The 63,897-nt window shown below is 51.7% G+C and overlaps 7 protein-coding genes across 10 annotated transcripts; 4 read left to right on the top strand and 3 right to left on the bottom strand.

The window, feature by feature from the left end:
* Nucleotides 1-13,709: 13,709 nt before the first annotated feature.
* On the bottom strand, nt 13,710-17,062 carry RPL28 (ribosomal protein L28). The gene is made up of 5 exons (XM_063091123.1): nt 16,987-17,062; nt 16,546-16,634; nt 16,294-16,417; nt 14,133-14,251; nt 13,710-13,844 (listed from the first exon to the last, which is right to left on the bottom strand). The coding sequence occupies exons 2-5, from the start codon at nt 16,624-16,626 to the stop codon at nt 13,755-13,757; spliced, it is 414 nt and encodes a 137-aa protein (XP_062947193.1). The 5' UTR covers nt 16,627-16,634; nt 16,987-17,062; the 3' UTR covers nt 13,710-13,754.
* A 1,871-nt stretch (nt 17,063-18,933) lies between these two features.
* TMEM238 (transmembrane protein 238) lies at nt 18,934-22,432 on the top strand. The gene is made up of 2 exons (XM_063092107.1): nt 18,934-19,520; nt 22,286-22,432. Exon 1 carries the CDS (start codon nt 18,983-18,985, stop codon nt 19,511-19,513), a length of 531 nt encoding a protein of 176 aa, XP_062948177.1. The 5' UTR covers nt 18,934-18,982; the 3' UTR covers nt 19,514-19,520; nt 22,286-22,432.
* Nucleotides 22,433-23,523: 1,091 nt separating this feature from the next.
* On the bottom strand, nt 23,524-24,581 carry TMEM190 (transmembrane protein 190). Its single transcript, XM_063091724.1, has 5 exons — nt 24,524-24,581; nt 24,397-24,432; nt 23,993-24,118; nt 23,832-23,916; nt 23,524-23,740 (listed from the first exon to the last, which is right to left on the bottom strand). Exons 1-5 carry the CDS (start codon nt 24,579-24,581, stop codon nt 23,524-23,526), a joined length of 522 nt encoding a protein of 173 aa, XP_062947794.1.
* Nucleotides 24,582-29,219: 4,638 nt separating this feature from the next.
* IL11 (interleukin 11) lies at nt 29,220-32,812 on the top strand. Its single transcript, XM_063092310.1, has 5 exons — nt 29,220-29,226; nt 30,520-30,692; nt 30,907-30,993; nt 31,115-31,276; nt 32,642-32,812. The coding sequence occupies exons 1-5, from the start codon at nt 29,220-29,222 to the stop codon at nt 32,810-32,812; spliced, it is 600 nt and encodes a 199-aa protein (XP_062948380.1).
* Nucleotides 32,813-34,836: 2,024 nt separating this feature from the next.
* On the top strand, nt 34,837-38,695 carry GARIN5B (golgi associated RAB2 interactor family member 5B). Its single transcript, XM_063089921.1, has 9 exons — nt 34,837-34,986; nt 35,168-35,322; nt 35,401-35,659; nt 35,966-35,990; nt 36,155-36,210; nt 36,291-36,394; nt 36,488-36,540; nt 36,642-36,718; nt 36,923-38,695. The coding sequence occupies exons 1-9, from the start codon at nt 34,837-34,839 to the stop codon at nt 38,693-38,695; spliced, it is 2,652 nt and encodes an 883-aa protein (XP_062945991.1).
* Nucleotides 38,696-41,720: 3,025 nt separating this feature from the next.
* Nucleotides 41,721-42,933, top strand: LOC134373965 (cytochrome c oxidase subunit 6B2). Its single transcript, XM_063092067.1, is given in 4 exon segments — nt 41,721-41,826; nt 42,585-42,665; nt 42,668-42,684; nt 42,780-42,933. Coding segments are annotated over 4 exon segments (258 nt in total). The 3' UTR covers nt 42,834-42,933.
* A 3,431-nt stretch (nt 42,934-46,364) lies between these two features.
* On the bottom strand, nt 46,365-56,371 carry KMT5C (lysine methyltransferase 5C). 4 transcript variants are annotated; one of them, XM_063090213.1, is made up of 10 exons: nt 56,309-56,371; nt 54,116-54,367; nt 53,798-53,963; nt 53,323-53,432; nt 52,291-52,454; nt 52,154-52,173; nt 50,081-50,217; nt 49,754-49,938; nt 47,966-48,095; nt 46,365-46,483 (listed from the first exon to the last, which is right to left on the bottom strand). In XM_063090213.1, exons 2-10 carry the CDS (start codon nt 54,223-54,225, stop codon nt 46,441-46,443), a joined length of 1,065 nt encoding a protein of 354 aa, XP_062946283.1. In that variant the 5' UTR covers nt 54,226-54,367; nt 56,309-56,371; the 3' UTR covers nt 46,365-46,440. The 4 variants fall into 4 exon arrangements, with proteins under 4 accessions (XP_062946283.1, XP_062946280.1, XP_062946281.1 ...); XM_063090210.1 differs by lacking the exons at nt 46,365-46,483; nt 47,966-48,095 and adding an exon at nt 48,295-49,458; XM_063090211.1 differs by lacking the exons at nt 46,365-46,483; nt 47,966-48,095; nt 56,309-56,371 and adding exons at nt 48,295-49,458; nt 54,621-54,667.
* Nucleotides 56,372-63,897: the final 7,526 nt, after the last annotated feature.

The raw sequence follows: 63,897 nt of genomic DNA, 5'->3' as shown, positions 1-63,897 counted from the left end.
AGCCTGAATGGTGCCTGCCCTTGCTCCTTCCCTCAAAATGGGCACTTTGGTGTTGGCAGTGGCCTTTCTGCCCTGGACAGCCCTAGGTGAGGAGTTCACTCTCACCTTGACAGTCTACTTCTGGACTGGGGCAAGGCTCTATTTATCCCCTTTCTTCATCTGATCCCAGCTCGGGCCTTAGGATTGGCTTTTCCCTTGTGGGCAACAAAGCCTGTTCCCATGTGTATTTTTGCATAACAGATCGCAACCCAGAGGCTTAAAACAACACCCATCTCAAAGTCTCTGTTGGAAGCGTGTGTAAGGCTAAGCTGGCTGCTCTGCTCAGTCTCACAGATTGAAATTGAGGTATCTGTTGGCTGTGTTACTGTGTTAAGGTTTTCTCAAGCCCACATGGTTATTGGTTGATTACAGTTTTTGTGGTTTTAGGGCTAAAGGCTCTCCTCACCTCCCAGAAGCTTTCCTTCTACATGCCCTGCCAGGCCATACATAAGGGCTCACCTGATTAGATCAGGCTCAATATTTTCTGTTTTTCTTATTCCAGTCTAGATTTATCAGTTTTATTACTCTTCTCGAAGAACCAGCTTTTGGTTTCATTGATTTTCTGTATTGTTTCACCAATTTCCACTCTTGTTTTTTATTTCCTTCTTTTTTACTTTGGGTTTAAATTTCTTATTCTTTTTTTTTTTTTTTTTTTAAGATGACCTATAAGGGGATCTTAACCCTTCACTTGTTGTCAGCACCACGCTCTCCCAAGTGAGCCACGGGCCGGCCCTAAATTTCTTTTTTCTTTTTTTTTTTTTTTTCTAGTTTCTTAAGGTTGAAACTGAGATAATTGATTTTTAGCTTTTCTCCTTTTCTAACCTTAGCATTTAAAGCTAAAAATTTCCTTGTATGTACTGCTTTAGCTGTATCCCACAAATTTTGATATGTGTGCTTTCAATATCATTTTATATCATTTCAATATTTTCTAATTTCCTTTGTAATATGTTCTTTGGCCCATGAGTTACTTGGGAATGTGTTGTTTAATTTTTAAATATTTGGGAAATGTAGACATCGTTAATTTTGGTTTTTGTTTTTTGTGTTTTTTGGCAGCTGGCCCATATGGGTATCTGAACACTTGACCTTCGTGTTACCAGCACCACATCTCCCAAATGAGCTAAACAGCCAGCCTGACACTGTTAATTTTATTTCCCTGTGTAGTGTGGTTAATTTTTTCTGATCTATCTTCTAGTCGGCTAATTCTTCATCTGTATCCAAACTGCTGCCAGTCCTGCTCAATACTTTTTTACATTTGATTTTTTTTTTTAATTTATAAACATCGTAAGTCTATCATTACATTACTCTTTGTTTCCTGTAGATGTTTTCAAGTTTGTCTTTTTAATGCTTTTTTTCCTCCCTGAAGTTCTAGAGACAATGTTTTTATTTTTTTTATTTTTATTTTTTTGGATTAATTTTTTTAAAGCAGAAAGAACAGCAGTTCTGTAATTGGTGTGTCCCCGTCCCCCCCGTCCCCCCCCCCCCCCCGCCAGGACAGGAAAGTAATTGGTTTCTGATTATTCCGGTAGTTGTTGACTGCATGGGTCAGTTTCTGTTGATTCTCATCCAGTTTGGCCATTTCTTTGTTACTTTTTTGTTTGTTGATATTTGCAGGGATCCACAAATGCCCTCAGGGTAAAAGGCACTTCCAAACTCTCCAGGTTCCCATTTTCTCATCAGTTTTGGCTCCATACCCCCTTACTATCCAGTCAGCCTTTTTTTTTTTTTTTAAACCACTTCTCTTGAGTTTTTGCTTGTTTGTTTTGATGGCTGGCTGGCACAGGGATTGAACACTGACCTTGGTGTTGTCAGTACCACATTCTAACCAACTGAGCTAACTGGCAGCCCTGGTCATTTCTTATAAACTTAAACATACACTTTCCATATGAACCAGCAATTCCATCCCTGGATATTGACTTAATAGTAAGGAAAATGTCTACGTAAAGACTTACACATGTCTATAAAAAACAAAAACAAAAAAAACCTGACCAGCCCGTGGCTCACTCGGGAGAGTGTGGTGCTGATAACACCAAGGCCCCAGGTTTGGATCCCATATAGGGATGGCCAGTTAGCTCACTGGCTGAGCTTGGTGCTGACAACACCAAGTCAAGGGTTAAGATCTCCTTACTGGTCATCTTTAAAAAAAAAAAAAAAAAAAGACATGTATTTTCATAGTAGCTTTATTTGTAATAGGAAAAACTGGAAACAACCCAAAGGTTCATCAACATAATGAGTAAAGAAATTCTGGTGAATTCATAGAATGGAATACTACTCAGCAAGACACTGATACGTGTAACATGGACGAATCTCAAAAATATATGCTGAACAGAGCCATATACAAACGTAAGAATATTCCACTTACATGACATTCTGTAGCCAGCAAAGCAAATAACAAAGCAGATTATTGATTATCTAGGATCAGGGTGGATCAAATATACAGGGACATGATGGAACTTTGGAGGATGATAGGCATGTTCTAGTTCTCGATTATGGTGGCGTTCACATGGTAAATTTTTCAAAACTTGCTAAACCACGATGCATCATTATGCAATTCCATTGTGCAAACAGACTGTACTTAAATCTAGATGATATAGTCTATATCTACACCTCCATTATAATCTTATGGGACCTCCATCATATATGTAGTCCATCGACTGGAACATTGTTATGCAGCTCATCACTGTATATGCATAAAATAATTTATTTTATGTAAAGTGTACCTCAGTGAGGTTGATTTAAATTTTCTTTTAGAAATTAATAACTGCTGCTTATCAAAGGGGGCTGGCCAGTTCAGTTGGTTAGAGCATGATGTTGTGACACCAAAGTCAAGGGTTCAGATCCCCATACTGGCCAGCCGCCAAAAAAAAAAAAAAAACTGAAAGACAAGTCAGACTGATGGAAGACATTTGCAGGATACACAAGTATAACCCAAAATATATAAAGAGCTCCAAATCTTAAAGAAAAAACACAAAAGAAAAATTGGCAAAAACACTTCGGCAAGCACTTCACAAAAGAGGAAATTCAAATAGCTACTAAACACATAGAAAGGTACTCAACATTGTTAGTAATTGAAAAAATGTGAATGTAAACCAAAATTGATATCCTTACACTCCTGTGAGATTAGCAACAACTAAAAAGTCTAACAATGTCAAGTACTGGCAAGGTAGTAGAGCAATAAAAACTCCCATGTATTCTAAGCTGGAAGAGAGAAATGGTAAAACCCCTCTGGAAATTTTGTAGTAAAGTGGAAACCATGCTTAATTTATTACTCAGCACTCTTGTTCATACACACCAGGCTTTAAACATTTCTCCTGATGGCAAACAGTATAAACACACTTCCATATTCAAGAAACAATAGCGTACAACACAAAAGTAACTATCACTTCCGGAAACATGGCAGAATCTCACAAACATAATGATCAGAAAAATGAGCAAGTCGGGGAAAGAGGAATGGGTAAAGGGACATGAAAATCAACTACAATCTATATTGAGAAGTTAAAAAGAAAAAAACAAGCATGTCATAAAAGATACCTACAGGGTTAGGAAAAAAAAAAGATACCTACAGCTTGAATGTCTTCATACACAATTCAAAAATGAGCAAAGATTAACTGTACTGCTAAACATGTCTGGCCGGTAAAACTATAAAAGAAAATGAAGAAATTATTTCCGTAATCACCTGGGTACCGTTTACGTCTAACAAGGATGGAGTCCCTGGGGGCTTTTGAGAGTCTGGTAGTCTTTATTTACCCAGTGTTGGTTACATGGGTGTTTGCTTTATGAGTATTCTTTTAACGTGTTTAAGGACTGGCTGGTTAGCTCAGTTGGTTAGACTGTGGTGTTGAAACATCAAGGTCAAGGGTTTGGATGCCCATGCTGTCCAGTCGCCAAAACAAAAAATAAATAAAAGATTTAAAGTGTAGTTAGAGTGCAACCCTGTAACTGATTCAGATCCCCGTAAAGGCCAGCCACAAAAAATAAAGTGTATAAATGTTTTATGCACGGGCTGGCCCGTGGCTCACTCGGGAGAGTACGGTGCTGATAACATCAAGGCCCCGGGTTCGGATCCCATATACGGATGGCCGGTTTGCTCACTGGCTGAGCGTGGTGCTCACAACACCAAGTCAAGGGTTAAGATCCCCTTACCGGTCATCTTTTAAAAAAAATAAATAAAAATAAATAAATGTTTTATGCACTTTCTGTATGTCTGCTATATTTCAGAATTTTAAAAACATGAGAAAGCTCATTATGTATGGATATGGACCAATCCCCCCCATCTTTTTTTTTTTTTTTTTTGGCAGCTGGCCAGCACAGGGATCAAACCCTGGACCTTGGTGTTATCAGCACCCAGCACCATGCTCTAACCAACTGAGCTGGTTAAGCCAATGCTGGGCCAATCTCCAAAATACTATTGAGTAGGGGGGAAAAGCAACATTCAGACAGTGTATGTGATATGCTACCATCTCTGTTAATTTTTTTTAGTATTTAAAAAATAAGATGCATGTGTATTTGCTTGCATATGCATCTAGTGCCTGTGGATTGGTCACAATAATTGATGCAAACATTAATTGTCTCAAGGAAGGAGAATTTGGAATACCTTGTGAATGTTACCCATCCAAAAAGCAAAAACTTGGGCCGGCCCGTGGCTCACTCGGTAGAGTGTGGTGTTGATAACACCAAGGCCCCGGGTTCGGATCCCATATACGGATGGCCGGTTCGCTCACTGGCTGAGTGTGGTGCTGACAACACCAAGTCAAGGGTTAAGATCCCCTTACCGGTCATCTTTTAAAAAAAAAAAAAAACAAAAAGCAAAAACTTACTTATTTTTTAATTTCAAAGATAGCAAAACTTTCTACAATGAGATGGGTTTCTCTCATTCCTGTCTCCACAACACCCATTCCCTTAATCAGGGATGACTGATGTTACCAGGTTCTTGTGTATTTTTCTGGAGAAATTATATGCAAATGTAAGCAAACAAATATATTTTTTAGCTATTCCCACCCACCCCCACTTTTTTTTTTTTTTTTAGATAACTGGTAGTGTCCTGTACACAGCATATTGGACCTTGCTTTTTTAACTTAATAAGTTTAAGATGTCTGTCCATATCAGTATATGTACAATACTTTCCCTACTCTTTTTTGCAGCTGTGTAGTATTCCACTGAATAAATGTACCAAAAATTTGTGCCACAAATCCCACACTGATTGTCCAGCTGTTTGTTTATTACAAACAATGCTGAAATGAGTAACTTTTGTACACGGATCATTTGGCACAGAAGGGAATATATCTGTAGAATAAATGTTATAAGTGGAATTACAGTGCCAAAGGGTATATTCATTTGTAATTTTGTGCAGATACTGCTAAATTGACCCCATAGGATTTTACCAATTTACACCCTGTCAGCAATGTATGAGTGTGTCCATTCCCCCATACCCTCACCAGCACTTTGATTTATATTAAACATTTGGATTTTTCTCTGAGAGCTGAAAATACCTTAATTTTTTTTTTTAATTTTTAATTTTTTTTTAAAAAACATGACTGGTAGGGGGATCTTAACCCTTCACTTGGTGGTGTCAGCACCACGCTCTCCCAAGTGAGCCACAGGCCAGCCCCCTTAATTTTTTTTTTTTTTCTTTTTTTTTAAAGATGACTGGTAAGGGGATCTTAACCTTTGACTTAGTGTTGTCAGCACCACGCTCAGCCAGTGAGCTAACTGGCCATCCCTACATAGGATCCGAATCAGTGGCCTTGGTGTTATCAGCACCACACTCTCCTGAGTGAGCCACAGGCCGGCCCTCCTTAATTATATTTAATAGACTATTTTCTGGTATAGTTTTAGATTTACAGAAAAATTATGAAAATAGTAGTGTCTGGGCCAGCCTGTGGCTCACTCGGGAGAGTGTGGTGCTGATAACACCAAGGCCACGGGTTCGGATCCCATATAGGGATGGCCGGTTAGCTCACTGGCTGAGTGTGGTGCTGACAACACCAAGTCAAGTGTTAAGATCCCCTTACTGGTTATCTTTTAAAAAAAAACAAACAAATAAAACAAGGTCAACGGTTCAGATCCTCATACCAGCCAGCTGCCAAGAAAAAAAAATTACTTTTGTCATTTTACCTTGCTTTTCTGTTTCTTTTTTTCTTTTAATCATCCTACTATTTACCTTGCTTACTTTTATTTTTTTGCCATAAAGTCATTATAACAAAAATTTTATATAATCAAATTTACTAATCTTTTCTTTCACATCATCTGGGTTTCCTGTCCTACTTATGAATGTCTTGCCCATCATAAGATTATAAAAATAATATTCATGGTTTCTTCTGATACTTTCAAAGTTTTATTTTTTACATTTAAATCTTTGATCCATCTGAAATCACTAGTTGGGTGAGGTGTGATGTTCTCCCTCTTTCCGAGTGTAAAGAAATGCTAACTAGGTCTGGCCCAGTTAATTAGAATGTGGTGCTGATAATACCAAGATCCAGGGTTCGATCCCTATACTGGCCAGCTGCCAAAAAAAGAAAAGCCAACTAAAGTGCAAATTAAATAGGATTTTTTCATCTACCAGCTCAGCAAAAATTTAAAAGTTTAAAAATGCACAGCCCTGGTAAGAATCTAGGGAGACAGATATCTGGATATGCTGTTTGTGGGAGTGCAGTCACTCTGTGAAACATGGCAACCGTCACTGAAATGTAAAATATACTGTAATGGCTTATTCTAGATCTCAACTTGATTATATTAAGGGATATCAAGAAACTTGGTAAAGCTGTCTTTTTAGGTATGTCCATGGGGGTGTTTCCAGAAGAGATTAGCATAAGGGTTGAGTGGACTGGATGGGAAAGATCTGCTCTCAGTAATTGGCGGGAGCCACCAATCTGCTGGGGGCCCAGAGAGAACAAAAATGGAGAAAAAAGGCGAATTGCTTTCTCTATCCACTGGAGCTGGGATATACTCTGCTCTCCTATCTGTTGACACCAGAACTTGAGACTTCTCAGTGTTTGGGTTCCAGGTCTTCACTAACGGCATCATCAGCTTCCCTGGTTCTGAGGCCTTCAGACTTGAACTGAGCCACGTTACCAGCATCCAGTTTGCAGAGAGCCCACCATGGGACTCCTCAGCCTTCCCAGTTGCATAAGCCAATTCCCCTAATAAATCCCCTCTCATTTATTTATGTACATATCCTACTGGTTCTCTCTGGAGAACGCTAACTAATACACATACATTCCCTTTGTTTTGTTTCTGTTTTTGTTTTTTGTTGTTGTTTTTGGTGGCTGGCCAGTACAGAGATCCAATACACATTTGCTTTGACCAAATGCTTCTACCTCTGGGACTTTACCTGACATGTATGTTCATACAAGTGTACAAGGTTTATGTATAGCAGTGCTTACTGTACTGTGGTGTATAGTAGCAAAAACTAGAATTGCCCATTGGTAGGAGTGATGGTGAAATCTGTTCATTCATTCATTGATGGAATAAATATTTACTGAGCAGCTATTGTATGTCAGGAACTGTGCTGGGTGCTGGGATGCAGCATGGAAGAAAAGGTACCTGCTCTTATGTATTCACATGTAAGTTGGGGGAGACAAGACAGACCCTGAACAAGTGGACCACAGATCAACAAGCTGAGCTCAGATTGTACTGAGCAAGGGACAGCCCCAGAGGCTTCTGTGTCCATGAGATATTGCTGCATAACAAACCACCTCAAAACCTGAAGGTTTACCATGGAATATCACCCAGCCACCCAAAGGAATGAAGCACTGGTACATGTTACACCATGGATGAAACGTGAAAACATTATGCTCAGTAAAAGATGCCAGATACAAAAAGTTACATAGAGTATGATTCTATTTATACAGGTTGAGTATCTCTAATATGAAACTCCAAAATCCGAAATGCTCCAAAATCTGAAACTTTTTAAGCACCAACATTGTTACCAAATTAGGCTCTTGGGTCCCAAAGTCATAGAAATGAACAATGTACCTAGCAGTAAAGCAAGCAATGCTTTATTAAAAGAGGAGATAGACTTATGCATAGGTAGCTACAGGGAAGCTAGCTCACTGAGGGGAGCTGTTTAAAGTTCCTTTATAGGGCAATGGGACAAGGGGTGCAGGCCAGCAGCATCATCCTGTGCCTCTGGAGGTGGTCCATTCTGTTCTTCCTGTTTGTATCACAGGCACATGCTCAGTTAGGGCTTTGGTCTTTGTGCCTGCTTAGTAGGTCCAAGATGGTGGTGTTACTCATTATCACTACCCCAGGAGGGTCGTTGTATCAGTCACCTTGAAGTTTTGTGCTCATGTGGGAACTCCTAAAGGGATCTTAAAGTTAATATGTAACTTAATTTTTACAATTAAGGGAAAAGAAATGGGTAGATAATAATTAGCTTTAACAAAGCTAACAGTTATATTTTAACAAGCCTTGGGAAAGGGGTTTTGCAACTCTGAATATCTGTTCCCCTCTTATCTCAGTTTATCAGGTTATGATCTCTTTCAGTTACTTTTATCAGGGCCATGGGGTAATCATGCAACCTGTGGGCCTCATGACTGAGGAGTAGAAAAGTAACATGTCTTCAGCAGGGAAAGTGGAGTCAGTTTGGTTCACAGGCCTATCACTATTCTGTCTCAACATGATGCTCAAATTTCAGATTTCAGATTTTCGTATTAGGGATGCTCAACCAGTAACTATAAGGCAAATATTCCAAAATCCCAGAAAATTAAAAATCTAAAACACTTCTCCTCACGCACATTTTGGATAAGGGATACTCAACCCGAAACACCCAGAATAGGCAAATCGGGCTGGAGGGAGGGTGGGTGTGAGTGTCTGCTTAATGGATATGGGGTTTCCATTTGAGATGATGAAAATGTTATGGAATTATATAGTGGTTGTAGTTGCACAGTTTTTTTTTTTTTTTGGCTGCTGGCCAGTATGGAGTTGCACAACTTTGTAAATAGACTAGAAATTACTGATAAAAAAGTGAATTTTATGTTATATGAATTATCTCAATAAATTGTGAGGGAAAAAGTCACAGCTTAAAACAATAAACATTTGTTACTTTTCTCAGGTGGTTGGGTGGGTCACCTGGGTGATTCTGCTGATTTGAGCAGTTGCTGGTGGGGGGTGGGAAGTGAGGGAACGGCCTGGCCGATCTAGGGATACCTGCACTGGGACTCTCACCTCTCCACAGAGTGTCTCTCATGTCCAGCAGGCCAGCCCTGGCTTGTTCATATGGTAGAGGCAAGAGTCCATGCAGAGCAAGGGGATATGCGCAAGGCCCCCCTGAGGCCTGACTTGGAACTGGCACAGGTCATTTTTGCCACATTCTGTTTGCCAAAGCAACTCACTCCTTCAAAGACTCAGGAAATAGCCTCCACCAGTATGCAAAATCACATTGCAAAGAGCTCAGATACGAGGAGGGGTGCAGAAATGGGTCCGTTTTGCCATTTCCCCACCCCAGCCTCTGAGGAGGTGTGGGGAAGGAACCATAGGAACGAGCTAGAAGCTTCAAGGATGAGAGAGAAGGCCAAGGAGACTGCAGCCCAAGGAGTTTAGGGAGAGTGGGCAGAGCCAGAGTCTCCGGGGTCTTGCTGGCTTGACTAAAGGGTTTGAGCTTTTATTCCTTGTGAAATGGAGAGGTGTCAGGTAAGGGGGCAGTGGGTCTGATTTATAACTTTTAAAGATTGATCTGGCTGCTGTGTGGAGAACAGCAAAGGGGAAGAGGGGAATGGCCAGGGGAGATGGGAGCTGGGGGAGCTTTGAGAGCTCAGGCATAGAGCAATATGTTTAAATAAATTGGGAGGTGTTTGACACAGTGCATCTGCTGACAGCTGCAGAAAGGAGCAGGCAGCTGAAGATGTATTAGGGAAAAAGAGCGAGGTACAAGTCCATGTATGGCATGTTCCAATCTGTGTAAAAGATGAAAAGATGAGATTCATGGACATATGTGAAGAGTTTTGAAAAAGGAGAAGCACAGCGGTTATTTCAGGGGCTGGGATTCTGAGGTTCTTTCTTCCCCTGGATACTCTTCTTCCTTTTGCAGTTTTTCAAAACCACATGCACATTATTTTCACAATGAGAGATTTTCAAGTGGATGATTTTATTCTTGCAGTTGGCTTACAAGAGAAACAAAGGGGAATCAATACAATTCCTGGACAAAGCAGAAAAACAGCCTGGATCGGAATGCAGCAGAAGATGGGATGATTTTTGCAAAAAACAGGCAGGAAGGTGGGACTGCTTGCAGTCAGACATACGGGATAACAATGCAAACTTGAGACTGTGTGGCATTAGTACATACGGATTTGGCACGTCTTCAAAGTACTCTGAAAAGCAGGAACATTGTTTTGTGTGCACAGTTATAGACATGGTAAGGCATTTGTCATCATTTGACCCCATCTGGTCAAAACATTTATAATAATAAACATTCATGAATTTATTCCTGCAACAAATTTATGGGCGTGGCCAGGCAGGTGGTGTCCTGAGCTTTTTACACATTTAATCTTCTCAGCAACTCTAGGAAATAGGGTGTGCTGACATGCACATATTACAGGTGCCAGAATGAAGGCACAGAGAGGCTGAGGAATTTGCCCAGGGTTGCACAGCCAAGAAGTGATGGAGCCCCAATAGAGTCGACACCAGCCCCTCCGATGAATAGAGCACATCTCAGCCCTGAGTCTCTGCCACTCTGGGGAACCAGGGATTCCCAGTGCTATAAGTGACCTCGGGCTTGGCAACCTTTCAGTGTGTGCCCTACACTCAACTCATTGTTGCAAACGTTTACTGGACTAAAGGCTGGGAACACAGCCGCAAACAAAACCGAGATCCCTGCCTCTTGGAACTCTGGAAAAGGTACTCAAAATGGCCCATTTTATATATGGGGAAAGTGAGGCACTGAGCGACTATGTGAACTGCCCAAGTGCCCACAGCGAGGCACAACCAGCAGAGCTGGGATCTAAACCAGTTTGATGCTGCAGCCACTTTAAACCACTAGCCCTGGGCAGGGGATGTTTACGGGCAACACACTTGGGTGGTAGGATGGTGTGGGGATATTAGCACTTTGAATGTGTCCCCACGGCCTCCTGGTCCCCATTGCTTCTGATGTCAGCTGTTAAGGTTCATCTTGCAGTTTTCCAAATTTTCTCTTTATCTTTCAGAATTTTTACTATGGTGTACCTGGGTATTTGTTTTTTCTTTAATGGCATCCTTATTTTTTCAGTTTTTCTCTACTCTCTTATTTCCACACTGACACACATCACTTGTGAGAAAAAGTTTGAATAAATGGCCCCATACAAATCATACCTGCCCCAAGGCCTCCCCTTTCCCAAGAGGGAGGAAATGGAAAGCTGAGGCCTAAAGGGACACAGGTGTGTCCACATTTGCTCAGTTGCACTGACGACTCCAGGCTCCCCCCAGCAGCAGACTCAGTGCTGAGACCTTCTCTCCTGGTTCCATCCCAACCCACCAATAGTATCCAGATGCCAGGCACAGCCTCCCCAGCCCAGCTGCCCCTCACGGGGTAACCATCCAGAGGGACAGAGGCCCACTGAGCAAGGTCATGTTATGGATGAGGAAACAAACCAGGGGAGGCAACACAGGGAAGGATTCAAATATTCATCTTGGGGGTCAAGGCAGCCAGCAGGATTCTGTGTGGGTGAGGGCCTCTACAAGCAGAGCTCCAGGGCAGGCAGAAGCAGCCAAGGAGGCCATCTGACCAGCAGCAGCCACATCAGAAAGTGATGAGAGCAAACTCAAAACTGGGTGGGCTTCAGACTTTACATATTCAAGACTCAACATCCATTAAATGTCTACCATACGCTGGAGCACTAGACAAAGCCATTGCTCCCCAGCACAGGGTAAACATAAAATAGACAAACTAGGTTATTAGGAGGAGATCAGTGCTGTAGACAGCAGTTAAAGTAGGGCATGGGGTGGAGGGTGGCGAGTCCCCAGAAGGTGGCATTTCACAGGTGAGGTAGTTAAGCCACGTGGAATCAAGGAACAGCAAGGAGGCTGGTATCCAAGTGAAGTGGGATGAGAACTACGGGAGGGTTTTGAGCAGGCATTAAGTCACCTTAGTTTTAACAGGATCTCTCTGGGTCTGGGCTGAAAATAGATCCAAGTGGGGGAAGGGCAGAGGCTACTGCGAAAGTCCAGGCAAGACCGGGGACTTGTAAGAAGCAATCAGGTTTGCCATCCTTGGAATTGAACAATGCTGGAGTGGAGACAGAGTTGAAATCAAGAGCTTGGCATTTGAGGGGGGTTGAGTCTGCCCCAATAGGCAGGGCTCCTGGCCCTCTGACCCCAAAAGCAAGTTGAATCCCAGGGAGTCCCTTGGTCCTTGACCACAGAGCTGTGGAGTGGGGACAGGGTCCCCAGGATGGCAGGAATCATGGGTGCCCTCAATACTGGATCCTTGCCCCTGGCAGTGGCTGGTACACAGTAGGTATGCAGGGAACATGTCAGGAGCAATGGCATGGGTGACCCTTTCCCTAGTTAAGCCTCAGTTTCTACACCTGTAAAATGAGGCTGACAACTGCTTCACAGGGTGACTGGGTGGGTATTTGGATGAGAAATGGTCACTCCACAAATACTGTTTTATGTGTATATATGCAAATGTACATGTGTACATGTGCCACACACTCATCTGAATATAGTTACGAATGCCCCGCTCCTCACAGTATTTATATTCTAGTATAGAACAAATAAAACATTAATAGTTATGTACTGAGCACTTACTACATGCAGGACCTGTTCTCAGCCCTTTGCATTCATTAATTCACCTCATTTTAACAATGGAGGAAGGTCTTGCAACTTGCCCAAGACCACACAGTGGGATGAGCTGGTGGTAGAACCTGGGCAGACCATGTACAGTGTCCATGGCTGTGTCATCACAAGTTGTAATTAACACTAGGAAGCTAACAGGCAAAAGGTAAGAGAGTGCAGAGCACCAGGCAGAACCTACTTTAGACAGAGTGGTCAGAGAAGATCTTCGAAGAGTCACTGAGCTAAGACCTGATCAGTAAGAGCCAACCTCGACGACATAGGGGCAAAGGGAATAGCTCAGGCTGTTTCCTGATGCTGGTTTCTGGCTGGGCACCTGGGACTGCCACCTCTCTCCTGGGTGGCCACTGCAAGTAGGAGTCACATCCTCCTGGCCTCAGCTGCCCATCTAAAAGATTGGGCTGCAAAAGGTAAAGCCCCACATACAACTGTGGCTATCACCCCTTGACCCAGTCTAGGGTATGAAGGTGGTCTTCCTCACTCCATACCTGTGGTCCCCCAGGTCCTGGGACCCCCCTCCCCCCAAATCCTCAAACCTTGCTGCACCAGGGGCCCAAAACGGGGCATAAGCAGCTCCAGGGCCCACAGCTCCTTAGCCTATGCCCTTCTGGGTGGGAAAAGGCCTCTCCTCTTCTGAATGGACACCCCCACTCCAAGGAGGTTCAAGTCGGGATTCTTTAAGCACTTCACAAAGGGGCAAAAGATGTAGATCAGAGGTCAGCAAGTCTTTTCTGTGAAGATAGTGACCCCACACCAAGCCCAGAGTACCTGCCCCACCTCTCCCTGCACATCCAGCCTTGATACCTTCTTCGGATGGACAAGCTGACACACAAGAGTTTTGGTGATGTGGCCTGAATGACAACACACAGTGCTGGAGCTCCCCAAAGCTGCACAAAAGGGAGGCCCAGTGGAGAAAAAGCTGGCTGACTCTTTATTGATTTTCGGGTGCAGGCTCAGGAGCTTTTGGTGGGGCGGGTCCGCTTCCTCTTCACCATCACAGGCTTCTGGCTGCGCAGGATGGCGCTGGCTCTGCGGATGGCGGCCTGAAGGAAAGTAAAGGGGGCTTAACTCACCCTCTCCACCAGACCTTACCCATCCTGCCTGCCTCCCAGACCCTGGAGTACAGTTGAGAGGACAGGTCCCTCTCCCTCCCCAGCCCAGATCCAGGCAATAAGCAGAGGGCCCTTCCCCATGGCACTGGCCAGGTTCCCCCATCCAGTCCCTCAGGTGTAGTCCACCACTCCCTCCACCCCCCACAGGCTCAACTACTCCTGACCAGGAGCCCAGCCCCAGCTATCCTCTTGCCCAGGGACCCTGCCATGATCACTCACCATGCGCAGATCAGGGCGGTACTTGTTCTTGCGGATCATGTGCCTGATGCTGCTGAGTGTGGCCCGGGCATTCTTGTTGATGGTGGTCCGTACATAGGAGGTAGCTGGCTTTCGCTGGCCTAGTTGGGGAGGTGGAGGGTCCAGGAGTCAGCGCAACTGTCTGAGCCTTTACTGTACCTCCCAGATGTCTAAAAGGCAATCTCACCCCAAGACCCTGATAAGCACCCCTGGTGTGTGACACTGGGCAGGCCACTTCCCTAAGCCAGCCCCTCAGCCTCCTGGACCAGGCCAACAGATAGAGAGCCCTGTCTCTCCCCACTTTGATTTATCAGGCATTCACTGAGTGACTACTGCTAGGCCAGGTCCTGCCCTGGGCACTTACATATATCTCATCCTCACTGCATCCCAGAGACACAGCAACATTCATTACCACCTCATTCTACATAGCTGGAGCAGAAAAAATAAGACAAGAACTCTCTTGTCCAAGTCACACACATATAGCAGATCTGCTAATTTTACTCTGCATCTAGGCCACTTGACTCCAAAACTCTGGTGGTCCAGACAGCAGGTAAGGTGGGTGCTTGGCCCCATGCTGACCACGTAGCAATCATTGCTCAGATTGCAGCTCTGGTCTCCTCCACTGCCTCACCTTCCCAGGGCCTAAGCTACCCGCTCTGGAACAATCCTGAACTGAGTAGGGGCAGAGTTAGCAAGCAAAGTTCTGACGTGCAGAGCTGTGAGGCCTGGCCCTGATGCTGAGGTGATGGAGAAAGCCAGGTGTGAGGAAGAGCCCTGGGGCAAGAGTAAAACCTAGACTCCACTGCCCAGGATCAAAAAGTGAACAACTCCCTGACACCACCCAATTGTGTCTACCATGAAAACATGCTTTTCCAGGGCCGAGCCCGTGGCACACTTGGTAGAGTGCTGCGCTGGGAGCGCGGCGACGCTCCCGCGCCGCGGGTTCGGATCCTATATAGGAATGACCGGTGCACTCACTGGCTGAGTGCCGGTCATGAAAAAATGACAAAAAAAAAAAAAAAAAAAAAGAAAACATGCTTTTCCTGTGCCATGAAGATGCCAGCGTCAGTCAGGATATGAAATCAGATGGAACCAACCAGGCCAAAGCCCTGCATTCCTGGCAATGGGTATAAAGTTTCCCCCAAAAGCAGCCCATATTTCCCCTTCATGCCAATCTAATTCCATAGCCCAGGAAAGGCCACCCATGTATTTAGCAATCAAAGAGAGAAAAGCAAAGTTTTTAGGACCCAACACTCCAGTACAGGGTCCTCAGGAGTGAGAATGCAGGAGCCCACTGAGGCAAGCAACCAGCTGCTCCGGGGCTGTGTTCCTAAGACAGGAGGATAATCTCCTCCAGGGTCAGCAAGAGTCACTGAGATGACCAGCCCAGCAGGCTGCAGCAGCTGCTGCCCCTGAATAGAAGGATGCTTGGCTCTGAACCAGAACAGAAGCCAGTCCCAATCAAGAACCTACGAAAAGCTCACTCCTTTAAAACAACAAAAAACCCTGGTGGAGAACAAATGTGGAGAAGGGATATTCCATGAGAGACCCTTGCTTCTCCCTTGACCTCCTCTCACAAGATACTCAAGAGAGACCCTAAAAGGTCTGTCTGACAGGACAGTTTATGGGAGTAAGGTCCTCAGGACCCCTTCTCTGAGCCCACACAGGTAGAATGGAGGTAAAACTACTGCTTCTGACCCAGCCTGTCACCTCCTCCATATGGGGACTCGGGTAGGGCTCCTCACCTGCTTGCTTCAATTTTCTCACCAGAGATGGAAATATCCACCCCCACCTGAGTTGTTTTGAGGATTTAATCTGAAAGCATAATACAATTATGCAGTCCTGTGATTTAAACCTCACGACTACCTGATGAAGCTCAGATCCTATTAGTTTTCCCATTTTACAAGTGAGAAAACAGATTAAGCGACCTTTCCAACTTCCAAAGCAGGCAAGTCAGCGAGAGAAGCCGTCTTCCCACGCCAACATTCTGACTCCAGGGACAGTCTTCCCACGCCAACATTCTGACTCCAGGGACACTCCATTCAATGGCAGAACCACTCCTCTTTCCTGACAGTTAAAAAAACCACAGCTCCCTGCTCCGAAGGGGGTCTGCTGTCTGGGCCAAGCCAGAGTAAACGCTCACCGGATCTCCGTTTCATGACCACCACGACACCTTTGCCGTCGGCGGCCGGCTCCACGCCCACAGTCTTGCGATGAATCAGCCCATTGTAGCGGAAGGAGTTGCGGGCCTTCAGGTTATTGGGCTCCTAGAAAAGAGGAGGCTTAGGGGATCGTGAAGGGGGGGCCCCGGAGATATGCAAAGGTCCCTTCTTCTGACCCAAAGCGTCGGAGACCTCAGGACCCTCCTCCTGCCAGGCGTCCGGGCCCCACTTACAGTGCTGTACGTCTGTTTATTCCTTTTGATCAGGAAACTGGAGCAGTTCCGCACGACCATCCACTGCAGATGCGCAGACATGGCGGCGGCTGCGGAGAAACAGGGCACGTGAGGGACGTCAAACGGAGCAGGCCGACCCCGGGCCGCGGGGTTCGGACAGCACAGGAAGAGAGTGACTGGGAACCTGGGTGAAAGGGGGTATCCCTGAGAGAAGAGCGACCTAGAACTTTTGTCAGGCCGGATTCAGGAAGCCGAGACTAACCTCGAGGAATGGGGGGGAGGGGAAGAAACCGTGAGAATCCACAACGACTTCAGGCGGCAGGGTTGGGGCCCACCAAGGACCCTCGGGGAGCAAGGAGAGAAGGCAGGCAGGGGCCAAAGACAGTGGGCGGCGGGCGCGAGATGGCGGCCACGCCGGGCGGACAGAGGACGCAAACTCACCTCCTCTCGCCTCGGCGACCGGAGACGGAAAGAGGCGGGTGGGGGCGGGGCTCCGCCTTTAATACTGTATACGCATTTCCGCTTCGTCTCTGAGCGCGCGCCAGGAACGGCGGGGCGCCTCTTCTCCCTCCCTTCCGGCCCTCAGCCAAGGCGGCTCGGCGGTGTTCGGCTATTTCCGCCTGGCTGTCGAGTACTGCTCGGGAATCATTGGCACTCTTCTGTTAGAGAACCGAGAGAGCACGTTATCGGCCGTGGAACGCAGCCGTTCCGAGGACAGTTCGGAAGTTTTCGGAACTCCACGGCTGGATTTCCGAATGGGTCCAATTCATGAGGCCCCTAAACCCATTCCTTAGCGGCTTCTCTCCGGTATTGCTCACCCAGAGCTTGGCACTGTGCTTGGCACTTGATGGCTGCTCAATAAACATTTGTTTTATGAATGCGCGTGAACTATTTAAGTCTATACCCGGCGTCCTCGGATGCTTCCGGTCTTCTTCGTAAGCCCTCGGCTATTCCCGAGGCGGGCACCGAGGCCCGCTCGGGCATTTTCGGAACTCCGGGAAACGCTCTTCGGAGGGGCGGCCTTCTTTCCCTATTCGCCCATGCCCGGATCTGTTCGGAAATACTCGGTCTCCATTCGGTCACGTTCGGAATCATTCCGCTAATCCGGCCGCTCCCTTGCAGATTATCGTCTCCAGGGTCTTCTTGAAATAAACTTAAACTGTTTAGAGGTTGGAGAGAACCTAGACGGAAGCTTCTTGCAGACTGCCACCCCAGGGGAGCGTGGAAGTCGTTGTTTGGAGGAAAACAGTTTGCATGTGACAGCTCTTGATTCCCACTAGAGGTCCCTATTGGTTTGTCCACCCTCTTCCCTGTGCATCTCTGCCTTCCATCTGTGCTGCCCACCCCACCCCCGCGTCCATTTTCCCCTCTCCAGTCTGCCCTGTGCCCCACCCACTAAACTCCTTGGAAGTTTGTTTTCTGTTGTCAGGGTCATCTTAAGGAGCAGGATCCTTGCCTGATGTTTCTCTGTGTCCTCAACCTTACCAGCACAAGGCCTGGTGCTGAGAAGGACGCTAGAGACCCCCTACTGAACAAAGGAATGGAAAAGAGAGAGAGAGAGAGAAAAGGGGGCCGGCCGCGGCTCACTTGGGAGAGCGTGGTGCTGACAACACCAAGTCAACGGTTAAGATCCCCTTTAAAAAAAAAGAAAAAAGAAAGAGGGGGAAGAAAAGGAATGCCAGTGCCTTTGTCACCTCCATTAATGCACTTTGACTTGTGATTACATCTGGGAACTCCTTGAGACCAGGGGCCTTGTCTGCCCTTAGACTTCACCACTAATAAGTCTTGACAGTCTTAACAGTTTGCCCGGTTACCTCCATTAAAGCACTGTGGATCTGATAGTAGTGTCAGAGAGCTCCTGTGAGTCGCATCTATCACACTGCCCTCGAGATCTTAGCGCTGAGGCCAGGCACATAGGAGGCACCAGAAGACACGCGTTGAGTGAAAAATTCTCAGTTCTCTGACCACCGTGTTTCCTTTAGAGCACCCTGACTATTGATTCTCCGCGTCCCAGAGTTCCTTGGGGTCCAGGGACCTTGTCTGATCTTTGTTTCTCTTCCCGCTTGTCCCCACCACGGTGCCCAGGAGGCCTCTGGAGGCAGGCACTAAACAGAAACAATGCCCAGACTCCCACAATGTCCTACCCTGCCACCATTAAAATACCCTGGATTTTGACCATGTGTTGCACTTCTTGGGGGACACCAGCTCTGGGTCACCCGTATCTGTGCACCCGGCTGCCCCCAATACAGGTCGCTGAGGGACAGGCCCTGCATAGAAACCACTGCCAGGGCGTCCCCGCATCGGGCCTACCAGCGCCCAGCCCAGCTCAGGTGACCAGACGGGCGCCGGGCACACCTGGCGCCGTCCCCTAACCCCGCCCCGGGCCGGGCCGCACCCCGGAACGCTCTCTCTGATCCAGCCGCGGCGGTGCAGGGCCATGGCGGCGGCGCCAGCGGGGTGCGCTTCGCAGAGCCCACCACCGGGTGCATCACTCGCGCCAGCAGCCGTGCCCGCGCCCGCGGCCGGCTTGGGCCGCTGCCGGATGGCCTTGCTGCTGGCCGTGGCGCTGGACGTGGCGGGCATGGCGGCGCTGCTGACCGGCGTGTTCGCGCAGCTGCAGGTGCGCGGCCGCGACTTCGGCGACCTGCTCATCTACTCGGGCGCGCTGCTAGTCTTCCTGAGCCTGCTCGGCTGGATCCTCTGGTACACCGGCAACATCGAGATCTCGCGCCAGGAGCTCGAGCGCGATTACGGCCTGCGGCCCTCAGCGCTCGCCCGCCTGGCGCGCAAGCTCTCCCGCCGCTGGTCGGCGCCCGCCGGCGGCGGCCCGCGCGCTGTACCAGGCTCCCGGGGAGCGCGCCGAACCGCCCGCGCGCCCCCGCCTCCCGCCGCCGCCTGCCGCCGCGTGCGCCTGCAGCTCGCCACGCTCGAGGCCGGGCCTGGGGCGGCGGGCGCCTGCAGCGAATGAGCCCCAGGTGAGGGGGGGGATGGGGGGGAGGCGGTGAGGTGGGAAGAGATGGAGAGACAGAGAGGAGAGAGGGAGAGACAAGGGGAGATGGAGAGACAGAGAGAGGCAATGGGGAGATAGAGCCACAGGAGGAGGTAGAGACTGGAGAGAGGCAGAGAGTAGCAGAGACCCAGAGGGATGAAGACTGAGCGTCAGCAGGCATAAGTGCAGACTTGGGGGAGACAAATGAGACTGTGCCCCTGGAGTTGAGGGAGCTGGTGGGCGAGGCACTGTCAGCCCTCCCCAGCACTTGGAGGTACCACCCTTACTCCAGCCTCCAGGTGCACCAGGCCCCTCTCCTTGTAACTGGGTCTCTGAGGTCACTATTACTATCCCCATTCTACAGTGGAGGAAACAGTCCCAGAAAGGTGTCGCCTTTGCCCAAGGCCACATAATACTTAGGTAGAGGAGCCTGGATTCCCTGGACAAAGTAGTCCTAAGAGAGGGGGAAAGAGTAAGAAGGACCAACGAGGCAGGAGGAGTGAAGCAACCGATCATTTCCTCCCCTTTCTCTCTTCTCTACCTTCTATCTCGATTCCTAAACACACCTCTCCAGCTTGGCTGCCTTTGCTCAAAGACCTGCTATGAGGGCTGACCAGTTAGCTCAGTTGGTTAGAGTTCAGCTTAGTAACACAAAGGTCAAGAGTTTGGATCCCATTACCAGCCAGCCCATGAAAGAAAAAAATAAAAGACCTGCTGTGACTTCCTAGTGCCCTCTGATTAAACCCAAACCCCCACATTTTGGTCCCCCTCCTCCTCCCTTCTCTGCAATTACATCCCTCAGTCCCCAGACAGCCAAACTCACACCAACTGGCCTCTGTGCATGCTCTTCTCTACACCAGAAGTGTCCTTGCTGTCTCTAACTCCATCCAGAAAACTTCCCACATGTCTGTCCTGTAAGATACAACTCAACTTCTCAGTCCTTCTCTGGGCCTTCGTATTGTCTGAGTTACTCCTATTGCTGCTTGTATGACCATGTGCTGTGTCTGTGTTGGTACTGTCTTTCCCACTTGACAGGTAGTGGCCTTGAGGGTAAGACCTGGGTCTCTGGTGCCTTTGTTCCTAGCATTGCCCAGCAAAGAGTGTGAACTCAGGAAGGATTGATGATTGGGTAGGTAAGTGGAAGGATGGATGGATGGATAGGTTGGCTGATGAATGGGTGAATGGACTGGTGGGTGGATTGGTTGATGGATGGATGGATTAGGTGGATGGGTAGGTGGATAGAGGGATTAATGAATGAATTGGTTGGTGGATGGATGGATGGGTGGATGAATGGATGGATTGGTGAATAGATAGGTTGGTTGGTGGTTAAATGTGACTGGATTGATGGATGGGTGGACGGATGGGTTGTTTAATAAGTAGATGTGGATGGGTGGATGGATAGGTGGGTGGGAGATTGGTGAATGGATCAGCTGATTAATGAATATGGTGAGATTGGTAGATGGATGAATTGGTAGTTGAATGAAGGTTTGGACTGATGGGCAGGTAGATGGATGAGTGGATGGATGGGTTTGTTGATGGGTGGATGGATGGATGGGTGACTGAATTGGCTTTTCAAATAGAGGTTCCATAATAGAATTAACCCTAATGTCCTAAGACATTCTCTATATGTGATGAATTAATGGTTCTCTTATGCATTCAGAACGATATGCGTTCTATACTATTCTTTGTGAGAACTGAGAAAATTATCACTTCAGCCATATTCTGTGTTCTGTGGTTCAGAAAAGGAAACTGGTTTAAAAAAGCATGAATAGGGGCCGGCCCATGGCTCACTCGGGAGAGTGCGGTGCTGTTAATACCAAGGCCGCGGGTTCGGATCCCATATAGGGATGGCCGGCTGGCTCACTGGCTGAGCGTGGTGCTGACAACACCCAGTCAAGGGTTAAGATCCCCTTACCGGTCATCTTTAAAAAAAAAAAAAAAAGCATGAATAACTGTATGAGATGGTAAAGCATGAGCTAATACAAAATTTGGCATATAATGCAAAAATAACCACCTGTAATTAAAAATTACCTGTGAAAATCCTTTACACTGACCAAAAGTCTAACACAGCTGGTGGGCCTCCACTGCTGGAACCACCCATGGGAGACTATGGCCAAGCTTACTTGAGTATAGGCCCCTCTTAGAAAGAAAATGGACTTGTTCAAACACAGGACTCCTCCTTACTGGGGAGGGTGAGGTGCTCCCTACACTTGAAGGACAGAGAACTTGAATTTTAACAGAGGGACCCACAAGTTCTAGTTCTGATAACTCTCCTCTCCCTCTGAGACCAAAATTAGTTGAGTAGCTGGGCAGAGCCACCCCATCATTTGTTATTTCTCCTCCTTCTGTTTGTCTTCTTTCTCTGTCTCTGCCTGTCTCCGTATCTCTCTCACCCTGTCTCTGTGTCTCTGTCTCAGACTGTCTCCCCAGGCCTCTTTATCTCTCTGTCTCTTTTTCTGCATCTCTCACTCTCCCTGCCTTTCCCCATCTTGTACATGTGGATTCCAATGAGTTAAAGGCACACATGCATGCACACGTACACACACACACATGCTGGGGGCTCTCCGGCAGATGGGGGGATCCAGGAATGAAAGAGCCAATGAGCAAGTGTGTGAGTCAATGTGTGAGGGACTAAAGCAGGAGGAAGGAACTCCCTGCCCCTGCATCCCAGGCCACGGGGTGATGGGCTTAGGAATGCAGGGATGGGAGGGGAATCTGGAGCAGTTGCTAACTCCACCCTCCCCCCTGCAGATGACCCCATGGCTTCACCTATCAGGACCAGACTGAGATGTACAGCTGCTCCATACCTCATCCAACTGCCAGGACGCCTACCTGTCCTCCCTCTGTCGTCACTTGGATAAACAGCTCTGCCTCACAGCACTGCATGTCTACCTGGAAGAGGGACAGCGCTGGGGCCGGGGGGGGGGTGGGGGGGGGGGTGGAGATTGCTTGCTTCCTTCCAGGGCTGGGAGACTGAATGGGCCTGGCCATACCCACAGTGAGACTGCCCATGCCCTTGGGGATAGCCAGCTTCATGCTGGCCCTTCACAGAGGGGAACAGGTAGGGAGTTGAGAGCGGGAGGCAAGTATCTCAAGCCCAGACCCACCCACTCAGCCCAGACCTCCCTCAGCCCAGGCTTCCCTGTGTTAATTTGGGTCCTCCAAGAAGCAGACACAGGGACAAATCAAACTTGCAAGATATTTTTTGGGCGAAACACTTATGGAGGGTTAATTGGTACAGATCTGACACCTGCAAAGAGAAGGGAGGGAAGGAAGATTGGACAGGATGAGTCTTGGACATTAGTGCACTTCCAAGAAAATTTCAGCTGTCTGGTGGGGAGTCTGGGAACCAAAGTCATCTTCTGGGGGAGGCTCAGGTCCTGCAGGAAGGGGACCTACACTGGTACCCCCGCCATGCTCAGTCATTGTCAGGATCAGCCCAGGGGAGTCCAGGCACATGCTGGGGGGCGAGGGCACTCCCTTCAGAAGAAGAGCTGAAGGGCACATTTCCATGACTGTGGAATGCCCCCCAACCTCAACTCAGTTCAGGTACCCTTCCACCCTGCCCAACCCACACTTACCCTCAACTTCCTGCTTTCAGACCCACCTCACTCCAGCACCCTTACACCTACACACCTTTCAGTCGTCCAGGGTCCCTATGATCACAGCCCAGGAACCCAGTTAGCCCAGGGCCGCCCCACAATCAGCCCAGGTCCCCCTCAGCTCAGATCCTCCCCACTAACCCTCCAAGTCCCTCATATTCCAGACCTCCCCTCAACTCACTCCTCCCATGATCACAGCCCAGCACCCCTGCCCTCCACTCAGCCCAGGTCTCTTTCAGCCCCGATCCACCACACTCCTTCCAACACATGGACACATATTTACCTTGCACCAAGTTCCCACTGTGCCTCCTGCTCCCCACACCTCTCAAAAAAGAAACCACACATCCATACTCTATATCTGTATTGACGGGTCCCCCCGGGATGCCCCTAATCATCTCCCTCTGTTTCCTCGCTCCCTTCCGTCGCTTCTCCTTCGGTGCTCTGCAAGATGTCTTGCCCCTCCATAGGCGTGCTGCCCACAGACAGTGTCTTTTTGTCCATTGATGTCCCTTGGTCTTTGGACAGCAGTGAGACGGTCCTCGATAAGTTGCATTTACCCAGCAAGAAACCTGGAAGGTGCAACATATCCCGGCGCTTGGCCCACCTGGTGGGGAGGGAACACATTCAGTCTGGCCTACCCACCTGCCTGCTCCTTGGGAGGTAAGGGTGCCCACCAGAGCCCCCACCCTACTTGCCAGAACAGGCAGATGCTGCAGATCAGGAAGAGGAGGCTGCCACAGGTCCAGCCCAGGGCCCACATGTGCTTCCTCCGCATATTTTCTGGACAAAGGAGGGAGGTTGAAGACCCAAGTGTCTCAGCCCCATGCCCCAGGAACCTGGGCTTCGGGGCACTCACCATCTGGCCGCTGGTGGTAGCAGACCCCATCACGGTAGCAACATCGTAGGCGCAGGCACAGATTGGGGTTCTCGATTGCTGCCTGACCTCCACAGCTCTCCCTGTCCCACACGTCACCCTCACAGCCTGGACATGACCACAATGGGCAGCTTCATCACAGAGCCTGGCCCCACAGGCCTTAGAGCATGAGGTCCCAAAGCCAGGCTCAGGGGCTGCCTGTCTACTGCTTATTCAGTGTAGGATCCAGGAATCCACACCCCAATTCCTCTTCCCTCCAACCCAGAAGTCCAGGCCCTAATCCCTCCTCTCTCAGACCCAGGCCCCAGCTTATTCTCCCTTTAGACCCAAGAGTCTAATCTGGGCCCCTTCTCCCGAGGGGACCCAGGATTTCAGCCACTGCTCACTCCATGGGTAGAAGAATCCCTGGATTCCATTCCCATCTGTGGGAGAAAAAGGGTGGTGTTGGGGGGCTATATGGAGGCTGAGATGGCCCCCTCCTCAGCTCCCTGATCTTCTCATCAGCACCCTCACCTACTGAGCCCTGCATCAGCAGGAGAAGGCCCAAAGCTGGGATCCCGGAGCCCACCATGTCGCCTCCCCAGACCTCTGGGACCTCTGTGGGAAGAGGCCTGGAAGGACATCACCCCGGCAACCAGCTCAGCCCCGCCCTCCTGCCCTCCCAGCACCAAGATTCTAAGTTCTGTTGCTAGTGAGTTCCCTGAGCAATGAGGAAGAAGGGAGGGTTCACACTGGCCTGGTCTATTGACCCGTGTGTGTGTGTGCGGGGGGGTGTCTCAGGCTTTAGAAGAGCCTCCTTAGCAACTTGGGTGGGAAAGAGAAGTCTAGAAAGGGGCATGGCTGTTGGGGGTCTGGGGCTTCTCCTGCTTATCAACCAGGGGACCCTGAGTGGTTGAGGATCTGGGAGACCAGGGAATCCTTCTCCTTAGTAACCTGATGCCTGAGAAGGTGTCCTCAGGTGCCGAAAAGGTTCGTGAAACCTGGTTGCTAGGGAGTCTTTCCCCTTAGCTTAGGGGAAGGGGGACCCTGAGATACAGAAGCCCTCTCTGAGCACCATTGTTAGGGAAGGGTCCCCCCTAGCAACCAGGAGACCTAGGAGGGAGATGAGACAGTGGGGCTGAAGCCATAGAGAGTGTTCAACCAGGGAAGGGGGCTGGCCGAGCCAGCCTCTGGCCCTGGCTGAGATCTGAGGGCTTAATGGGCAGGAATTGCTCATGGGCTGTGAAAGTGACTCATGGGCAGGGAGCCCACATTTCCCACATAAGTCTCAGTTTCCCCACCTGTAAATGGGGTGGGAGTGGGGGAAGGAGTCAAACTGGTGATCTTCAAGCTTCCTTTTTGGTCTCCACCAATGATTGGCAAGGGGCATGGCTTCTATGGAAAAGAAGCCAATTGGGGGGCTGAGTTGGTACCACGATCATTATTGCACCCCATCTTAACATCCACTCAACTTTACATCACAGTGAGGATGGAATCTCATCTCCTCTGGGGCAGTCTTGCCATGGGCTAGGGCCCCTGAGTCTGAGGAACAAGGGGGTTGGAGGCCCAGAAACCCGGATTTGAGGGAGGAGAGAAAATGGGAGGTGACTTCCAGGGTCTGAGGGAGGAGGGCTGGGGTCTGGACTCCTAGTTCTGAGGCAGGACAGTCCAGGAGCCATATCCCATTTCTCAGGAAGCCCCATGAGGCTGACTCTGTCATACCCATCTCTCCTGTAAACATCCTGGTGGGTGCTGAGTGGGCCCCAGGCTGCCTCCGTCATAGATGACACAGGACAGAGGGGGCTCGGCAGGGGGCCGGGGGTGGGGGTCAAAAGGGTTGTGGGACTGAGGCTGGGCAGCTGCTGACCGTTTCCTGTGTCAACATCATCTGGACCCACTTCCCAATTCCCGGGATTCCTCCGGGATCAAGGAGGGGGTGGGGGGGGCGGGGCTGCCTGGCCCTGGACTGTGGCTTGGGACTGGGGGGGCCCCCGCCGTCACGGCCCTCACCACTAATGACAGGCTTGGTCTGCATCTGTGGCTGGTCTGCCCCGTCACCCCCCAGAGGCCAGACAGGACCCCCCAGGGACAGACAGACGGACACACACAGCCTGAGACCTGCTGACCTCACACCCAGCCAGCTCCACCTTACCCAGGGGCTAGCACATGAGCAAGGACTCTCTGGCCAGCCCCTCCTCCCACCACCACCACCACACTTGTCTCAATGGCATCTCCCCCAGTGTCTGTGATCAACCCCAGGGTTTCTGGTACCCTGTCTCTCCCAATCTCTGTTTTTGAACCTCTAAACTGGTCTTCCTAGGTTCCATCTTTTTTTTGCCTCTCTGTTTTCTCATTCTGTGTCTTTGTGCTCCTGCCTCAGTTTCTACTAGTCTCTATCATCTGTCATTTCTTGGGATTCCCCACTCCTGCCTCTGGATCTCTTTTCCCATCTTCATCTCCCTTTCTCTCTCTGTCTTGTCCTTGTTTCTGCAGAAGTAACCCAAACTGTCCCCGCCCTGGTCTGGGAAAGACTCAGGAATCCCAAGCAATCCCAGCCCTCCTGCTCTCTACCCACCCCATCTACCTGAGCATCCTGTAGCCACACTGGGGAGAGGGGGGAATGAAATATGACCCCACAACCCCCAGAGTGAGAACTGGGGCAAGATAAGAAACTGGCACCAGCCTGGGACCCCTGATTTGTCCCAGACTCATGACCTTCCCACAGAAAGTGCTCCCCATATTGCAGAAGAGCCACAAGTTTTTCTCCACCTTTCTCAAAACTAAGGTTTAGAGTCTGGACTCCTGGATCTAAGGAAGGAGGGGCTGCGGGATTGGTCTTCTGGGTATGAGAGAGGAGGGGCTGGGGGCCTGGAATCCTGATCTTAGTGAGGACGGGCTAGGGGATTGGGTTTCTGGGTCCTGTAGGTGCAAGGGGCTGGCGTTATCTGATCCCTGTAGTTGCTCCAGGGCTGGCCCCAGGCCCAGTCCCCCATCCCCTCAGGCCAGTCCATCCCCCAGGCTGGTGGCCTGAGTCACCTTGGCTGGCCCTGCCGGTCTGGGGGGGGGGCTACGTCAGCTCTCCCTTCACTGACGCAGCCTTGGGCCCCCCACGCTGACTCAGCCGGAAACAGGCCCCCTGAGGGGCGGAGACCCAGTGGTCACAGTCCCCGGTCCCAGCGGGAGCAGGAGCTGGGGAGGGCCCCTGGGGGGCCCTGGAAGGGGTGGCTGTGACAAACCAAGAGAGGGAGAGAAAAAGCTCTTACCTGAGGTGATGAGGTCATGTCCCACAATGTGGGGGCTGTGACCTCACCTCCTTGGGGACCTGAGCAGTCACCCCCCCCAGTTGTGGTGGATGGGGAGGGGGAAGTCTCCAGTCGCCATTCATCTCTAGAGTCCTCCTGCCAGCTCAGCACAGTCTCAGAGGCTGGGCACGGGGGAGGGGGTCTGCAGGGAGACCTTTGGAGTCCTTGTCGCCTCTTTGTGTCTTCAGTCCAATCCCATTTTTCTCTGCCATCTAGATCCTGGGGAGAGGATCTCCTGGGGACTTGGGTTGGTGTCTCTGTCCTTCACTTGCTCTGTTGTGAATTCCAGAGCACCTCTGCCCCCATTTATGTGGCATTCATCCACTATGTGCTTGTGTGGGCATTGCTGTCTCCCCCTGAATCTGTGTGTCCCTCTTCTACCTGGACACCCCTCCTGTCTCCATTTCTCTGTGTGGCATCATCCAGGTCTCCAGCTCCCTGGCCCTGGCCCTGGGTCACTGCCTCAGTATCCCCATCATCCTCATTTTATCTCCCCCACTCACCATCTCCGTCTCTCCCCTGACCTTCCAGTCTCTCCCAGTGGCTACATCTTTTTCTCTGTCTCCCTGGATGTATTAATAAAATTGAATGATGAGAAGAGCAACGGTTAACATTTATTGAGTGCTGACTTTGTGCTTTACATGAATATGCTCACTTTATCCTCAATGCGGCATTTAGGGGGGTAGGGAGTACTCTCATTATCCCTGTTTCACAGATGAGGAAACTGAGGAACAGAGGCGCAGTCATGTGCCTGAGGTCCCGCCTCTATGCAGTGTCTTAATGTTTCTTTCTCTTGGTCCCCAGTCTCCATCTCTGGTTCTCTCCCTCCTTCATGTCTCTACCTGTCTCTGTCCCTCTCTCTGTCCCCTGAGTCCCTGACATCTCATCATCTCCCTCTTTTTAATATGTGTGTCTCCCTGTCTATGTCCCTTGAGGCCTCTCCATCCTTGTCAATCTTGCCTCTATTGTGTCTGTTATCTCTGTGCATTTCTTCTGCCACCTGCCTCCTCTCTCTCTGTCTTGATGGTTCTGTCCCTTTTCCCCTCAGGGTCTCTCTGAGTCTCTACAAGTCCTGCTGTCTTCATCTCACTCTTTGATCTCTGACTCCCAGAACCTCTCCTTTCTGTCTCTGGTCCTCTCTGCTTCTCCAATCTGGCTGCCTCCACCTCTATGTGTGTGTCTGTGTCTCCCTGTCTTTGTCCCAGTGTCCCCATCTCTCTGCATGCCTCCCTGTCTCAGAGTCTCCATCTCTGTGTGTATCTCTATCTCCCTGTCTCTGTCCATGTCCCCATCTCTCTGTATAGCTGTTTCCCTCTGTGAGTCTCTCTCTGTCCCTCAGACTCTCTTAAGCCTCCATCTCCTCAGGCCTTTGTCTGTTGCCCTGTCCCCACCTCTCTCTCCTCTCTCTTCTACTACCTCCCCATTTCTCTCTGCCTGTCCCAGTCCAGCTGGACCCCCACCCACAGCTGGGCCCCAGCTCTTGAGCTATGTATGTCTGCCCCAACCCGTGGAGGTGGAGGGAGGGGACTCCAATGACCTCACCAGCCCCTCTCCGACCACCCCCCCTTTCCCTTTTCAACTTTTCCAACTTTTCCTTCCATGCCCTCCTCCGAGCAGGCGGCGTGAGCCCTTCGAGGCAGCCGGCTCCGTCTGAATGGAAAAGGCAGGCAGGGAGGGTGAGTCAGGATGTGTCAGGCCGCCCTCCCCTGCTGCCTGCCCCCCGCCCGCCTGCTCCGGCCCCCTATATAACCCCCCAGGCGTACACACTCCCTCACTGCCGCGGCCCTCGCTGCTCACAGGCTCATGCCTCCCCTCCCCAGGCCACAGCCCAGCTGACCCCCGGGGCTCCCCTGGCAGCGGACAGGGAAGGGTTAAAGGCCCCCAGCTCCCTGCCCCCTGCCCTGGGGAATCCCTGGCCCTGTGGGGACATGAACTGTAAGTTGGTTCAAGTTCATAGGTTTGGGGGGAACGGGGAGGGAGGGAGGGACAGACGGCGGGGAAGGGTGGGGAGCAGACAGACACCGCAGAGTCTGACAGACAAGGATAGGAGAGAGAGGAAGCCATGGGGAGTCAGAGAAGGAGGGAAAAAGGAAATTCAGAGAAAGTAGGAGGCCAGAGAGAAGAGATGGCAGAGAGACACAGATGAAAGAATCAAATCAGAGAGGCAGAGAGAGAAACAGACCAGACAGGGCCCCTCCAGGGAGAGAAATGGAGATTCACAGACAGGGACAGAGGGACAGGTGCTGGGAGGTGACCCCAAAGGGCCCGGATCCCCAGAGAATCAGAGGGGACCCAGAGATGCAGACACCCAGGGACCCCGACAGAGAGGCTCCGAGAGGGAAAGTGAGGCAGAGAGTCCAAGGAGATGAGAACAAGCCCGGGAACACCGATCCCAGCCACCGGGAGGAGGGAGAGGTAGGGGTGAGGACAGAAAGCTTAGAGAGCCAGACTGATGCGGGCGGACGGACTGACGGACAGACGGCTAGCCAGGGAGGGGCAGGAGGACTGGCGAGGCAGGAGGGGACCAGGGGGCGGGCTGGGGGTGTGATAAGGGAGCGGGGCGGCCCGGAGTGCGCTGATTGGCTGGCGGTGAGGAGGTGGGCGGGGCTGCTGGGGGATGGGCGGAGGGGAAGGAGCGCGCCGGAGCCCCCGCGCCGCGAGTGCGCCAGCCGCCGGCTCTCTCGCTCCAGCGCTTCGGACTGTGCCGGTTTCTCTGCTTCTTTCCGCGCAGGTGTGCTCCGGGGTCATCCCCGGGCACTGCGGCCAGGCCTTCCGCGGCCCACTGTAGCGGGGCTACTGAGCGGAGGGATGTGCGGGGGTCTCCCAGGGAAGGGGCCAGTGCCTCCGGGTTTCAGTCCTGGTCGCTGGCTCCTTCGCCTGCTCCCAGTCCAGCTCAGGCTCCCGGGGCCCAGGGAGGGGGCAGGTTCTGGCCTGTGCCTCCCCCCTCATGCCCCGCCCCGGGGCCCAGATTCCGGCGTCCGGGGGCGGACGGGAGACGCCCGGCCCGTCTACCCGCCCCGGGCCGCGTCTGCTCTGACGGGCGGGGCAGCCAGGGCCGGGGAGGGAGAGGGAAGCCCGCTAGGGCCCTGCGACTTGCCCCGGGCGCTTCACCGTGGGACTCAAGACCTCCAGCTCTTCTTCCCTCAGACCCAGGAGTCCGGGCCCCCAGCCCCTTCTTCCTCAGGCACAGGAGTCCAGCCCGAGCTCACTGCCTCCTCCCGCTCCCAGGTGTTTGCCGCCTGGTCCTGGTCGTGCTGAGCCTGTGGCCAAATAGAGCTGTTGCCCCTGGCCCACCTCCTGGCCTCCCTCGAGCTTCGCCAGACCCTCGGGCTGAGCTGGACAGTGCTGTCCTCCTGACCCGCTCCCTCCTGGCGGACACTCGGCAGCTGGCCGCACAGCTGGTAGGAGACACTGGAGGGGATGGCTGGTTGCAGGACAGAGAATGACAGAGATGGAGAGTTACTAAGGGGAGAGGTGTCTGTGGATAAGCCACCTGGAAGGCTTCTGGGCTCCCAGGGTGGCAGAGTCAGGGGAGGAAGAAGTTGAGACCTGAGGTAGGGGTGGAGAGAGACCCAAGGCTGGATGGGGTTGCCCTCACAGCTTCTTTTCCACCAGAGAGACAAATTCCCAGCTGACGGGGACCACAATCTGGATTCTCTACCCACCTTGGCCATGAGTGCAGGGGCACTGGGAGCCCTACAGGTAAGGGCAGGGGAGTGTGTTGGAAGGAAAGGCGAGAGTTGGGCAGTGAAGAGGGTGGGAGAATGGGGGCCAGTGAGGGCATGTACTGGGTGTTCTCTGACACCCCTGCCCCAATCCCCAGCTTCCGGGTGTGCTGACCAGGCTGCGAGCTGACTTGCTGTCCTACCTGCGGCACGTGCAGTGGCTGCGCCGGGCAGGCGGCCCCTCCTTGAAGACCCTGGAGCCAGAGCTGGGTGCCCTGCAGGCCCGGTTGGACCGGCTACTGCGCCGGCTGCAGCTCCTGGTATGCCTTGGTTCTGACACCTGAAACCCCAGACCCTGGTACCTTAGACCCCAAAAACTTGTGCCCCAAAACCTTGAATCCTGAGACCGAGAACCCCAAAGTGGCCCAGGAAACCCAGACCCCAGACATGATCTCTGTTCTGAGACCCTGATTCTACCTTCCCAAGATCTTGTGGCCCTGAGACCCTGAGGCCCCACACCCCAAAATCCTGCCTGGAAACCCCAAACCCTCACCCCAAGACTCTCAGATCCCATAGTCCATGATCTTGGGGCTCCCAAATCCCAGCCCCTGAGACTGTGAGAACCCAGACCCTGAGATCCTGCCCTGAAACTACAAACCTTATAACCTAAAATTCTGAGACCCAAGATCCCTACCCCCTGAAGCACTAAGACTTGAGTATCCAAACCCTCACCCCAAGACTTGGAGACCCTGGCCCCAAGACACCAAAAACCATGAACCTCTAGATCCCAAGACCCGAGACCCAGGCCCTGAGATGCTGAGACCTCAAGGCCCAGACCCAGGTCCTAAGATGCAAGACCCTAACCCAAAGCCAGCCTTGAGACCCTGGCTCCACAAATCCCAGACCTCACGAACCTAGACCATGACATCTCTAACTACAAGATTCCAGCCCCTCTCCATACTGGCCAGTTGCAACACCCTAACTTCCAAAACCCCAGACCCAAAACCCTGAGACCAGAAGACTTCAGACCCCACCCAGTTCCTGGGCCTGACCCCAAAGATGCTGGACCTCAAATTCCAGCTCAAAAGCTCTGAGATCCCAGACTTGGGACCCCAGCCCTCACCCATGAGTCCCTGAGCTTGATCCTAGAGACCCCACGTCTAAGACCCCATCTCTGAGATCTTGGGCCTGATCTCAGCTATGAGCCCTCAGACACCAGACAATGTCTCTAAAATTTTAGTTCCAAGATTCTAGCCATGGGCTGCCCGGTTAGCTCAGTTGGTTAAAGTGCGGTGTTGTAACACCAAGGTCAAGGGTTTGGATCCCCATACAGGACACCCACCAAAAAAAAAAAAAAAAGGAAAGATTCTAGCCCTGACACCCTGAGAGCCTCCAGCCCCCAGCCCCCAGTTCCAGCACCAGGATCCCAGGCCTGCCTCTACAGACCTCACCTGACACCCCCAAAACTTGGCCCTGGAAGCCCACCCTTAAGATGGCAACCTTTTCACCCCAGCATTAATTTTCTTAACTCAAGACCCTGAAGGGCTACCTGCCCAGATGTCTCATCCCACACACCAGAGACTCTGCAAATATGCAGACCAGACTTCTCCCAACCCCAATTCAGTCTTCCCCGGACCCCCACTGTATGCTCAGCTTTTTGCTAACTTTTGGTCCTCTCCTGACAGATGTCCCGCTTGGCCCTGCCCCAGGTGTCCCCAGATCCGCCAGCGCCACCCCTGGCTCCCCCTGCCTCAGCCTGGGGAGGCATCAGGGCGGCCCATGCCATCCTAGGGGGGCTGCACCTGACACTTGACTGGGCTGTGCGGGGGTTGCTGCTGCTGAAGACTCGGCTGTGACCCAGGACCCAAAGTCACCATCGTCCTTCAAAGCCAGATCTTATTTATTTATTTATTTTAGTACTGGGGGCATGACAGCCCTGGGATATCCCCCCATTATCCCCCCCAGTTAGATACAGTCCTTCCAGGAGACCTAGGCCAGGTTGAAGGGGGGATCTGTGCTTTATTTATACTTATTTATTTAAGGAGTGGGGGGGTGGGAGGCAGGTGGACTTATGGGTCCCTGAGGAGGAGAAAACTGGGATCCCATATTCTTGGATCTCCAAGAAATCTGTTCACAGTTGTCTTCCTGGCTCCCACCCCTCTGGGCCTGGGCAGGAGCATATATTATTTATTAAAACATTACTTTCTGAATTGGGGTGGGAGGGAGGGAAAAGAGAGGCTTGGGATTTTTGTATAAAAATGTGAGAAACCTTTGTGAGACAGAGAGAAGGAATTAAATTTGTCATACATATCCACTTAAGGGTGATTTTTCTGAGGTCTGGGGATGGACATTGGGGTCTCTGGGGCAGGAGGCAGAGGTCCTGAGTGGGCAGGGCAGAGGAGGGGAGACTAGTTGGCTGCCCAGAGAGCTCTGTGGAGGCAGGGTCTCAACCTCACCTGGTGCCCAGCACTTCATACATCCTCAGTAAATATTTAATGGAAGGTTCTAGAAGGTCATCCTGTGACCAATATTACCTGTACAGGACAGAGCTGCAAGCTTAAGGTCATTCATCATGGTAATGTTGACAATAGTAAATTGGAAACAAACTAAATGTCCCACAGTGGGGTATGGTTAAATAAAATATGGTACATCTGCATGATGGAATACCACCTAGTAGTAAAAAGGGATGTTATAGGAAAGAAGACCACTTTAGACACACAAAGATATCCTGTGACATGAAACAGCAGGCTACAAAACCACTGCATGAACCCAATTTTGTTTCTCTTTCTATATATATATGGATTTTCTTTTAATCCTAGACAGAAATACACTAAAATGTTGACACTGACTGTCTTAGGGTCAAAGGTGAGAGGGAGGATTGTGGGTGACTTTTATCATTTGTGCTTGTCTGCATTTTCCAGACTGTATATTTTGCATGACACATTTAAAAAAATAATAAACACTCTTTTTAGAATGACAGAATATCAGCACCCCCCCCCCCCAAAAAAAAGCCCTTAGAAGGGGACAAGAATGATAGTTAATTAAGCCCTGCTGTGGGCCATGCTCTGAGTGTGGGCTTTTTACTTACACGATTGCCCTAGATCCTTGAATATACCCTGTTTTACAGGTGAGGGAACTGAGGTTCAGACTGGGGACAGAGGGTAGTATCTGTTACTCAAGATCACACAGCTAGGGAGAGACAGAACTGTGATTCTGCTGTAGATCTAGTTCATATCAAAGCTTGAGTCCCTTCTTTACAGCTCAGTGTTCAGGAACCGTTGACATGGGCACACACAGATAATAGGGAAATGGGCTCAGTAAGTGTTTGGGTCTTACCACGGTCTAGAGAAGGGTCATTGGCAGAGCAGGGACTGTAATTCAAACCCTATGGTTAGTCATCCATTTACAATAACCCAGTCTCTCCAGGGGGTCCTGTGTTATCATCAGTTTGGGTCTGGGGTGGTGGCTGCCCAGCCTGGGCCTGGGGTTCTGATTTGCCCATCCCAGCCCTCAAGACTTCAGGCCAAAAGAAAAAAAAAAAGACTCCAGGCCATATCTCCAGAGGAAAAGGGAGTCCATGGCCCCCAGAGAGTTCCCAGGAAGAGCCCTCTGTGTGTCCAGTGAGGTCACAAAGCCCCTCTACTGAAGGCTCCTCCCCCAGGCTGGTACTGTATACCCCTGCAGGGCCATGGCCAACACCCGAGTCTCCTAGCCCTGGGGAAGCTCCTCCACTCTCTGTAACAGCTGAGCTCCTGGCACCTGAGAAGCCCAAGGGGCCAAGGCCGGTGGGCTGAGGCAGGGGAGTGGGGCGTGCACACTCCTGGGTTCCTGGGTCCTGGGTCCCTAAATTCATACTCCACCCACCGCTTCTGCAGCCACCATGAAGCGGCTCCGGAACCTCAGGCATGTTGAACGGCTCCAGGCCCCCCCAAAGTGGGTCCCCGTTCTAGGGGAGCTGCAGAAGACCCTCCAGAAGGGCGAGTACCTGCCCCTCCGCCCGCTGCCCATGTTCGAGAGTAACTTTGTCCAGGTCCCCAGCTCACTGTGCCTTGGGGGCTGAGAGGGGCTGGAGGGTAGCAAGAACGCCTGGGTTGGGAAATTTTAAAGAGGATGGGGATTTGAGCTTCAGCAGCTGGGGGTGTGCTCAGAAGTGGGTGTTAGAAGTCTGTTGTAGAAAGGCGTGGTCCCAGCCCCTCTCCCTGGCCCCCCAGGTGACAAATCGAGGGGCCCCTGTGTATGTACATCACAGAACCAACCGTCTGACCATGGGGGTGGCCGCCTCCTTGCCAGGCCTGATGTTGCCAGACATCCTGCTCATCGCTCGGCCCCCTGAGGGCAGGGAATGCTCCAACCTCGTCCTGACCAGGTGCCTTCATCCCTCCATCCCCAGCTGCCCTCTCCCCCATCTCATGCTCTAGCTGCCTGAGTCTCCTGCCTCCTTCAGGATGATCCCACTGGACCTTGTCCACTTCTATGTCCACGACCTGGCCACCTGGTGCCTGAAGCTGTGCCTAGTCACAGGCCGCTACTACTACCTGGAGTTGGATGCCCCGGACAACGAGGTGGGTTTCCTGTTCGACCGCTGGATCCGTCTCATCAACCTGCTTCAGAAGCCTGCCACTTCTTGGGCCCCCAGGACTCTGCAAACTCTTCCCTTGGACATGTCCCTGGCCAAAGCACCTGCCTCCACCTGGCACCTCCAGGTGAGGCCCCAGCTCCACAGATCTCAGGGGATTAGGAACCCACCATCTAGATTCAGAGGGAACTAGGACCAAGAGTCCATGCTCCAGGGTCCTCCAGGAATGGAGCTAGGGACCTGGACTCCTGGGTTTGAAGCACAAGGGGCTGGGAGTCTGGACTCCTGGGTCTGAGGCAGAAGGGACTAGGAGGCCCAGATCCTGTATCCTGGATGGGGGGTGGGCATAGAGGGCTGGCTGGGTAGGTAATGGAGATGTAAGATCCAGGGAGGGGTGGGCCCCCTCATAACTGCCCCTCTTCCCTTTCCACAGGACCAGTCCCTCAGTGGACGTACAGGTGAGCACACTCTGCCATCCACTCCCAGGTCATGAACACAGCTCCAGCACCCAGGCTCTCTCCCCTGCTCTCCCCTGGCTGAGCCCTCTATGGACTCTTCAGGGCCTGCTCCCATGACCTCTCACTCAAGATTCCTGACCTGTGGTCTCCTGCTCTCTTTCCAGTCACGGTTGCTGAGCCTTATAAGATACTGACACCTCAGAAACAAAATAAGGCCAAGGTGAGCAGGCCCCAGGCTGGCCCAATGGGGTGAAGGGGGGGTGCCCCTTCTCTGACTGTCCTTGCCTCACTCCATGCCAGGCCCTCAAGATCAGATTCAAGTCTCAGGCTGTGGGTGACTCCGTGCCTCTCATCTGGTCACAGCTGGAGCATGCTGACCCTAGGAAGAAATCCACCGAAAAGAAGTGGGCAAGGGATCTTATTGCTGGTGGGGGTTGGGAGAAGGATGGGGACCCTGGTGCAGATGCCACCAAAGTCCCATGATGTTGCTCCTACAGGTCCTACCCAGACATCTGCCCTGACAGATCTCACACCGAACTCCATGTTACTGGTAGGAGCAGCCCCCTACCCCCTCGCTCTGCCACTGTGTGTGGACTCTCTGTGGCTCTGGTCCTTTCTCCAAAGGGCTCAGACTGCTCTCTCCCCACTCAGAGAAGACCAGCATCACCATCAGGACCATCTTCAGCATCATTTCTAGCACTGTCAACCAGACACAGTCCGCTACAAAGGCCAGCTATCTACTAGGGGCGGAGGCCTAGACTCCTGGGTCTGAGGGAGGAATGGCTGGGGGCCCTGAATCTTGGGTCTGATGGAGGAGGGGCTGGGGGCCTGGACTCCTAGGTTGGATGGAGGAGGGGTTGGGTGTCTGGACTCCTGAGTCTGGGGTCTCCCTGGCTCTGACCATGCATCTCCTCCCCTCCGTCCACCTACAGGTCTACTTGTCTGACTCTGAGGAGGTCACAGGTCAGGAACATATAATTGAGACCCCTTCTCACTGTATCTCGGGTGACGGCCCTGGATTCTTTTTTCCGGGTTCTTACGATCATTTGGATGTATGGCAGCAGGACACGGAAGACCTCATGAACCCCGATTCCAGCACTTTGTCCTCTTCCTCCTTTGGCCCAGCTTCATACCCTTCTGCTGTCTACCTGTCTGCACAATACTCCTCCTTCCCCAGGCCCAGTGAAAAGGCCAGGTCTATAGGATCCCGGCAGAGAGTGGGACCACTACCCTCCCAGAAGGCCCCATCTGTCCCTGTTACCTCTTATAAGGCACCATTCATTGTTGACCAGTCCCAGAAGGTCCCGGCTCTCCCTGCTTCATCCCAGAGGGGTGCAGGTCTATGTGCTCTATCCCAGAAGCCTCCAGCTGTGCCTAGGCCATCTCAGAAGGCCTCTGCCAAACCTACTGTTCCCCAGAAGACCCCAGCCATACCAGGCCCATTCAGGAAGGCCCCGCCTATATCAGCTATTCCCCAGAAGGCCCCAGCTATACCTGCCCTACCCCAGAAGATCCCACCACCACCTAAGAAGGCCCCACCTGCACCTGCTATTCCCCAGAAGGCTGTATTGCCCCGTGCCCCAAAGACAGAATCTTTGTTCCTACCTACCCCATCCCAGAAGGCTCCAACCTCACCTACCCAGTGCCAGATGGTACTCAGCTCACCCACCTCATGGCAGAAGATCCCTGCCAATTCTGACGTGTTGCCAACAGGAATTCCTGGAAGGGATGTGCTCGGGAAAGGCAAGTCTAAAGAGAAACCAGAGCCAGTGGTGATGGTGGGTACCCAGAAGACTAATGTGGTAGAGACAAGGACCCAGGCAATGTCCCTAGAATTCCCCTTCACCACAACCAAGAAGTCCGAGGAGGTCCTGATTAACGGAACCCAGGAGATTACCCTCAAGAGCTTGAAAGGCAAGGGGAAGTCAGAGGATGGGACCCACAGAATGAAGGAGGAGATATCCCTACACATGCCTGGCATGAGGTCCAAGGAGGTGGAGCAGAAGGAGGAATGGGTCAAGACCCAGGAGCTGGCCATTGAGGGGCACCCCCAGGAGCACAGCAGACCCTTCTCCATGGAGGGGCTTGCCCTTGCCAAGCTGATGATCATGGCCAAGTCCAAAGAGCAGCACTTGAGATCAGGTGTGGTCTCGCTACCCTCATGGCTCTCGGTGACTTCCCAGGAATCCACCATATCTACAAGAGCCTCAGTACCCTTCGGCCCCAGCCATTTTTCCTCTCTGGAGGGCACATCAGTGGAGGTCAGGGAACAGCCAGAGTCACATACCTGGGAAAAGGACAGGCAGCAATGGACAAAGATGGAGAAGCCCTGGGATCCAGTGAGGCCTCCCAAGGTGCCCCACCAATCTATGCCTACCTCCAGCAGCCCAAAGATAGACAGTACCTCCCAGGTTCCCATCCCCCTGCCCGCCTCAAGGTGGGAGGACATCCCTCAACCATCCCTCCCAGTTATCCCTATTTCAAGAATGGAGGCCACAGCCAGGGTGCCCCAACAGACCACAGGAATATCCCAAGAGCCCATGAGGATGCCAAACCAGCACCCTCTGGCCACAACGGAGTTATCCTCGAAAATCCTCCAACCTATGCTCTTGGAAATTGAGCATATGAGGGACAAGGCCACCAAGGCAGAGATGACAAAGGAAGAACCGGGCACCTTTAATCCTTTCCCCAGGTATTTGGGTTAGCAGCTAAGGCTTACTGTCAACTCTGTTTTCTGCCAGATAGAGACAATCCTTCCCTCGTTTCACTTTTATTCATGCACTCAATACATAGTGTCAACTATGTGCCAGGCATTTTTCTAGACAGAAATATAGCATCCAACAATCGGGGTGGGGGTAGTGGGTTGTGCTACTGGCTTCTAGTGGGTAAAGACCAGGGTTGCTGCTAAACATCCTACAATGCACAGGACTGCCCTCTACCACACCAAAGGTGGTTTAAGAAAGCCTCACGGGGCTGGTGTCATCTGTGCAAAGACCAGAAGGAGTGGAGGGAGAAAGCCATGAGGACTTCTAGGGGGAAAGTCTCCATTAAGAAGGAACAGCCACTGCAAGATCCTTGAGGCAGGAGTGTGCATGATGTGTGGGACCAAGTGAGCTCCAGGGGATCTTGGAGCAGGAAATGCAGTCAGATGAGTAACAGGTCATCAATCATATAGGACTTAGACAATTTTAAGGACTTCGGCTTTGACACTGAGCAAACTGAAGGGTTTTAGGCAGAAGGATGGTGGAAACTGATTTATGTTTGGAAAGGGCTCTTTCTGGCTGGAGAGCAAAGGTGGAGGCTGGGAGGACAGGGAGGAGGCTGTTGCAATAGACAGGGGGAGTTGAGATGGCAGTGACTTGGACAAGATGGGAAGGGATAGAGGTGTTGAGATGTGGTGGACTCTGGAGATACTTCGAAGGTTAAGCCAACAGATTACCTCATAGATTGGGCATGTGACGCAAGAGTAGTGACAATAGAGGATGGCTGGGAGGTTTGGGGTCTGAGAGACATGAAGAATGCAGTGAACACTAGCAGCAGACAAGAAAGATCATGAATGGAGTAGGTTTCAAGGAGATCAGGAATTCTGTTTTGAACATCTCAATGCTGAGATGTCTGGGGAAGATTTGGGGTAGGCAGTTGGATATGTGAGTCTGGAGTTCAGGGGAAGTAATTTGGAGAGTCATTGGCCTATGGATGAGTTACTTTGAGCTGTGAGACTGGAAGAGGTCACCAGCAAGCGAGTGGACAGAGAAGGGACAAAGTCCAAGGTGTTTAGAAAAAGAGGAACCCAAAGTAGAGAGATAGCAGAGCAGCAAGAGACAGGAGCATCCAGAACACTACAAGAAGGTGGTGAGGGACAGCGAAGGAACATACATGTCAGATGCCACGGTCAGGTGAAGAAAGGCAACGATTGAGATAGGACCGCTGGATTTACCAGCGTGGAGTTGACCTGGTGGGGACAAAGACCGGACTAGAGCAGGCTAAAGAGAGTATAGAGAGGGATCAGTCAGTTACAACATGGGTGAACCTTGAAAACATTATGCTTAGTGAAAGCAGTCAGACACGAAAGGCCACATAATGTAGGATTCCATTTCTATGAGATGTCCTAAGCAAATTTGTAGAGACAGAAAGTAGATTGGTGGTTGCCAGGGACTGGGGGTGGAGTAATGTGGAGTGACTGCTAATGGGTTGGTGGTTTCTTTTAGGGTGATGAAAACATCCTAGGGGCTGGCCGGTTAGCTCAATTGGTTAGGGTGCAGCCTTATAACATCAAGGTCACAGGTTTGGATCTCCACACAAGCTGGCCACCAAAAAAAAAAAAAAAAAAAGTATATATATGCCTTTATATAAAGAAAATGTCCTGTAACTAGACAGAGGTGGTGGCTGCACAATATTTGTGAATATACCAAATGCCATTTTAAGGGTACACTTTAGAATGGTGACAGTGGTAAATTTTATTTGAACTATACTTTACTGTATGTATATATATGCAAAGAGGGAAATCAGAGACAAGGAATAGATACACCAGCTCTTTCTAAGTAATTAGCTGTAAAGAAAGGAGAGACGTGGGGAGGTAACTGGGGCAGGAAGTGGGAAAAGAGAGGGCTTCTTAACTAGTGCATTTGGTTAATGGTGTGAACGATCCAGAGTAAGGCCTGATATTAAGGCGGCAAGAGGGAGAAAGAGACATAGCAGGGCCCAAGAGGTGAAACCAGATTTCACTCTTGTTTGTCTGCCTAGAAAGCCAAGACTCATTCATTCAGCATGGATTTATTGAGCATTTACTACTTACTGCCAGGCTCTGCCCTAGGCATGTACAACAGTGAACTAGACACACAGCAAGCCTTGTCCTGGGAAGCATGCAGCTGCAACTCTTAGAGTCTTAGATACCAGTCTCTCCCTGCCAGTCCCCCAAAGCCCTCTCTGACTTTCTCCCTCCAGCATGCAACGTTCCCAGCACTTTCAGTAGCAGGTTGCAGGGGACTAAACCTCAGTTGGCAAACTGTTCTGAGAAGCCCAGCTTGTCAGGTACCTCCTGAGACCCTGAAGATCTGCCTTAGACCTGGCTCTGGGAGGGGTTGGGAAGGTCCCAGGAACCTAAACCCCACCCTCCTTTTTCGTCTTCTTTTACAGGCCCCCAGGGTACTGTGCACCCCTACTGTAAGAAACAGAGTCCTGAAAAGGCCGGGTGTGATGGGGGCTTTTTCCTCCCTGGTAGAGACTAGCACTATCTATACATTTATATATTGTGGGGCGGGGGGCGGGGGAGAGCCTGCGGAAAAGCTCAATTTCGCAGAGATTAAAAGTCTAAGTCTGAGACTCAGCCAAAGTTCCGCCGCGGTGCCTATGTGTGAGCGCAAGCCCCAAGGGGCCTTCGGGCAGAAGCAGGGAGGAGGGAGCGGGGTCTCCACCGACTCCACTCCGCGCTCCAGAATGGTCCCTGCAGCGCAGCGGCTCCCATTGGCTGGGGCTCCGGGGATCCCAGCCAATCTGGCCAGGGGGTCTTATTTTTCCTGACCTGGGTGGGACCCCCAGACTCAGAAGCACGGGCACCTCGGGAACCACAAGCACAGCTGACCCAGAGACGCGTTGACATCAGTCTGGTGAAGGAAGAACGGGTAGGGTTTAGGGATGGAGGTCAGAAGCGAGTTGCGGGTCAAAGCGAGGAGCACCTCCTAGACCCCACGGAGCCCCACTCCCGCCCCACAGGATCTGTCTCTTCCGTGGATGTTGAAGCCCAGAAGCCCCCCCAATGGGAAGTGGTCGACGCCGCCCTTCGACCCGCGCTTCCCCAACCAGAATCAGACCCGTAACTGCTACCAGAACTTTCTGGGTGAGACCTGGTGGGCGAGGTTAGTGGGGAGTAGGGTGAGTTACGAGGGAAGGCAGGAAGGGACGAACCCCACCCGAAGACCCTAGGAGACCGTTGAGGTGGGAGGCGGGAGCATTGGCCGGAAGGGGCGAGGCCTGGCCTGGTGGGTGGTGGGACCGAGTCACGAAGGGAGGGACAAGGGGTGGGGGCGTGGTCTGTCGTGGGGGCGGGGCCGAGCCGTGAGGGGCGGGGCCTGAAGAGGATGCAACGGGGCCTTATCTGGAGGGGGCGGGACCGAGACCGGGAGTGGAGGGGCGGGACGAGTCAGGAAAGAACTGGGCTTAGCCAAGAGGGAGAAGGGACCGAGTCTTGAAGTGCCGGGCCCCATCCTGGAGGGTTTGGGGCCAAGTCATGGAGGGACGGTGCGAGAGAGGTAGGGTGGGGCTTGGCCGGGAGTAGTGAGGCCGGGTTTGGAGGGGGTGGGACCGAGCTGGGAGGGACAATGCGAGGGAAAGGTGGAGCCTAACTGGGATGAGTGGAGTCTAGAGTGGATGGGGTGGGGCCTTGTCTGTAGATGGCGGGACAGGGAGGGGAGGGGAGGGGAAGAGAGAGGGAAGGGAGGGGGAGGAAAGAGGGAGGGGCAGGTAAGGACTGGGCTTGGCTGGGACCGGGGAGGGACCAAGTCATGGAGAGGCGGGGCCTGTCCTGGTGTGAACGCGACTTGCGGCGGGACCCCACCCCGCCCCGCCCACCCCTTCCCAACCCATTGCAACCCGCAGACCACCACCGCTGCGTCAAGACCATGAACCGCCCCGGGAAGAGCACGCAGCCCTGCGAGTACTACTTCCGCGTGTACTACTCGTGTGCCCCATCAACTGGGTGAGCAGGCACAAGGAACGTCTGACCCAGAGAGGGTGGAGGGTTCGGGCTGAGGCTGAGACGGCGCCCCGCTCCCTGCCTTCTTGCCTCCCCAGGTGAATCGGTGGAACGAGCAGATCAGGAATGGGACTTTAGCAGGCAAAATCTGACTGCCCGAGTAAGGCTTCCTCCGAGGGATATGCCCAGTGACCCCCCACCTCGTCCCACAGAGACCCGGCCTCAGTTACCTCCCCCTTTCTTCCAAGCCCTAAGCCACAAATAAAGTTATGTTGTTGAAAATGTTTTTTCTTAATCCCTTGCCAGTGATGGAAGGGGTGGTGGTGGAAGGGGAGACTACTCCATCAGATAGGGGGAGGGCATTCAGGGCTCTAGGGTAGGAAGTTAGGAACAAGCCGAGCGCCTCCTGTCCCCTGCCCCTCCGTTCCAGTAAGTAGGGGCATCATCTTGACAGCTGCAGCTACTCCAAGGTCTCCGAATTTCAACACTCGCCCACCCAGACGGCTCCAGGGCGCTCCCTTCTCTCGATATCCACACCTACTTGTCACCCAAGTCTTTCCCGCCATACCCACGGTTCAGCCTCCTCTCCTCCTTCCTGGACCATGCCCCCAGCCTCCTCCCTCACCCCACCCCGGGGCCATCCCATCTCGGGTACTGAGGGGTCTTTTTTGTACCACCGAGCGCTGACCCTATTCCTCCATCCTCACCCTGATCGTACACTTTTCGGCTCTCCACAACTCTCCATCATGCCCCTGCCCCCATCTGGCTCTGTTTCCCTCCCAGAACATGAGCCCTCTTACTCTCAACAGGGTCCAGGGCTCCCTGTCTCCATTCTTTCAGCACCCGCGTCCACAGCCAGGAGAAGCAGCCTCCTCTATTCTGTAATGCAAGGGGTCTGCCCCCCAACCACTGCTGTGTCTCCCCAACACGTCCCTTCAGTTTCTCCCACTGATGCCTCCCCAACTGTGAGGACCTTGGGGACGCTCAGAGCCCCCTCTTAATAATTCTCTGCTCCTTTCCCATCCAGCTGCATTCTAGTTCCAGATGCCCCCCCGAATGTTGCCTCTCCCCAGGCCGAGGAGTGATCCCTGACAGAACCTGAGGGTTCTAGTCTGGTTGTGCCTGGCACGTGGAGGACTGGATTAACAGTTGCTGCCTGAGGCTATCACCACCTGGGCGGCCTGGAGTGGCTCTCAGAAGGGGAGACCCCCAGACTGACTGATGCAGTCTTGTGAGTCCCCACTCAACTCCAGGGTTCAAAGGTGACTATGATTAATCATAACAAATTGCTGGGTGACCCTGGACAAGCCTTTTGACCTGTGTAGACCTCAGTTTCCCCTGCTGTAAACCAAGATGGTTCAAAGTCCCATTATCAGGTAAGGTGGGGTGGGAGGGGCTGAGTGAGCTCAGAGAATTGGTTCCACCCTGCTCCCCACCTCATGAGGACCCTTCTACCACCTGCCTTCCATGCTGTCCTCACCACCCCACCCAGGGCACACCTCAGATGGGCCATCCCCCAGGATGACTCCACTTTGAGATGTTGGCTGCCCGGCTCCCTGTCTCTGACCACAACCCAAGAGGCAGGGGAATGTATGAGGGTGCAGGGCATAGACTTGGCTACAGGAGGCCCCCCCTGTTCATGCGATGTCCCTTAAGCCTTGGACAACACCTGCACAGAGGCAGTACTGCACAGGAAGGAAAGCCAGTGGTACCATATGGGCAAGACTGCTCTCTTGAGTCACAGAATAGAACAGCTGTCTGAGGACTCGGTGAGGTCACCAGGTATCATCACAAGCACCTGTTCAGCAATGGCCAGCCTCCTGACCTCTCTAGGGCCCAATGCCTGGAGCCCATTTTTGTCCTGTTGGCCAGCCTCCCTCCTTCCATGTGCCCGTGATCCTCCCCACAATCATCAATGACCACTTCCAGGTCTCAGCTCAGCACATTCTTACACTCCTGGCTGGCCTTCCCTCCAGCCACCAGTGCCCTACCAATGCGTGAGCTGAGACCAGGGCCAGACTCACCTTGCCTCCAGCCTGGTGGAATATCACAACTGCAAACTCTAAACACCTCTTTCACAGCTCCTCAGCCAGCTCTCCCCGCTTGCATCCACAGTGGCTGCCTCCTTAGACCTTCAATGCCAGCCTCACTGTCTCTCAGCAGCCTCCCAGGTTAGAGGAAACTGAGGCCAATCAACGTGTTCCCACCCCATCTCGAAACACCTGCATCCCTGCCCTTCCTACCTCCTCTTCATCTTCCTCCTCTTCTCCCTCCTCCACATCTTTCTTCTTCCCCCTTCCTCCTCTTCTTCTTCCTTCCCCTCCTCCAGCTCCATCCTCTCAGCCTGTTGTTATTCTCTTCCCCTCCCTCTGCAGTCCCTCCCTTAGAACCAGCTCCTTCCAACCTAGAGACAGGTTCTGGTGTTTCCTGATCAGAACCATAAATGTTCTCCTGCCCTTCACCCTTTGCTCCATGAACCCTCAGGGCCACCCACTCTCCATCACCTCTCCTTTTCATTCCCTCCCAGCCCCCACCCCCCACCCCATGAAGCCACTGCTGCCCAACTCACTGTCCCTTGGTTCCCACTGGGCACAGCTCTGGCCTCCTTTCTCTGGCATCTGCCTCTTTCCCATCCTGAGGGTCAAAGAGCCTGGTTAGGTTCTGAGAAAGGGTTCAAGTCCTAGCCCTGCAGCTTACCAGCCATATGGCCTAGGACGAGTTCCATAGGTCCCCTGTACCATGGCCTTTTCACCTAAAATACAGTGATGGTAATACCTGTATTTCACAGGGCTGTGGGGAGGATGATGACGTGAGAACACATAAAGGAGTTAGAACAGTGTCTGGCCCGGCTGTTCTCAGAGGGTATGGGGTTTCTGTCTACACGACAAATTGAGTTACTCAAAATCAGCATGTTGGCCCAATTCTGGTGCCAATATTGTGTTGGACAATGGGAGTGACTGGATGTGCAGCCAGGGGATGACCCCATAAATCAGAGTCCTGGAACTCCTGTAGGCAATCCTGTCCCCAAGGGGAGGGATGGGGTACGGGATGTGGCATCCCTGGGGCAGAAGCCCCCACTGCCCAAGTCTGAGAACAATACTAGTATGTGGCACGGTAAGCGTCCAGTTTCAGCACTGGCTATTATTTCCTGTTTCTTTAAACTTCTTTCTGCCTTCGCCTTTGGCCGCTAGTCTCCAGTTCCTTCTTAGTTTCCCTTGCTCTAGCCCCCGCGTGTGTGATGGGGTTTTCAGGCTGTGCCCAGGCTTTCACCCAAGGACCTTCTGTTCCTCCATGGACATCCCCTAGGTTCCACCAGCTGTTTGTGACATGAATTCCTCACACTTCCCTGTTGTAACCAGTGGTCAAGGTGGAAACCCGGGCAACCAGACCTACCTTCCCTGGCCTGGTGTTGTCTGTACAGGAGGGATAACCCTAGTAGAAACTAACTTCATAGGGTGGTCCTGAGGATCAATGGTGTGACACATATGGGGTGTCTGGTGTCTCCGCTCCTCATCAATTCTGTATCACTCTAGCCCAGTGGCTCCCAGCCCAAGGCTGACTCTGGCCCCCAGGGAAACATCTGGCAGTGTTTGAAGACATTTGTTGTTGTCACAACTGGGTGAGCAGGGATGCTACCGGCATCTAGAAAGTGGAGGCCAGGGCGGCTGCTCAACATCCTCCAATGCACAGGACAGCCCCCTCCACAGAAAGAGCCAGCTCAGTGGCTGGCCAATTAGCTCAGTTGGTTAGAGAGCAGCCTTACAACACCAAAGTCAAGAGTTCAGATCCTTGTACCAGCCAGCTGCCAAAAAAAAAAAAGAGAGAAATGGGTGGTTCAAAATGGCAATAGTGCCAAGGTAGAGAAACCCTAACCATTATTTTTCATTTATTTATTTATTAAAAGATGACCGGTAAGGGGATCTTAACCCTTGACTTGGTGTTGTCAGCACCATGCTCCCCCAAGTGAGCAAACCGGCCATCCCTATATAGGATCTAACTCATGGCCTTGGTGTTATCAGCACCACACTCTCCCAAGTGAGCCACGGGCCAGCCCTGCATTTTTGAGAATTTGATAAAGGCTCTGAACCCCCAGAAAAAAGTTCATATGAATATGTATTCACAACATTTAAAACAAGATTTCAGGAGGTTCTTGTCAGTTCCAACATTCATCCATGACCTCCAGCAAAGAACCCCTGCTCTGCTGTCATCTTTATCTAAAATTCAGGTGATGGTACCCGAATTTCTTAAATAAACCACTTCAGCTTGTGAGAGAGAGAAGTCCTTCAGTGCCCATTATGGCAGCCATCTCTCTTCATTCTCATCACTGTTTGATGGCCTGGAACCTTCTCCCTCCTTATTTTTAACATGAGGGAGAAAACAGTTTAGTAGGATTTGCATTGTTAAGAAAAATTTTCTTTGCAAAAAGAAAGAAACAGGCCGTATTCAGCCAATATAGGTAAATAAATTTTAAAGTAAAAAAGTTACTCGTTCTTGGGCTGGTTGGTTAGCTGACTTGGTTAGAGCATGGTGCTGATAACACCAAGGTCAAGGGTTTGGATTCCCTTTCTGGCCAGCCGCCAAAAAGTTACTGGCTCTCAACGGACCCCTTTTGCCCATGTCCCAGGACCACCGTCCCACAGCCCATGCGGGTCTGGATGCCATCTCTCCTTCCCTGTTGGTTTCCTCTCCCCAGGACCAAGGAGGGGTTCCTAGTACACACAGCAGCCTGGCCTTGCCAACCTCCAAGGTAAATGTTGTCCAAGGCTGGCTGACACAAAGGAAATACAAGAGGGTGCCTGCAGCCCATGGCTGGCCTGTAGATGTTCCTATGGCCTGCCTGCATTAAACACTCTGCAACCCCAATGATATAACTGACTTTGAAATGCTCAGTGGGGGGCCCAGAACCAATAAGGAACCAGTAAGTGCTCACTACTGTCAGCTGTTATTTCCTTTTGTAAAATGGGGCTTCTGGGGTTGCTGTGAGTTAAGAGATGGCAAAATCAAGACATTGGATTGGGAGCAGGTGGGTTAACTCAGTTGGTTAGAGCACAGCCTTATAAGATCAAGGTCATAGGTTTGGATCCCCACATAGGCCAGTCGCCACAAAAAAAAAAGGACCTGAAGAAAGGAGAATATTCATCTATTCATTATCCCGGTCTCACACACACAGTGAAGTCCAAGATGACAGGTGAGGAAGGCCCCATTAGTGGCACCTCCCCCAAACCCTGCTCAGGTGCCTGGGCAGCCCCCATGCTCCATACCCGCACAACTGGCCCCCACCCACCTCACCCTGATTGGCTGAAGTGTGGGAGGGGCATCTGACTGAGAAGTGAGAGAGGGGCCCTCAAGTCCCTGTGTGACCTCAGGCAAGTCAGTCTGCTTGCTGGACCTGTTAACTCGTCTGGAATCTTCTCCTATGAGAGAAAATGGGTGGATACTGCAGTCCTCCAAATACACTGCCCCTTCACCATCCCAAAGACCTCTCACGGTAGCTGTCAGGGCTCAAGGCCTGTACCGCCTCCTTGCCATCTCCCCAGCAAGGCCAAGGGTCTCGCTTTCCTGCCTGACATCACCTCAAAACATAAACCCAAACAAAAAACCTTCCAAGGGCACTGCTTATAACAAGGTTTTAATAAAATAAAAAGTTCAAGTGCTTTCAATCCCCCAACATACCCCGTTCTGGTGTGGGGAAGGGGAGGGAGCCCCCCACACCCCAGTAGCACCAGGGATAGCACCATAGAAAGATGAGGTCGCACCCGGCCTCCCTGAGACCCACAGAGGGGGAGTGGCGGTGAGGAGGACATGCCCCCAAACACTCCCCCTGCCAACCTTCTCCCTGCCAACCTCAGACAGCTGCAGAGCTGAGAGCAAACCCACTCTCCTCCATGAGGGCAGTCTCTATGGAGTGCCACCCCCCGGATCAGCTCCACCTCCTCATGAGGCCTGGGCTTCTGGGGAGACGCCATGGGGTGGCCCCCACCCCCTTATGGCTTTGCTCCCTGGGGAGGAAGAGGATGAGGGAAGGAGGATGGCTCCTGCAGTCCTGAGGCAGGGGCAGGGGCAGGGAGGACAGCAAATGTCCACAGCTCCCTTCACGGGTAGGGATGGCTCAGGGGTCAGCAGTCACAAAAGGTCAGGGTTCAGATCCCTGGAGATGTCCAATTCAACCCCCTCCCAGGGTCAGATCTGTGCTGGGGTCCAGGGTCTGCTCCCTCTCCGAGGTCCAAGGGCTCCTTCTGGAGGTCCAGGGGAAAGGGGGGACCAGGCCTCCCTGTCTAGCCCATCATGGCTCATCCCCATTGACATCCAGGTCAATTGAGCCATGGCTGACCACCAGCCGCAGGCGCTTGGGTGGGGAGAAGGGGGCGAAGGCGAGGGCTTGCTTGGGGATGGGGTCGGGACCTAGAGTCCCGGGGGGGTCAGGGGCAGCTGGAGGGGCTGGGGCCAGGCGGCTAAGATCCACACGCACCACATAAGGCAGCCCATAGCGCCGAGCCCAGTGCCAGTCTTGCTGGGGGGCCCAGCGGGTGCGGACAGGTGGGCCCAGAGCCACCAGGGCCTCCGCCCTCAGGTGGCAGTGGGGGCCACAGCCTCCCCATTGGTGCAGGGAGACACGAGCAGCATGGAGGGCGGGGGGCACTGGGGCCCGCCGAGGCCGAGGGCGTCGGCGCTTCCGGGGGCGCACTCGGGGCTGGGACTGGGGCAGCCACTGGAGCCAGAGGGGCAAGGCATCCGGGCGGGCGCTGCAGGGCAGCAGGCGCAGGGGCTGGCAGGCGGCTGTCAGGGCCCAGTGGGAGGAGAGGAGACAAAGGAGAGACCACGTCAGCAGGGCCTGGGGCAGGTCCTCCTCTAGAAAAGGGGATAGTTCTGCCCCTTGCTCTTCAGAGGAGTAACAATTCAAGGAGAGCTGTTCAACGGTGAAGCCCTGTCAGGGGCCTGAGGGTGGTAGGGAAGGGTCCAGGCTGGGCAGAGAGCTCAGGACAAAGGAGACAGATGACCATATGGAGAGGGAAGAAAAGGGTATCAGAGGGATAGGCTGCCAGGATGGGGTCCCCGCCCGCCCTGTGCTCACCGCAGAATGGGTCCTGCTGCAGTGGAGAGGGGTGGGCACAGGCCTGAGGACCCAGCAGGCTCTGCTGGCTGCCAACCTGGCTTTGCTGCAACCGCCGCTTGGTTTCTCGGAACTCATACTTGTCCAGGGGCCGTGGCTGCTGCACAGGCTCCCTGGGCTGTAGTCGGAAAGCTCCTTCGCCTTTCCTTGGGGCCAGGTTTGGGGGAGACAGGACAAAGGGAGAGGCTGGGGTTGGACATGCTCGGGATGGGCCCCAAGGATGCACTTCTGGGCTCAGGAACCCCAGGCCCTGGGGGCCAGCTAGCCTGCCCCTCACCCTGTCCCCACCTCTCACAGGTGTAGCATTCACAGTGCTCGTTCTTCTCGCCGAAGAAGCCCTCACCGTAGAAGCATGTCACTTCATCCCCTGGCTCGATGTCCCGGAGCACCTTCACACAGGCTGCATTCCCATCTGCGGGCACAAACTGGGGACCGTGCCTACTCAGAGCCCTCGCCAAAAGCACAGGGCAGGGGCTGCCCCATTCCCCCAACCTGGCAGACCACTCTGGCCCCAAGGGTCCTGTCCTGGGACAGGGCCACTGCTGAGCCCCTGAAAAGCACCATTTTTGGAGGTGGCTGCTCTGTCCAGGGCCTGTCCACTGCACGCAGCCCCTGGACAATCTGCCACTGGCTGGTTGTACCCCACCGTACAGGTAGATGATCTAACCTGACAGAGTGCAGTGCCAGTCGTGGTGACCATTCTCTCCTGCACTCTTCCTCCACTTTTATGCCAAGCTCTACCCCCTCTGATAAACCCAAGCCCTTCCTCTCCTGAGTCGCTCATTCCCTGCCAGATCTGCATGCCTCGGGTGGTCTCCCCTTCCCTGAGGCCTACGTCCACTCTGCAGCCCAATCCACATGTCCTCCTATCTTTGCAATTGTTCACCCTGGTGGCTGCCCCCACAGGTTCCACATCTGCCTCCATATTCCCCAACCAGGAAGGGACATGACCACCATCCATCCATCTGTCCATCCATCCATCCACTCAATGCTGACATTTGCCTTGGAGTGGCCTTGCCACACACCTGCCTGACGGCCCCCAGACCAACTGCCTGGCACCTCCTGAGAGCACCACCTCCTGCGTCTCTGTCCTACTCTTGTCCCAGAGACTCTACCTGGAGTCAGCCCTCATCACCTCATGCTCAATTACACACCAGCCTCTTCCCTGCCTGCCAAGTCTCCTGCACACCAGCTGCCAGGGCTACCTAGAAACCAAATCTCTCATTACCCACCCTGGCAGGAGTTCCATGGCTTCCTGGCCTGACCTGTGCAGCCTCAGTGCCCACACTGTGCTGTCCTAGGGCACCCCCACCCCTCCAGCATGATGTGTCCTACCCTCCCATGTTCCTGATCTTCAACACCTAGGAAAATTCTACTCCTTTTTTACCGCCCAGCATGGCATCACTTCTGTGAAGTCTGCTGTTCCAGATGGCAGTGAGCTGGCACCCTCTTGTGCCTCAGCAGAGCCTCACAGAACATTGCCTTTTGCTTTCTGTCCCACCCAGCGTCTGTGCGCAGGGCCAGACTGCCAGACAAGGGCCATGTGTTATTCATCTTGAAATCCTACCACACACACAACCAGTATGCAGAGTCTCAGATGTTCACCACTTGACCCTCACACTTGTCCTAGAAGGCAAGGATCCTCACTAAACCTGTCTGAGATAAGAAACCCAAGGCCAGGGTGGCACAGCCAGGATTCAAACCTAGTTGACTCCTGTGTCATACCTTGGGGACTCCCACCAATGCTGCTCAAGTTCTTTGCTCTGCAGAGTGCACATTCAGGGCCTTAGTGGGGCCTTCTCCCCTCAATCCCTTTGCTCTATCACACCGAAGCACTGGTGGCTCCTCCCACTTTGCCCTGCCCCTCTGCCCACTCTCTTTGGTCTCACCCAGTGGCATGAATCAGCCCCTCCCCTGCTCCTGTCATCACAGCTGTCTGTGCAGCCTCCCTGGGAGGATGAGGGTCCTGGGCACCAGGCCCTAGCCGCCACTTTCTATCTCCCTATCACCACACTCCCCTCTCAAACTAGCAAAGCTCCCAGCTTGGTTTCAGAGAGGAAAGAATGACGCCAGCAGCTGGCAAGCCAGGGTCTAGCATGACTGTGCAAACAGCTGGGGCGACACCAGCCAAGCCAAAGCCCCTTCCTCTTCTGACAGCCTTGGGAACAAACACCCACTCTGCCCATTCTAGGCACCGTAGCCAAACACAAGTGGCTACTAAGAGTGAGAAACTGCTTTGTCAAGTGGGAAGCAATAGAGACGTGACAGCTCTGGGCTCTTTACTGACCAAAACATCCCTCCCCCGGGCCCCAGGCGCCCCTCTCGTCTCACATGCCCACCCCATGCATCCCCAGGTCTCACCTTGCAGTTAGGTTTGCAGTCTGGAGTTGGCCGGGGGCAGGGGAGAGAGGAGAGGTTGATGAGCACACTGAGAGGGTGGGACCCTCCTTCCCAGTCCTCCTGTCCCTTCCAGCCCCATTGCCAGCCTCGGCCCTCACCGTGGTTGATGAAGGCAGCAGGGCCGAGCCACAGCTGGGCACTCCGCTTGCGGGTCGAGTACATGATGCTGAAGTCATTCTCACCAGCTCTCAACAGCCCCTCATCCGCTTCCCGCAGCTCTGCGATGCAGCCCACCAAAAGTTCCAGCTTCTCATTCTTCTTCCTGCCGAGAGGCCAGGCTGTGGGTCTGTGAGCAATGCCTCCTGACTACCACTTGGGAACAGAAGCCCCTTGCCCCAGAAGCATCCAGGGAGAGGGGCCTCTTGTGGGCAGGATCCAACATTACGCCTCTCACAACTCTTTCTCTCTCTCTTCCCCTCCTACCTGGTAGGCTTCCCTGCTCCAGCCCACAGCCAGCCTAGGATCCTTCCCCTGCTGGAAGCCTTCATGACTGTCCTCTTTCACTGGCAGGCACCAGTGCAGATGAGATTCCTCCATTGTCTCCCCTCACTTTCAGTACTCCAGGTATGGGGGTGCCTCCTTTAGCTCCTCTAGTCCTTTATTTGTTCCTCCTTGTACTCCCCCAATGTCCTCCCCATCTGTTTAAGCCTCACCCCATGAACCCTTCCTTAACATTCCCCGGCTGGCTCCTCTGCAGCCTGCAACGGCAGTGGTCGGTAAGTGCATGTTGACTTTGCTGCCACCTGCCTCTAGGCCAGACTGAGCTGGGCAGGGGCAGGAGTGGGGCAGGGTCTCCCTCACTGCACCCTGCAGTGCTTGGTAGGGGCTCAGATTGGGATTAAGAAAGGACAGCTAGTCCCAGGCAGAAGACCAGTTCTTTCCTGGCAGCCCCAAGAACTCTGGGGTCGCACCTGGGGTCTCATCCCACAGCAGCACTGTAATGGGAAACAAGGGGCTCTTGGGCCCTGTCCACCTCCTTCTTGCAGTGCCCAGAGGACCAGCCCCTTTCTCTTTCCCAGACAGCTGCCAATGAACACAGGAGTCTTTTCCCTGTCCCCTCTGGGCCCGTCTTCTTTGAGGGAGCAGGGTCTCCTCTCCCCGCAGCCCCCAGGGGAGTCCCACCCTCTTACCAAGCACGGGTGGACACAATCTTGGCCCCATTGGTCTCCATGGAATATCGAGTGCAGGGCAGAATGGTAAAGCCGCTTTCAGGCAGAAAGGCGCGGAGGTAGCGATAGATCTGGGGGGTAAGGGGGGGGTTGAGGAGGTGGGGCAGGGACGTCCGTGGCCCTCTCTCCTCTCTCCTGGGCTCTAGGCCTGCTCTGCCACTGACTTGCTGTGTGGTCTCGGGGGACTCACGTCCCCTCTCTGGCCTCAGTTTCCTCATCTGTCAAACGAAGAGGTTGGACTCCATCTCAGAGGGCCTCCCCAACTCTCCTCTCCTAGGATTCTCTGAGCCTTGCCTCAGATGGTCCCAAGGGCTAGGAAGTCAGGGGGCCCCAGGGGCTGCACTGACGGGCTCTAGAGCATCTGCCAGGTGGGGCCAAGCTGAGGTGAGCAGGGAAAACACGCGGCCGAGGGCGGGGGAAAGGAGGGCTCCCTCACGTGGGTCTTGAGGGCAGCCTCCTGCCGCGGGCCCCGGCTCTGGAAGTAGTGGGCCATCCAGCCTCCCAGCGTCAGGGCCCGGTATGCAGCCTCCAGGTCCCGCTGCCTCAGGAAAGTTTCCAGCGCTGAGCGCAGGTGGTGCTGTCGCCGCAAGGGGGGCACGGGGCTGGGGGAGAGGGCACGCCTGGGTCCCAGGGCCTTCCCGGGCCCTGCCCCCAACCCCCACTTGGAGCTAAGGGGATGACCAGGCTGAGGGACAGCAGTGCGGGGGGTGGTCCCTGAATCCCACGGGCCGCCCTTGCCCCTGGGCTGCCTCACCTGACATTCATCTTATGGGTGCGGAAGCCGAGGTAGGGGTCAAGGACGAGGCTGGTGGCCAGGTCGTCATTCTCGCACAGTTCTCGGGCTGTCACTCTGTCGGGCCCCATGGTGCCCCTTGGACCATACTGCCTCTGGTGAAGAGTGGAGAGTGAGGGCAAAGCAGGAGCAGGAAGTGGAGTGCCTGGCCTTGTGCTTGCTCTGTGCCCAAGAAGCTGTGTGCGACTCTGGCGAGTCCTGCAGTTTCCTCATCTATAAAATGGAGATAAAAGCAACACTGATTTCACAGTGCTGCCAGGGAAGATGAAATGCAACAAGTACTTCTGATACTGGGGAAACGCCAGGAGAAATGCCAGCCATCAACATTAGTATCTCTCTCATGCGCTGCAGCCCAGACACAAACCCGCCAAACACACACAACCCTCCCATACGCACACACATGCGTGGGCAGGCACCTCATATGCACACACTCATAGAACACCTGACACATGCAAACCCTCCTCACCTGTGTGCACACTTGGATTCACGCACACACACTCAGAGACAAGTCCCTATTGGCCCAAGCGAGGCTGATTAATTGGCAGTCTTGAAAAACCCACCTCCCAGGCTTGCGGGAGGTGGGAGTCAGGAGGTGGGAGTTAGCTCGGAGCTGGCTCCACCTCTATCCCTCACTGAGGAAGAAGTCAAAGCTTCCCACCAGCTCAGCCAGAACCCACTGTTCTGCCGCCTCCACCCCTACTCTCAGGCCAGCCTTGGTCTCCAACTCCTCCCTCCCCAGCAGCCCTCGGGAATGGTCAGGAGGCTCTGGGTGAAGAAGCCCAAGGCAGCCTGGAGGAGAGTGAGGGGAGGGAGAGGAGAGGAGGGATCCCAGCACCTGCTCCCTCTCCAAGGATTCCAGGGGAAGGGTAGGAACTCAAGAGGACAAAAGCAGAGGTGGGGGGGGGGAGAAAAGGAACAGTATGAAGAGGCAGACAGGTCAAAAAAAAAAAAAAAAAGAAGGTAAAAGGAGAGAAAACAAAGAGAGTAAAAAAAGAAAAAAGGCCTAAACAAACCCCTAACACTGACGGAGGGTCTGCCAGGTACCCACACCGTGGCGCTTCAGGCCCATCTGTGCCCTGGGAGAGGAGTGAATGGGAAATGGCAAAGGACGGGGTGAGAGAAGCTGGAACAGTTGTGAGAGGGGTCCAGAAAAGACAGGAAGACGGGGGGTAAATAAAAGGGGGGTGCTACCAGAGGACACAAGGAAGAGAGTGGAAGCTGGAGAAGGGCATGTGAATAAAGACAAACAAATACAGAGATGGGCAAAGAAGGGATAGTGGAGGGCTACAGACAAGGGCCTGGGGGTACAAGGAGGGAATTGAGGAGAACTGGAGAGCTGGGGAAGACAGACAGGGCTGCGGGAAGGCCTGAGGATACAGGGAGGAGCCCAGAAATGCTAGAGGGGAGACCTGGCATACAGGGAAGGCCCTGAAAAGGCAGAGAGGGGTCTGGGGGTCCCGGGAGGGTCCTTAGGAGGCAGGAACTGAGGATCTAGAATGGGGTTTGGGAAGGTCCTGGGGGATCCAGGGAGGACAGAACCTAGGGAACCTAGGGTGCAGGAAAGGGCCAAAGGAGGCAGAGAAAAGCCTGGTGAAGACCTGAGGCTCGAGGGAGGGGCCTGGGTGGACAGTGAAAGTCCAGGGGTAGTGCCAGAGGGTCCAGGAAGGGGAGTGGAGGATTAGAGGGACAGCTAAGGCCAAAAGCAGAAGTCTGGAGAGTGAGAGAATGGTTAGAAAAAAGCCTGGGGTTGCAGGGAGAAACCTGATGGGATAGAGGGAAAAACATGGGGGCGGTAGAGAGAAAAGCGTGGGGGTATAGGGAGAAGCCTGGTGGAGATGCAGGAAGAAGTCTGGGGTCGGGGGTGAGAGGGGTGGAGGGGGGACATGGAGGTGCAGAGAGGAGTCAAGGAGAAGCCTGGGGGGTGCAGGGAAGCCTCGGGGAACAGGGAGGTCCTGGTTGAAGAACCACAGGGAAGGGACTGCAGCGCCGAGGTGCCCGTGGCCCGCCGAAGGGCCGAGAGACTTAGGCTCCTGGACACGAGGAGGGGCCGGGCGGGGCGGGGGGCAGTCGGGGCGGGGGGCGACTGGGAGCCAAGGCGGCGCGGGGCGGGGGCAGTGAGGGGGTTCAGAGGTCGGGCCCCGCGCCGCCCCTCACCCGCTTCTCCTCCTCCTCCTCCTCAGGCGCCCGCGCCGCCGCCGCCACCACCCACTGCCTCCTCCAGCTCTCTTCAGACACGGTCGCCGCTCCTCCCGTCTTCCCCCCAGGCCCGCCCTCCCCTGGCCACTCTGGCCTCCTATTGGCCCAAACTGCCGCCACTCCTCCGTTGTTCTGGTTCTATCGCCACTCTCATTGGCCGAGCCCCACTCTTACCCTCCCCGCCTTGCCCCAGTCAGTGCCCCGATGAAACCCCGCCACGCCCGTGCTGCCGTCAAGCCCCGTCGACTACCGACAGTGGTTCACGCCGCTGTCCTTCAGCTGCTGCCATGGAGTCGAGTCCCCACCTCCCCATCCGCCAAAGCCGGAAGTCGGCACCCTCATTGGCCGAAAGAGCCGTCGCTCCAGGCGAAACTAGAGTTGGATCGGGTTACTCAGGTCCAAGAGGAAAAAGGGCGGGCTCTTCTGGCCTTAGAACTCGTATTTCATTGGTTGGCCCTGGGACGGCCTATCCTTCTATTGGCTAAGGCCTCCATCCGTCATTCTTTCTCTGGTGAAACGTTCAGCCGTAGGAGAGAGAAAGCCGGGGCTGGTGGGAGGGAGGATTTCAAGGCGCGCGCACTTCCATTGCCTCTGCTCCCTGAGGCCTGCGGTCGCCATGGCGACAAAACTTTATTGACAGCTCTGCCCGGCTACAATGGGCTCCTCAGTCTCCCTCCCTCCCTCCCGCAATTGCCCCGTTTCATTTTGGGAGTACCCACAAGAACTTTGTGGAGCGATATGAACGGGTCGGAAAGACGGGAGACGAAGAAATGGGGGCTTTGAAGACAAGCCCCATCTCATTGGGCGCTCCTCTGGCCCCCGCTTCAATCCTAGAAGCAAACATAATTAGCAATTCATCATAATTACGCCCAGAATAGTAAGCTCCACACTCATGACAGTCTTTGTTTCACTATAGTTATTATACCCTGTGCTCTTAGAACAATGCATGGCACAGAGTAGTTTCTTTGTAAATATGAATTAAATAAATGTATGTATGACCAACCAATGGAGATGAAACTGACAGTTTCTGCATCGCTTTGTGACCTTGAGAAAGTGGCTTGCCATCTCTGGGCTTCAAGTTCCCATCTATAAAACAAAGACTACACACTGATTCTGCTTCCAGCTTCCCACTGTTTGTTCATGCTGTTCCTTCCCCAACTAGCACTACCCCCAGCTCCAGGCTTCACCTCCCTAATCTATCCTGAGCTCTCAGACACCCCCAGCCCACTCACCGCTCCAGCTAAAGGTGGCCACATCTTCCTTGGGGTCATCATTTTGACCAGGTCCTGCGGTGGCAGAGGGGATTGTGCCTAGGGACTTACTTGCTCTGGAGCAGCCCTCCGTCTGGTGAGGAGACAGAGGTGGCTGTTCCAGGATTATCCCTAATGTAACTCACCTGGTCTTCACACTGGGAGAGACAGGCGACCGACTCCAGAGGAGAGATTAGCTTTACCCAGGGAAGGGGAAACAGCAAGTAAAGGACTCCACAAAACAGCTTGGCTGGGCTGGCCAGTTAGCTCACTTAGGGGAGTGTGGTGCTGATAATAAGGTTGAAGGTTGGGATCCCTGTACCTTGTCAGGTGCCAGAATAAAACAAAACAAAACAAAACAAAACAAACAAACAAACAAACATATGACTTAAAAGTACAGCCCTTCTAAAAAACAAAAACAGGGTCAGCCCCGTGGCTCACGCAGGAGAGTGCGGCGCTGGGAGCGCCGAGGCCGCGGGTTCGGATCCTATATAGGGATGGCCGGTGCCTCACTGGCTGAGCGCGGTGCGGGCGACACCATGCCAAGGGTTACGATCCCCTTACCGGTCACGTACACACACACAAAAGACAACAATCACAATAATTCCTTGAACTTTTAAAGAGAACAGATATGCTGATGGAGGGGAAAGGGCGGGAGGAAGGGAAGGGGAGTGGCTGCTAATAAGTACAGTGGTTTCCTCTTGGGATGATGAAGAACTTCTGGAACTAGATAGTGGTAATGGTTGTACAACATTGTTTGTTTGGATTTTGGGGGGCAGCTGGCTGGTACGGGGACCCGAAGATTATACAACATTGTGCATGTAATTAATGCCACTGAATTGCATACTTTAAAACAGTTAAAATGAGGCTAGCTGGTTAGCTCAACTGGTTAGAGTGCAGCCTTATAACACCAAGGTGAAGGGTTCGGGTCCCATACTGGCCAGCTGTCAGAGAAATTAAAAAAAAAAATAGTTAAAATGTTAAATTTGATGTTGTGTGTATTTTACCACACACACACGCACAAAAGAAAGGAAAAAAGAGTCATATCAGGAATGTGGTTGAGGAAGGAGAGGGGCAGGTTTCGGTAATGGGCCACAATAATCAACCACATTGTATATCGACAAAATAAAATAAAATAAAAATAAAAAAGTAATGTGGTTAAATTCAGATTCTAAAACTCACCCTCCAGAGAGCCTAGTCAAGTATGTAATAAATAATCATTTTATCTTCAGATGTTGGTATTCAAAGTGTGGCCCATGGACCAGCCACGTCAGAATCACCTGACAGCTTAGTAGAAATGCAGAACCTCAGGCCTCAGCCCAGGCCTCCTCAATCAGAACCACCTACAGAGGTGATATGAATGTTCTGGAATGTTTGAGAAGCCTCTCACCTTAAAAGATACACTTGCAGGTGGTTTTCCTGGGGCCACAGACTCACACATTGGGAGGACATCGTGGTCTTGGTGACTCTCAAGGTTGTGCATGGCTTATGATAAAGGGGAAAAACTGGTTATAAAACAGTAAATTCAAAACAATCGTATTTTTTGGGCAAAGGAATATCTATTCATATGTTTATGTAGACTAAACAGATGGGGATTAGTTTTCCGTTTTCATGTATTGCTTGTATACTAACAAAATGTATTTAATAAAACATATGTATATTTATTGCATACTATGTATTAATTTATATACATACACATATACCTTTACCTATATAGCTACAGTCATGCATCACTTAACAACAGGGATATGTTCTGAGAAATGTGTTATTAGGGGATTTTGTTGTTGTGCAAACATCACAGAGTGTACTTATAGAAACCAGGATGGTATAGCTTACTACACATTTCCAGCTCCATTTTAATTTTAGAAACCACTGTTGTATATGCGGTCCACTGTTGACTGAAATGTCATTATGGGACACATAACTGTATATATATACATATACATATGTACAGTCATACATACACACACCTCACATCACTCACCTGCTCAAAATTCTACAATGGACTGATATTTGGTGGTAGCCAACCTCCAAGAGGGCCCCCAATGACCCCCTGCTCTTGGTTTCAGGGACTCATGCCCTTGTGCAGCTCCTTCCACGTTGAACAGGGCTGAGCTGTATAACCGATATGATATTGCAAACATGAAGGCTTGTCCAAGGCTAGGTCATGAAAGACACTGCAGCTTCCACTTTATACTCTCTGGGATCTCCAAACCAAAAGAACACTGGAGCTGCCCTCTGGAGAGGTCCACGTGGCAAGAGGTCCACGTGGCAAGGAACTGAGACCTTGCGCCAACAGCCAGGGAGGAACCAAAGCCTCCTGCCAACAGTTGGACAGTCGTGAGCGGGCCACACTGGAAACAATCCTCCAGTGTCCATCAAGCCTTCAGATGACTCTGCAGCCCCAGCCAATATCATGACTGCAATGTCACAAGCAACTTTAACCCAGAACCACCCAACTAAGATGTTCCTGAATTCTTGACATATAGAAACAATGTGAGATGTTATTGTTGTCTGAGGTTGCTACAGTTAAATACACTCCTAGATTAAAAATCTAACTTTCTTACAATGGCCTGCCCTGCACACTGCACTATTTGTCCCCACATTACCTCTCCGACCTCATCGTTAACTATTGTTCCCTTGCTCAGCCCATGACAGTCCTATCTGCCTCCTTGCTGAAAGTTCAACTTTTCACATTTCAAGGCTCTTTTCTGTTCTATTTACATAGAAAGCTCTGCCCATAGATATATCTGCAGGGCTAACTCTCTCACCTCCTATAGGTGTCAAATGTCACCTCCTGGGGTAGAAGAGGCCTCCTCCCCAGGCAATGCAGAGCCCCTTGTTCAAAAATTATTAAGGATTTCAAGATAAAATGGAAGAGCATTAAACCAGTTCAGGTCCTTTCTTAGTGTGGGGCCCCTGGCTGCTAAACAGGTTGCAAGCCCACAAAGCTGGTGCTCCATAGCACCTTCCCCTGTCTGACATTAGATATCTATTTATTTATCATCCTTCTCCCCAGCTAGAACATAAGCTCCAGGAGAACAGAGACCCTTGTCTTGTTCACAGCTAAGTCTCCAATGTTAAGGACAACACTTGGCACATCACTAGCATTTGATGAATGATGAAATGAATAACAATGCAAGAAGTCTGATCCTATAGAGGAGAGAATATATTAGGTCATAAGAGGGTTATTATTCATAGGATGAGAAAAAATATTTGCATATCATATATCTGACAACAGACTTATAATCCAGAATATATAAAGAATTCTTACAACAACAATTTTATTCTTACAATAATAAAAAAGGCAAACAACTTGATTTTTAAAAACATTTTTAGTTATTTATTTTGGCAGCTGACCATTGTGGGGTTCCAAACCCTTGACCTTGGTGTTATAACACCATGCTCTAACCTACTGAGCTATCCAGCCAGCCCTTAAATAGGCAAAGGATCTGAATAGGCATTTCTCCAAAGAAGATATACAGATAGCCAATAAACACATGGAAAGATGTTCAACATCATTAGTCACTAGGGTAGTGCAAATCAAACCCACAATGAGATACCACTTTACACCCACGAGGATGGTTATCATCAAAAAGACAGAGAATACCAATCTTGAGGGTGTGAAGAAATTGGAACCCTCATGCATTGCTGGTGGGATGTAACATGGTGCAGGCACTATGGAAAATAGTTTAGCAGTTCCTCAAGGTATTACTATATGCCCAAGAGAAATAAAAACATATGTCTACACAAAAAGTCATACATGTTTATAGTAACATTATTCACAATAACCAAAAGGTGGAACTAACCCAAATGTCCATCAACTGAAAAATGAATAAACAAAATGTGATACATCCATGCAACATAATATTATTCAGACATAAAAAGGAAGGAAATTCTGACACATGCTACAACATGGATGAAACTTGAAAACATCATGCTGAGTGAAATAAGTCAGACATAAAGGGACAAAAACGAAGTTACCCCAAAAAGTTCATGGAAAGATTTATTTGTATTATCTTTTACATCTATTTTTCCACAAACTTTTTGAAGTACCTTCATACTGTATGATTCTACTTATATGAGGTTCCTACAGTAGTCAAACTCATGGAGAAAGAAACTAGAATGGTGTGGGCCAGCCTGTGGCTCACTCGGGAGAGTGTGGTGCTGATAACACCAAGTCAAGGGTTAAGATCCCCTTACCAGTCATCTTTAAAAAAAAAAAAAGAAAGAAACTAGAATGGTGGTTACCAGGAGCTGGGGGAGGTGGGGAGTTAGCACTTAACGGGTACAGAATTTCACTTTAGGATGATGAAAAAGTCCTGGAAATGGCAATGGTGATAGCTGTGCAACAATGTGAAAGAACTTAACACTACTGAATTGTACACTTAAAAAAGGTTAAAAGAGGGCCGGCCTGTGGCTCACTTGGGAGAGCGTGGTGCTGACAACACCAAGGCCCCGGGTTCGGATCCCATATACGGATGGCAGGTTCGCTCACTGGCTGAGTGTGGTGCTGACAACACCAAGTCAAGGGTTAAGATCCCCTTACCGGTCATCTTTTAAAAAATAAAAAAATAAAAAAATAAATTTTTTTTTTTTAAAAAAAAGGTTAAAAGGGTAATTTTATATTATGTTTTACCACAACAAAAATATCTAGACCAAATTCAAGTCTAATGGTGAAACATTGAAAGATTTTTTTTGAAATCAGGAACTGGACAGGGATGAACCCTTACCACTGCTACTCAGCACTGTACTGAAGACTGCAGTAGTAGGCAAGAAAATGAAATAAAAGGTATAGAATCCAAAAGAAAGAAAGAAAACTGTCACTATTCAAAGATATGATTAAGTACGAGGAAATTCAAAAAGAAGTTCCTGATCAAATATTAAAATTAATAACAGAGTTTTGGGCTGGCCGGTTAGCTCAGTTGGTTAGAGCGTGATGCTGATAACAGCAAGCGCCGGGGTCAAAGATTTGTATCTCTGTACTGGCCAGCTGCCAAAATAAACAAATACTTGAGTTTAGCAAGGTTGCTTGGTACAACATTAATATGTGAACATGAATTATATTTTTTTTACCTGTGTGTTGTGGGTCCCTGAGACCAACCCATGTTCAGAAATCTATTAGCTTCATGGGCCGGCCCGTGGCTCACTTGGGAGAGTGTGGTGCTGATAACACCAAGTCAAGGGTTAAGATCTCCTTACCAGTCTTTTTTTAAAAAAAAAAAAAAAGAAAGAAATTGACTAGCCTCCTCACAGCACAGCACTCAGCATATAGTTGTACTCATGGCCAAGATCTATTACAGCAATGCAAGATCATAAAGGAAAAAGACACAGGTGGAGACTTGGAGGACCCAATAATATGAATAACTAACTTTATATAATACTTTCTATGTACCAGGCACTGTTTTGAGCCTTCACACTGATAAATTCAAGGACCCCTCACAACTGCGTGAGGAAGGCACTGTTACAATCCTTAGTTTTACAGGTGAGAAAAAAGACACCCAAAATTTCTATACACCTAGATGCATACTCTGGGGGGTGAGGAAGACAGTCTCCATCACCAATCAGAAACAGTTTCCTACATATGAAAGTGTAATATTATTTTGCTGAGAGGAAGATCACAGCCTCTTCCCCTCGGCAAAGCCAGGCCAGCAGCCACAGTTTCTAGAAGGACCCCCAGCCTGCAAGTGAAGCCTAATTCCCAAGTTGAACGTAGTCTACCAAGTTTGAGCGCTGCTGTCCACAAGGCGACAGGTGTTCCTCAGTCCTCTCAGGGATGTTCTGAAGATATCACATAAATGCCATGGGAACATCAGTAAACCAATCCCGTCTTTGTGCCTATACAGGGAGGTGGGGACTGAGGCTCAGAGTGGGAAAAAGTCTTACGTGGGGTCACCTAGGAGTTAGCATCTTTATTTCTCCTTGAAAGAGTAGAAAATGAACAGGTTGCAAAGATAGTGTCCGGGCTGTTAATGGCAGATTAAGCCGCAGGTAACATCACACAGTCAGGGCCCTGTGTGACTTCCGTTATGGCACTTGTCACCTGCTACTGTGATCATTTGTGTTGCCCACAGACAGGGAGCCCGCTGAGGTCAGGGGATGGCTTGGATTCATGTCTGGGCAAGCAGAGACCTCAGGAAAATGTTTACTATGTTAAAGAATGAAGAAACAGGCTGGCTGGTTAACTCAGGTGGTGTTGATAACACCAAGGTCAATGGTTAGGATCCCTGAACTGGCCAGCTGCCAGAAAAAAAAAAAAAAAAATGAAGAAATGATTCAGGAGGAAGATACTGGACC

Source organism: Cynocephalus volans, chromosome 3, assembly GCF_027409185.1.
Source record: "Cynocephalus volans isolate mCynVol1 chromosome 3, mCynVol1.pri, whole genome shotgun sequence".
Classification (NCBI taxonomy): Eukaryota; Metazoa; Chordata; class Mammalia; order Dermoptera; family Cynocephalidae; genus Cynocephalus; species Cynocephalus volans.
Note: the sequence above shows the minus strand (reverse complement) of the source record. Positions and strands in the feature narration are given on the sequence as shown.

Bases quoted from the DNA above. Each gene is read 5' to 3' on its own strand.
- TMEM238 (XM_063092107.1), top strand. From the start codon at position 18,983: ATGGCGGCGGCGCCAGCGGGGTGCGCTTCGCAGAGCCCACCACCGGGT.
- RPL28 (XM_063091123.1), bottom strand. From the start codon at position 16,626: ATGTCTGCGCATCTGCAGTGGATGGTCGTGCGGAACTGCTCCAGTTTC. The intron at 16,418-16,545 runs GTAAGTGGGGCC...CCTCTTTTCTAG, and splicing joins ATAAACAGACGTACAGCACT to GAGCCCAATAACCTGAAGGC. The intron at 13,845-14,132 runs GTGAGTGATCAT...ACTTTCCTTCAG, and splicing joins ACCGCCCTGATCTGCGCATG to GCCGCCATCCGCAGAGCCAG.
- KMT5C (XM_063090210.1), bottom strand. From the start codon at position 54,225: ATGGGGCCCGACAGAGTGACAGCCCGAGAACTGTGCGAGAATGACGAC. The intron at 53,964-54,115 runs GTGAGGCAGCCC...CCTCTCCCCCAG, and splicing joins ACCCATAAGATGAATGTCAG to CCCCGTGCCCCCCTTGCGGC. The intron at 53,433-53,797 runs GTGAGGGAGCCC...CTTACCCCCCAG, and splicing joins AGGCTGCCCTCAAGACCCAC to ATCTATCGCTACCTCCGCGC.
- IL11 (XM_063092310.1), top strand. The intron at 30,693-30,906 runs GTAGGAGACACT...CTTTTCCACCAG, and splicing joins GGCAGCTGGCCGCACAGCTG to AGAGACAAATTCCCAGCTGA. The intron at 30,994-31,114 runs GTAAGGGCAGGG...CCCAATCCCCAG, and splicing joins GGGCACTGGGAGCCCTACAG to CTTCCGGGTGTGCTGACCAG.
- TMEM190 (XM_063091724.1), bottom strand. From the start codon at position 24,581: ATGGTGGGCTCCGGGATCCCAGCTTTGGGCCTTCTCCTGCTGATGCAG. The intron at 23,917-23,992 runs GTGAGTGCCCCG...TCCTTTGTCCAG, and splicing joins CTACCACCAGCGGCCAGATG to AAAATATGCGGAGGAAGCAC. The intron at 23,741-23,831 runs GCAAGTAGGGTG...CCTCCCCACCAG, and splicing joins TGCAGCATCTGCCTGTTCTG to GTGGGCCAAGCGCCGGGATA.
- GARIN5B (XM_063089921.1), top strand. From the start codon at position 34,837: ATGAAGCGGCTCCGGAACCTCAGGCATGTTGAACGGCTCCAGGCCCCC. The intron at 35,323-35,400 runs GTGCCTTCATCC...TGCCTCCTTCAG, and splicing joins TCCAACCTCGTCCTGACCAG to GATGATCCCACTGGACCTTG. The intron at 36,541-36,641 runs GTAGGAGCAGCC...CTCCCCACTCAG, and splicing joins CACCGAACTCCATGTTACTG to AGAAGACCAGCATCACCATC.